General features: G+C 45.4%; 1 protein-coding gene across 3 annotated transcripts; it reads left to right on the top strand.

Annotated features, from left to right (window-relative positions):
- Positions 1 to 26667: 26667 nt before the first annotated feature.
- On the top strand, positions 26668 to 64994 carry LOC146200446 (uncharacterized). 3 transcript variants are annotated; one of them, XR_014705238.1, is made up of 4 exons: positions 26668 to 26827; positions 27405 to 27505; positions 32954 to 33014; positions 46832 to 47016. XR_014705238.1 is itself a non-coding variant. In XM_084595522.1 (4 exons), exons 3-4 carry the CDS (start codon positions 32998 to 33000, stop codon positions 64950 to 64952), a joined length of 360 nt encoding a protein of 119 aa, XP_084451648.1. In that variant the 5' UTR covers positions 26668 to 26827; positions 27405 to 27505; positions 32954 to 32997; the 3' UTR covers positions 64953 to 64994. The 3 variants fall into 3 exon arrangements, 1 of the variants encoding a protein (XP_084451648.1); XR_014705239.1 differs by lacking the exon at positions 46832 to 47016 and adding an exon at positions 43782 to 44319; XM_084595522.1 differs by lacking the exon at positions 46832 to 47016 and adding an exon at positions 64610 to 64994.
- Positions 64995 to 72089: the final 7095 nt, after the last annotated feature.

The following is a 72089-nucleotide window of genomic DNA, read 5'->3' as shown; positions in this document are numbered from 1 at the left end:
TCTATGCAATCTTCTATGCACGAAAACAATTCCTCATGTGGCAGGGAATAGTAAAGATCTTTTACATCGAACGAACAAGCCATGACTGTTTTGTTTCTATGGGTTTCTAAAAATTGGATTACTTCTACTGAACTTTTAGTGTAGTACGGATCACCCAGGGTAAGCGTGTTTAGGATTCCTTTCAAATACGTTGATACACATTTTTGCCACGTACCATTTTCAGAAATAATAACTCTGAAAGGACAATCTGGTTTATGGGTTTTGGCACTAAAGAACAGCTGTAAACCCAGACCCTTGCTTTTCTCGATAGATTTGCTTAGTGTTTCCAGATTAAGTTTTTTACAAAGTTTTTTAGCTTCCGCTTTCACCTTCTTTAAAGAAATGTTTGTCGCAATGCTAAATGAGGAACGGACTGCTTCGTGGCCTTTAGTTATATACAGATGTGAAGGTAAGACCATAAATCCCCCCTCCTTGTCGGCCGGGAGCAAGCACAACGAATTCTGTCTTAAGTATGAAACAGTTTTCCCCACTGGAAGGGTGTTCACCGGACCTTGGTAGCGAAGCACGGCGTCCACTCCCTCGGAAACAACCCGGTCACTCTCAGCCTCAGGTGCCATTCTGGAGACTAGTCTGGCCATCCCTAGAAGTTCGGCAGCCGTTTTCTTTGGTTCCGTAGCGAACTTTGGACCGTGGGAGAGAACTCGACGTACGTCCTCCGGGAGGGAAACGTTGCCTGTTTTATGGATGTCGTTCGTGGTCTTCTGGTCTCTGGCTTGCGACGCACGGAGCTCACAAAGAGTTCTTTGCCACACAAAGTCAGCGTTCGCGTTAGCCAAGTCCGAATATTCTCTCCATTTCTTCTTCCCTTTCGTAGGACCTTCAGCGGTATGTAGCTTGAGATATAGGCAGTTGCGGTAAAACCGCGCTTGTCTGTTCCATTCGGACTTGAGGATTTTGCAGATCCTGGAGCAATGTCCCTGTGATGGCTGGAATCCTCCAAAGGGCTGGAGAACGTGGACTGGCACACGTTTAGCTTTGATGAGAAAAGCCAGCGTCCTGGCTTGACACACGGCGAATGCTATGTAGGTGACAAGGATGCACGGATGAACATTCATACAGTCAAAAGGGCCCGATGTACTAGAAATGAACGACGTTAAAACAGAAGCTTGGGCATGTTGGTAATTCATTGTGTAGAACAGCGCGAAAAACACGACAGGGACGAACGAAGACAACAAGACGAGCGCTGACTTTCAACTGACAAGTTTATTGCATGCCTGCATCCATATATATGAACACGTTCACACAATAAACGAAACAAGAACAACTAAACAAACACCGAAAAGTGTAAGAATGCAATCGAACCATGTGTCATCCAGATTTTCACAACGCATCATTTTCTCGTGTTCATAAATCTTACTTCACGTTCCGATAAAGCTATAGACGGGCTGCTGATACAAGTTTCCTTTATCCTGTTGATTTCTTTTGCTTCTAAAATCTCCCGTACTGTCTGGTCATTATGCCGATTGATTATTTTTGCTTCCTGTAGAAATGGCTTTCAAGCGTCGCTTTTACAGTCCCTGCAGTGTATGCCCATAGTTTCTTTTACCGTACCAAAAACATTATTGTGATGCTCCATTAGTCTTTCATTAATACAACGCCCCGTCTGTCCGATATAATGTTTTCCACAAGACAGTGGAACAGAGTATACAACCCCCTTCTGGCAACCCACATAAGGGTCTTTGTGTTTTATGGTACAGCCCTGACCTATGCCTCTCGTACTATTAACTTTTTTACACATTTTCCCTAATTTATCTGGAGCCGAAAGGACAACTTTTACACCTGCCCGATTTCCTATACGTTTGAGTCTATGCGAGAGGTTATGGATATACGGAATGACCACTATCTTTTCTTTAATCCGCTGGTTCGTGGATACGCTCTCCAGGCTCGCCTGAGAAGATTTTCGCGCTGTTCTACACAATGAATTACCAACATGCCCAAGCTTCTGTTTTAACGTCGTTCATTTCTAGTACATCGGGCCCTTTTGACTGTATGAATGTTCATCCGTGCATCCTTGTCACCTACATAGCATTCGCCGTGTGTCAAGCCAGGACGCTGGCTTTTCTCATCAAAGCTAAACGTGTGCCAGTCCACGTTCTCCAGCTCTTTGGAGGATTCCAGCCATCACAGGGACATTGCTCCAGGATCTGCAAAATCCTCAAGTCCGAATGGAACAGACAAGCGCGGTTTTACCGCAACTGCCTATATCTCAAGCTACATACCGCTGAAGGTCCTACGAAAGGGAAGAAGAAATGGAGAGAATATTCGGACTTGGCTAACGCGAACGCTGACTTTGTGTGGCAAAGAACTCTTTGTGAGCTCCGTGCGTCGCAAGCCAGAGACCAGAAGACCACGAACGACATCCATAAAACAGGCAACGTTTCCCTCCCGGAGGACGTACGTCGAGTTCTCTCCCACGGTCCAAAGTTCGCTACGGAACCAAAGAAAACGGCTGCCGAACTTCTAGGGATGGCCAGACTAGTCTCCAGAATGGCACCTGAGGCTGAGAGTGACCGGGTTGTTTCCGAGGGAGTGGACGCCGTGCTTCGCTACCAAGGTCCGGTGAACACCCTTCCAGTGGGGAAAACTGTTTCATACTTAAGACAGAATTCGTTGTGCTTGCTCCCGGCCGACAAGGAGGGGGGATTTATGGTCTTACCTTCACATCTGTATATAACTAAAGGCCACGAAGCAGTCCGTTCCTCATTTAGCATTGCGACAAACATTTCTTTAAAGAAGGTGAAAGCGGAAGCTAAAAAACTTTGTAAAAAACTTAATCTGGAAACACTAAGCAAATCTATCGAGAAAAGCAAGGGTCTGGGTTTACAGCTGTTCTTTAGTGCCAAAACCCATAAACCAGATTGTCCTTTCAGAGTTATTATTTCTGAAAATGGTACGTGGCAAAAATGTGTATCAACGTATTTGAAAGGAATCCTATACACGCTTACCCTGGATGATCCGTACTACACTAAAAGTTCAGTAGAAGTAATCCAATTTTTAGAAACCCATAGAAACAAAACAGTCATGGCTTGTTCGTTCGATGTAAAAGATCTTTACTATTCCCTGCCACATGAGGAATTGTTTTCGTGCATAGAAGATTGCATAGACAGGCAAGGGGTGGTAGCATTTCAGAATGAGACAGGTTTGTCGGTGGGGGGCTTCTTAGAACTTTTGCGTATGTATTTAACGTCTACCTTCGCCACTTGGGACGGTGACACCTACCTGCAAAAACAAGGGGTTTGCATAGGGTCATGCATAGCTCCTGTGTTAAGCAATCTATTACTGGCGGAAAAAGATCGAACGCTAAAACGAACTTTGGATGACTCGAATGTTTTAGGATGCTTTCGGTATGTAGATGATTTTTTAGTCCTGTTAGACTATGATAGTGATAACTTCGCAACCGTTAAGTCAGATATAGAAAGAAAATTTCGCGATGCCTTGAATCCACTAAAATTAACGAGTGAATGGCCGCAGGACAATATTATCAGGTTTCTAGATCTAAAACTGAAAATTGAGCCTAATCACACGTGTTGGACATATGAGCCACGCGCCAGCAAGCCGTTGCTTTCCTTCGAATCTTCACATTCAAAATTAGTGAAACGTAGCGTTGTGAAATCATGCTATATTAATGCTTTAAGGAAATCATGCATCCATTTTATTAAAGATAGCTTCATGTATCAAACTCGACGGCTTCAAAACGCAGGATATCCCAGGCAGTTGTTGGTATCGGTAGCGGAGACTATTTTATCAAGTATAAAATCTTCTCAGGCGAGCCTGGAGAGCGTATCCACGAACCAGCGGATTAAAGAAAAGATAGTGGTCATTCCGTATATCCATAACCTCTCGCATAGACTCAAACGTATAGGAAATCGGGCAGGTGTAAAAGTTGTCCTTTCGGCTCCAGATAAATTAGGGAAAATGTGTAAAAAAGTTAATAGTACGAGAGGCATAGGTCAGGGCTGTACCATAAAACACAAAGACCCTTATGTGGGTTGCCAGAAGGGGGTTGTATACTCTGTTCCACTGTCTTGTGGAAAACATTATATCGGACAGACGGGGCGTTGTATTAATGAAAGACTAATGGAGCATCACAATAATGTTTTTGGTACGGTAAAAGAAACTATGGGCATACACCGCAGGGACTGTAAAAGCGACGCTTGCCAGCCATTTCTACAGGAAGCAAAAATAATCAATCGGCATAATGACCAGACAGTACGGGAGATTTTAGAAGCAAAAGAAATCAACAGGATAAAGGAAACTTGTATCAGCAGCCCGTCTATAGCTTTATCGGAACGTGAAGTAAGATTTATGAACACGAGAAAATGATGCGTTGTGAAAATCTGGATGACACATGGTTCGATTGCATTCTTACACTTTTCGGTGTTTGTTTAGTTGTTCTTGTTTCGTTTATTGTGTGAACGTGTTCATATATATGGATGCAGGCATGCAATAAACTTGTCAGTTGAAAGTCAGCGCTCGTCTTGTTGTCTTCGTTCGTCCCTGTCGTGTTTTTCGCGCTGTTCTACACAATGAATTACCAACATGCCCAAGCTTCTGTTTTAACGTATATATAGGCCCATGGAACGAAATTCCATGCTCGAGAATTGTTGTCGAGATGTGTTCAGGATCTGTGCACTGATGTGTCTATCACTTTCAATCATCCTGGTTTGACGAGATCAGAAAATCAAATCGTCTCCACCAGGAATCGGACTCCTAGCCTAGCTAGCGCTTTAACCAACTGCGCTAAACCCTGGATCGCGAAACTAGCACCATACGTAATTCTCCTTGTCTACTGTGATGATAGCGACGAGAATGACGCTGCAATTAGTGGTAATGAAAATGATGACAGTATCAATGGTAATGATGCTGCGTTTAGTTGATAACGACAATGATACGTGATGCACCGTATACAGCAGCATCAATCTCGCCTTCGCAAATTTCTGCAGTGTAGATTCCACGTGGTCAGAATTTTTTCAACACTTGGCTAAAGTTTGGAACACTATCTGTTTTAGCTACGTCCACGCGTGATCGACATCCGGCCCTCTAGTCTGCAGGAATTGTCTCGAAGATATTGTATGCAGAATTTTACATAACAAATAATCGTGCCTAAAATCGTAAATAAAAGTGTTCTCTACCAAAATTGTCAAATATAATCGCAGGTCATCCGCAGCAATTAGTGAATCACGGAAATTATATTCAGAAAAATATATTCTACATTTTCCGTGATGGGCGCTTCTGTGCATTTTGTTTGGTCAGCTCAGTCAAACAATTTTAAGACAATCTGTACATTGATCCCAAAAACATTATATATAAGGTGGCCCAAATTACGTATGGCGTATGAATATCTTCTACAGTCTAACGTATACACTGATGTCCGGGCCAGCGAAAAATTTAGTTGGGACCAAATTAGTCCAAAAAAAGTTATATTGGTATACATGCACATTGAAAAATGTCTGTGTCTGTCAGAGCTGCTTCTACTGTTTTTTTAGCGCCGCCGCAGCCTGAAATGTGCAATGGTGACCACCCATCAAAGCTCGTTAGACAGTATTGACTACTAGAAACCACGATATATACAATATTGGAATGCCACCAAATCTGATGGGACAATATTGACCAATCTATGTCAGGATATATTTGATGTTGACCACCCATCCATATTGGCAGAACATTATTGCCCAACCTATGCCATTAGGATGCAATGCTGGCTAGCCATCACAGTCCATCGAACATTATTGAACAATATAATGCAATATGTATACATTGTTGGCAGGCCGCCATGAGAGGCGGGTCACTATTGATCAATATATGCCAAGATTTATTTATAGCTGACAAGACAACCATAATGGCCGGACAATATTAACCAATTGATGCCATTATATGTGCAATGCTGGCCAGCCATCAAAGTTCATTACACAATATTGACCTTTATAAACCAAGATATATGCAATGTTGGGATGCCACCAAAGCTGGTGGGGCAATATTGACCCATACATGCCAAGATATATTCAATGTTAACAAGACAACCATAATGGCTGGACAATAATAATCAAGCTATGCCATGATATGTCCAATGCTGGTTAGCCATCACAGTCCATCAAACAATATTGACCACTAAAAACCGATCTGTATACATTGTTGGCATGCCAGCATGACTCTCAGAACAATATTGACCAATGCATGCCAATATATATTCAATGTTGACAAGACAGCCATATTGGCAGAACATTATTGCCCAACCCATGCCATGATATGTGCAATGCTGGCCAGCCATCAAGGCTCATTAGACAATATTAACCAGTAGAAACCAAGATATTACAATATTAGGAAGCCGCAAAAGTTGGTTGGACATTATTGACCACTGTATGCCTAGATGAATTCAGTATTGAGAAGCCGTTGTTATTTACCGGACAATATTTACCAGGTTATACCATGGTGTGGAAGATATTGGCAAACCATTGTAGCTGGTTGGCCAATGATGACCAGGTTGTCTCATTGTGTATACAATAATGGCAAACGGTTCAGTCTGCATGGACATTATTGACCGCGTTTAGCCGGTCGAATGCCGATAACGGATATGGGTGAAGTTCACTGGGCCAATAATGATTATGTTATAGCACGGCTGCACATTATTGGTAGGTCATTGGCACCATTGGGCCACTTGTGGCCCAGTAATCCCCAGTCAATCCCCAATATTGGGCCAATGGCTGGTGCTGCCTAGGCTGTAAACAAAAAAATCATGTTCTCAAAACGTATGGGCAGAGGATGTACAGACAGCACTAAATGGGTGCTTAAATGAAGACATAGTCGGTTTGTTAATTTTCAGTATTTTCAGTAGGTGAGCAGCAGACCGGTCACCGGGAAGTGTCTGTCATATGAGAACAGGTGGAAGGAAAAATGATAGTGATATTGATTATTAGAGGTTATGACTTGTGATGACCCACATGTGTACCGACGACCTGTAATTGCAATTGATTAGAAATGACTAAAATGACTTGCAATGACCAAATGTCTAACAATGACTTGTTACAGCTACAATTGATCCATGAGTGCTTGGTATTCCAGCCAAGCGGCAACTAGTCCTATCATTGACACCACTCAGTAAGAGTCGCTTAAGCACTTCATGTTTTATGTGTATGCGCTGTTATGTGTACGCATGTGTATGCCCTGTTTACAAATGTGGAGCACCACCAAATCGTCTCACAGCTGTTCTGATTTTTGAAAACATGTGCCACACAAAAAATCCTGTCCGTCAAGCTTACTATATTTAATCAACATCAAGCAACACAGGTAATTAATATACCCCTTGTTAGCTATCAAACTAGACTCTTTTCTGCAGTGCAACACACCATACCACAGTTCCTATTATGTCAAAAGGTAAAAATACGGCCAGAAAAAACAAAGATAATAGCAAGGTTGAGTCTCCCAATCTTCATACAAAGAACATATCTGTACTAAAGCGGGGGGAAAAATGGTAGCACATCTGCGGCGCACATTGCAAAAATAAAGGAATAAAATAAAATGCTGCCATAGCAGCAACTAGTGAAAACATGGACTGTGCGTGTGTCTTCCTGCTTTTTCCTCACATCCAACTTCATAAAACCTTTCCTGCCATTTGTGCGTTAATTGCAGCGCGAATGTTACTGCAATTCACGCCAATCACAGCCCAAATGCTTTGTGAACACAAACACGACCCAAGGACGAAAGTTTGTACTGATCACGGGTCGTTTACAGTACGGAGACAGTAAAAAGGAGGCATGTCGACAGCACAGCATTGCATTAAAGCCACCGACGACCACAGACGTGACACAGGCGTGATCACACGCACAACTCATCACTTCGCCACGAGACCTATGCACACGGTGCACAAGATGCTATCGCGCACACATAAGCGCGCGCGCACACACACGCACACACACACACATACGTCGAATAAAATTATACATCACAGTATGCGCGTTGGACGCGGAAGCTCTTCGGCCATCACCGGAGACGCATTTAGTCACAAGGACGATTTTATCGCACGTTCTATTTTTTTTCTTTTCACTGAACGCTCACTGATTCACGATGTGCTTGGCTGCCTTACTGCGCCAAGAAAGGGGCCCAAATGCTTCGTAGGCTTGCAGCCGGGTGCCAAAACGCAGAAAAAGTGATTTCAACAGTTGCAGAGAAATAGACTGCTGGAGAACGAATGCTGACAGAGGGAAAAATGTACTAGTGAGCGCACAGGCCACACAGCAAAACACCCGACTGCAATCTTCGTTGCTCCCTTCGGCTGGGCCCGTGTTCACCGCAGTGGCTTCCATGAACACCCTCAGCAACCACGTTAGTCATTTTACTTCATGACACAATCTTAAGCCGCAAAAAAGCAATGACACGGATCTAGCACAACGCAAGAATGACAATGTTTACATCTCTAAGCTGGGACGGGGCCAGCACGTCCCTCCTTTCCCCTATTTCGCTACTTAGGTACCTGCCGTCCTTGTGTCTTAACTAAGACAGCACTAGAGTCGTAATCTTGCAAGTGACTTATAAAAGTCAAGACTAAAGCCCAGTCTTGGCTCCAGTCTTAAGCAGCCATGCTAGCGGCCTATCCTTAAGACTCCAGTCAAGTCTGGACTTAGCTAAGACAGTCTTAAGATCGTTTGTGCAAGCGGGCCCTGGTCTCTTTTCAAACACTTGGTTCCTAGAAAGAGACCATTAGTTCAAGAGCGCAGGCTCTTCTTTTGGATCCCCGCCACGCGGTTCCCTTTGCTACGGTAGACGGGAGGGACACTGCTTCTTTCGAGCGGACCCTCATTAACGCGGCCACCCCCGGTCCCGTCGCCCGAGTGAGAACGGCCCGAGGCCATAAATCCCGGGAGAAAGGTCTGGCTTCTGTCCCACTGCATAACGTGTAGCTTACTAGTACACCAGCGTAAGTAAGAGAAACGATCGGACAACCTGCGTCGAGTAGGACACCTATGCGCTTGCGGGAAACAGAAGCTACAGTGCTGCATTTGTAATTTGATTTTTTTACATATCGAAAGGGGTGTGCTCTCGGCTCATCTCTAGAGCGCGGGACGGCGCCCGAGTGTCTTTTGCTTGAGTTACGCCTTGCGATAGGCCGCCCGCGCTGGTCGAGCGCCTGGAGTAGTTGTTGCTTTGGAGCATGGGCAAGAGGCGCCAGCTCGACTACGGGAACGCGGAGTCCCTTGTCGATCAGTTTAGTGGTCGGCGCGATCGGCCGGGGCTAGTTTTCCTTTGACAATAACTCTTGTACCACCTCTTGTTGTTTTGTATAAAGTTATCCGGTTGTTTACCAAGTTGCTCCACCAACTTACCGGCTTGCTCCCCCATCCAGTCACCCATCAACACCTAACCAAAAACTTTACTGGCGCAGTCGCGACAGGACTGGTGCGCTGCAACTCAACCGGGAGACAAGGTGCGGGAAGCATCGGGCGTCGATACACTGAAGACAACGAGCAGATACAAGAAGGTGCGTCAAACATCGGGCGTCAATGGGCCGAAGACAAGGACGTCAACGAGCAGTGATACGAGCGACGCAGAAGCTTGCAACCGCAAGTGGACACGGCAGTCGACGGACGTGAGCAGAGCCCTCGAGCAGCGACAACAGCTGACGACTTCAAGCGGCGCCACTCTGACGATCGACGCCAGTCCATTCCGAAAAGAGGACCCGGCGAGCAGCACAGAGTTAGTCCCCTGGTCCCTTTGTTTTTCTTGGCGTTCACTTTTTGATGTCGCTGGTGCAGTTAATGTTGAACAGATGCAGGCATCTTAACCCCGGCAAGGCACTGACAATGGATAGTGACGGTGACGATGGGGGGCGGTGGCGTCAAGGGCAGCACTGAGGCACCGAGACCTCCGTGTTGCCGAAACATTTAAAGGAGCTGGAGTTGTATGAAAAAAAGATAAGGGCTTTAGAGCTTCAGATGCAACTCGTGCTGGCTAGTGGGCAAGGTGCGGTACCTTCGGAGAACGAGCGTCTGAGGCAGTACGCTAAACTACTCGCCGGCGCGTTCCCCAATTTGCCAGCGGATGATGAAGTGCCGGTCTGGTTTGAGTCGATGGAATGCTCGCTCGAGGCTTACAGCGTTCCGAAGGAACACTGGGCGCAGCTCGTGTTCCCGATGCTGGCCGAGCGAGTGACCTACTTGTCAACTCGGTTCACCGCCGAGCAGCACCGGGACTACGACAAGCTGAAGGCGGTGGTCCTAGAGGAGCTGAAACTTTCAGCCGCAGAGTAAAAAAGTCTGTTTTCTGGGGCCACCAAGCGCCGCGAAGAAACCTGGAAGGCATTTGTCACCCGCCTCCAGAGTTATCTAACTGTTTATTTCAGTCTCGTTGCGTGTCATTCTTTGATGAACTAGTAAGGCTATTGGTAGCCGATCAGCTCAAGGCGGGGCTGTAAGATGAAGCAAACAAATATGTTGAGCTGCGCGTAGGAGAGAAATGTGGAAAAGATAGCCGCGCTGCTACCAACATATGAGGAAGCCACTGGAAAGGGCAGCGCTCAGAGGAAAGAAAACAGCTCGAAATCCCCTGACATGTGTCCAATGGCGGGAAGGGATTCCGCACTTTTGCAGATTTCAGGGTCGGATCAAGCTAAGAGACCTGCAGGCACGACAGGAGGAGAAAAGAAAAGGGCATCGCGATCAGAGTGGCAATTTCCGATGCGGGAGCTGGAGACATTTTGTTGCGAACTGCCCATACAGTGGTGAGAACCCAGCTGACAAGCAAGATAATCCGCCACGCGAAGATAAACTAACGGCCCGCGTGTCGACCCACGACGGGCAAACCACGCGTCCTGCGCTCAGGGACAATAAACTCAGCTGTCATGAAGCCGTTATCAATGCCATGGTGACCACTGGTGCTGGCATCACCGTCGTGCGTGAGAGCACGGTACCTGAGGAGTTTGTAACCACGGCACCTGAGGAGTTTGTAACCACATGTTTCTGCTTTCGGAAAGAAAGTAGAAGCGAAACTGGCCACTGGGAAGAAATTGGCTGTGATAGATTACCAGCACAAGGTGGCCCATATTTTAAAGAATGTGGCGCAGCGTTATGGGGTGAATGTGGTGTTTTCTGCGCCCTTGAAAATGGGTCGTTTCTGTGCACGTGTGATGCGAAAAATTGAAGACAAACCTATTCTTAGACCATATGTCTGCAATGTAAACCACAAGTCACGGTATGTGCCCAGCGTGTGCGCTGTGGTGTAGGTAATTTCTTTTTCCTGTGGGTGTGTATATGTTGAGCAGACGGGATGTTGTATTAATATGCGTTTACCGCAACATTCTAACAACCGGTCATCTGATGAGCACTCCAACATGGCAAAACACTATAGGGCCTGCAAAAAAGAGACAAAGAAGGGATGCTTTCCGCTTCTAGAGAAAACAAGAGTTTTGTACTGTCATAGAGACCACCGCACACGAGAGCTCTTCGAGGCATACACTATCAAGAAGAGAGCACGTGGGTGTATTAGTGATCCTTCGGTCGCACTTGCAGATTGTGAAATGAAGTATTTGGATGCAAGTACAGCGCTGATTTGTGTTTTGATGGCCGGGCGGCATGATGTTGTCTTTTTGTTCAATGCATATGTGTCATCTTTCATCCATTAAAATTCAGTTGTGAGCCTGCTCACATCCTGTCCAATTTTTTTTTTCTGTCCGTGTGTATTTTAGCTCAGTAACTCCTTCGTCGAAAAGACTTACGCTCTTCCACCTCCCAAACGAAAGCGACCATTCTGGTCTCAGGTAATAGATGAAGGTCGGCGCTTAGAGTTTCAATCACTACATGTGCCCTACATCGGTGCTGCGACAACGACGGTTACAAAAAGGCGATGCAGAGGCGATTAGATAGTTCACAGGTGATGTTTGTTTCAGGAGGTTATACGAACCAATAAATCGGGTCAGAAATGTTTCACATAAGCCGGGGATGCGAGTGGATGTCCGGAGCATTACTGCGTCGCCAGGATAGAAGGACACTGGATGTTTGTTTCAGGAGGTTGTACGAACCAATAAATCGGGTCAGAAATGTTTCACATAAGCCGGGAAGCGAGTGGATGTCCGGAGCATTACTGCGTCGCCAGGATAGAAGGACACTGAGCGGTGGGTCAAATCACAAGTGCTTTTTCTAAAAACTTGAGTTGCCTCAGGTTCGAGGCGGGCATGCTCACGGCAGTGAGTAATGCGAGAAATGAATTTTTCGTGGGGAGGTGCGTCAGGAGGTGTGGTAGCTGAGAAAAAAGATGCTTCGAGCGAGAAAATAGGGAGCGTTGTAGGCAAAGGTAACAAAAGGCAGTAAAGAGTCCCAGAGTGTAAGTGAACGGCAAGCCAGAAAGGATGCGATGACAGCGTTCTGTGAGGCCATTGGTCCGCGGGTAGTAAGCGGATGTAGTTTTGTGCACCATGACCGAAGCATGAAGCACTACTGCGAATACGGAGGAGAAGAACGTCTTTTCACGGTCACTGAGGAGGAGACGTGGGGCGGCGTGGCGAAGGAGTATATGGTGTGGAGAAAAGTGTGAGCGATTTCAAAAGCAGAGCCGAAACTGCAGTTTCAGCGTATCGGGTGAGATGGTCGACCGCACTAACGACTCAGCGATTGCCCGCTGATAATAATGGCAGGCGTCCATACTAATAGATGTCGACCACTTCGAAAGGTGTGAACGGACGCGCAATATATCTTTCCCGTGAAGCTTGTTACGCACGCCGGTGGTCAGAAATTCAATTAGCTTTGCATTCATTATAATTTAGGGCTGAGTTTCTTCTGTAGTAAAATGTTTTTGTGAACTGCACTTTACTGTCAAGAGTGAAAACGATAAATGCCTTACTTTTCTGTCAAACAGAATAACATCCTTACGGCCCTCCCTTCTTCAAGCGTTTCTGTTTTCCGTATCGACTTTTGTGTTTGGGCGTCAGGTATTGCAAAGTAGCTCTGAAATCCAAGTCCACAGTCTCGGGAACGTGCTGTAGCAATCAAAAGGTTATTGCGGCTTTCAAAAGTAAACAAAGAAGCACTTCATACATTTGTTGCTTTATGCCGCTCGTGTATTTGCGCATGAGAGTAAAAAAAAACAGCAATCTTTTCTGTACGGAATGTATGAAAAAGTTTCAAATTCCGGGGCATGCTTTCCAAAATGCTGCTACGTCTCTGTTTAAGTGTGTTTTCTGTCTGCTTTTTCTTAGGTTTTCGTATTGTCTGTCTGATTCTTGTGCTACGAATGGTGCATTTTATATTAAAGACGGACCGCGTATAATGGGCGGAAGATGTGTATTTCAGTGTCATGAAAAATTTTTCGGAGCCTGGACTTGTGATTATTCTCTGCGGGGATATTTGTTTCAATATATTTCATTGTGAAGGCATGTTATAATAAAAGCACTTATTACATGGCTTCTAAAGCGTCTTTCTCGATTCCTATTATAGTTTTTCTGTTTTTTACAGCCGTGCAGTAGACACCGCAGAGAGGAGTCAATTATTATTATGTGATATTTTGACGACTGCCACTGTTACTGTTGGTACGTTCGACTGATTTTCGTAATTACACGGAGTACACTGCCGTCGTGGGTCTCCTTACATTCCCGCTGAATTCAACGATACGCTGTGCATGCCAGCGGTGTCTTGTGTACATATGACACCAATATGTCGCAAAACTGGCATCCAGAAAAATGTAAATGCAGCGATCTGATACGTTGTTTTACGTTTTCGTCCCATTCCTTGCGCCACTACGTCTTGATGGGGAAGGCAGAATATTCCAATTTCATATATCACACCTTCTATGTCCATGTGAACATTCAAAGTGCCACCAAATTGCACAGTGGGGAGCAACGGTTTCCTTCGGTCTAGTTTGAAATGGATATCAGTGAAACTTCGCGTCTGCCCCTACAATTTCCAAGTGCGAATGAGAAGGCGCCTGCGCGAATTGTTCACTAAAGTCGACGTTTTGAATAGTGTGCTGCATTTTACGTCGCTGTGACAGGACGGCGTTGTTAGCACATCAATACAAGTTATTATGCATGCTTTGAGTGACCCTTACCTGCGGAATATTTCTACCTAGATACGCCGGCTCTCAAGGGTATGCATAAAACCTAGTCTTATGTCGGAGTGTAAAGTGTCGCCATAAGTACTCTTGCGGCTAGAGTCTTATTATGCCATATTATAGCAGGTATTCTGTTTTAACATTTGATTTTGGATTTTGTATGAATATACATCTGCGCTCGAACGGCACATTGTTAGTGCATTGTCAGTGAAATACCTGCGATACATTTCACCGAGCATAGCTCGCATGCTCTGCCTAGTCTTCTTGTATGTGTGCACTGATGTATTCTGTTTATAGTGGAGATAGCTTATTGGCATTTTAGTCAATTAGGTGCTTTCAAAAGTGATTCTAATTTTGTTTCTTTGCATGGATGTAACATCTGCAACCACTAGCATTCATTTTGCCTTACAACTGGGTGCACACACTTACTAGACCTTATTGTATATAACTCATAACTTTGTTTAAAAGCCGCAGTTCCGGTTGCAAAACGTAGCTAACATTCCCGTTACCCCAAGTGACTATACTCGTGCCAGACGTTTCTAAAGCGTGTTCTTGTGTCTTTCAAGTAAAGACTGTTACGCACACCGGTGGTAAGAAATACATTTAGCTTTTTATTAATCATAAATCTTGGTTGACTGTTTTCGGTGGTTGTTGTGCGCGCTGTGTCTTGCCCCAAGCACCGGTAAAACGCGTTTTGCGGTCGGGTTTTGCGTGTTTGTTTGTGCCGTACGTACTGCGAAGCGTTGGCGGACTTAACACAATCGCGAAACCAGAGCAGCCATCCTTCTGAAGGGGCGGTGGGGATCCGAGAACCGGCGCCGGAAGCACGGCAAGGGGGAGAAATTTATGAACTCCCGCAGGGCGCCCTGCCCGCGTCATCCGAGCTGGCCGCTGCCCGCGGCTTGAAAACGGTGTCTTCAACGGTCGCCGGCTTCTAGGAAATGTTTGCACCTCCGAGTAGTTAGATTGGATGCTTGGCATGTGAAGACAGCCGTGGACCTGGCGAGGAGGACTCTCGGAGGGAGAGGGGGATTGGAGGGAGCACCGTGGACACGGGACGAGAGAAGACGACAGGAGAGACTGAGTGATACGTACGAAATGCGGCAATTTGTAAATAAACTCATAATAATCAGGAAAAGCCAGGTGCGTTCGAGCTTCGTCGGAGAATGCCAGAGGGACGGAGCAAATGATCTGCCTGACTGACGCAGCCGACAGGATCTAAGACGTCAAGCCGAGCCGACCGGGAACTGGACGGAGGATGTGGGGTCACAGCTGAGCGTTAGCCGGGAGCGTCGACGAATTTGCAGTCTTCCCCTGCAGCGCAAGTCTGGACAGGTGGGTGTCTTGTTGTCTTCTGTTTTGAGGACACTATGGCAACCGCGGAAAATAACTTGCGGAGTCGTGAGGCCGAAGTAGGGGCCCGAAGCGAAGAAGGGGAGAGGCAGATGGAGCTGGTGACGACTGCCGAGGTGCGAAGCGTCAGCGAAGATTCAGTAGTTTCCGTCACTGACCAGATGGCATTGTTGCAAATGAAATTAAAAATTGCGGAAGCAGAATTAGAGCATGCAAGACTGTGTAACAACGGCAGTGCCGGTGTCGCGCTGATGGCTCCTCCGAGTGCAGAGGAAGACAGGAGGCTGAAATACACAAACATGCTGAATGGAGTGCTGTTATATGCCAGCGGAAAAGGCGCTTGTCCCAGGCTGGTTTGATGATATTGAAGCAACACTGGATGCCTACAGCGTCGCAAACTTATGGAGAGCGGGCTTATTATTGCCCAGACTGAATGCAAAGGTTCGGGGACTGCTCGGTCGGCTATCGGCGGAGAAGCGCAGGAATTACGTTGCGCTAAGAAGCGATTCTTAAAGTGCTCAGACTGTCGTCAGCTGAATACAGGCGACTTTTTAACCACTCAAAAAATGGTTCAAATGAATCATGGGACCAGTTCGCAACGTGACTGCAAAATTATTTTGCCTATTATTGCAACAGTTATAACGTTACTTCTCTGGAAGAGCTGCGAGAGCTCGTAGTGGTAGGCAAATTGAAGATGTTAAGTCCCGATGCCCGGGCCTTTGTTGTTCAAAATAAGGCTACAGAGAAGGCAATGCGCCCGGATGAGGTGACCAAGCTTGCGGAATAATTTGATGAAAGCCAGATCACTAAACACCCTAATAGGAGCACAGGAGAATCGGTGGGTGGTACAGCGAGCCCGGTAAGGAGAGAGAGAAAAACAACTAACTCGGCTAGGACGCGCTATGACGATGCCGGACTATCGGCTCCATATGCCAGGGCACGTAGGCAATGCTACGAATGTGGTCTCCCTGATCATCTAGCCCGCGATTGTCCGAAACGGCGGTCAGCACAGGCGAGCCTCGTGCAAACGACAACAGATGGAGGCTTGGTAGCTCGTGTTGCGGGGGCTAACTTCTGAATAGGAAACGTAAACGGTGGGGAACGCCCGTTCCGCGCCCTCAATACGGTCATGTTAGGTAGCGAGAAGGCCGCATTTGTGGGGCACTTGGATTTGGGAGCACAGATTAGTGTAATCAGACGATCCATTCTGGGAGACCATGAGCCACTTACAGGGTCAAAATAAAATTAACTGGTGCATTTGGGAGCAAAGCTGGCAGAGTTGGTGTAAGTGCCCTTGAAGCTATTGGGTACGCCTAAGTACGTCGGTGCAACTACGGCTGGCACCAAACTTCTTTGTGCCGTGACCCCCGGGATAAACGCACTTATCACACCAGACAAGCACGTACAGTTGCTGGAAGAGACACCTGCGGTGACAGCCGCTGATGCAGCGTTAGAGAGTGGAAGCGAGACTGAAGTGCGCGGAGATGCGGCGGTGACCGCGGCTATCACTACGACCAGTGGACCGCACAGTGACGGCGACGAGGTGGGAGACGGTGAGCGCGCAGGTGCTACCGAACATGAGGCATTTCGCCGCACGCAGATCGACGATTCTACGCTGAAGAATGCATGGGAGCAGGCCGGAGTGGGAAGCCATAGCATGGTGGAGAAGGACGGTTTACTTTATCACAAGGATGAGATCATGGGTCGGTCTTGTTTGCCGCTTGTAGTGCCAAAGTCGGGCCGTGCGGAGGTTATGAGGCTTCCCATGCCTCTGAGTGGGCTGGTCACCTAGGCGAGAGGAAGCCTCTTCAGAGGGTTAAGGGTGCCTTTTACTGGCCCAGAATTACTGGGGACATACAACGTTACTGCCAAAGCTGCAAAGGATGTCAGATGAAATCCCGTGTGAGAACAAGTGACAGATTACCGATCGTGCCAATTACTCGGCCTGACACGCCATTCGAGGCCAATAATATTGACTGTATTGGGCCAATCGAACCGCCTTTTGCAAGGGGCCATCGGTATGCACTATGCGTAATCGATCTCTGCACCCGAAGGCCCGAGGTGGTGTGTTTGCGTTCGGTCACTGCAAAGACGACCTGCGACGCCATGCTCGACATCATTTCGCGAATGGGGGTGCCGGAAACAGTGTGTTCCGATCAAGGGACCAATTTCACGGCCCGCCTCACGCAGGAGTTCCTATCGAGAATGGGGGCAACACCACGATTCTCGACGCCGGAACACCCACAAAGTAATGGCATTGTTGAAAGGTTTAACGGCACGTTCAAGAGCATGTTGTTTGATGTAATTCAGAACCATGGTAGTAACTGGGATCGGCACGTGCCTTTCCTGCTTTGGGCATATCGGGAAGTCCCGAACGCTACAACGGGAGAGAGTCCGTTTGAAATGATGTATGGACGTGTACCTATCGCACCGCTAACTATCCTTCAGAAGACCTGGTCAGGAGAGTGGGCAGTGCCGGATGGCCTCAACACTCCTGGGGAGCAGTATCTTCGCGGGTTAAGGGATAAATTGGCGGCGGCAAACGAACGAAACTCCGTAACAGCCCACCTGAGGCAGACAAGGCACGCAAAAAATTACAACAGAAGAGCCAAGCAAAAGCATTTCCAGGAGGGCGAAACAGTTCTCATTCAGGAATCAGACAACGCTGGCAAATTCGCAGCGAATTGAGTAGGACCCGCAAGCGTCGTACGTAAAGAGAGACCTCACAGTTATCTTGTGCTAACCGAGGATGGGTCTAGGAGGAGTATCCATGCAAAAAGACTCCGACCGTTTGTAACGCGGGTGAACGCAGTGGACGGCATTTCCGAGGAGGACGAGGCATTCGGTGAAATCCCATCATTGACAGCTTTGCCCCACTTCGCTCGTTCGCGGGTTACGCTCGCTGTCGATCACCTCAGTGAGGAGCAGAAGAGTGAGCTCCCGACGTTGGTGGAGCAGCATAGCGACACGTTATCTGAGACGCCTGGGAGATGCACAGGATTCGTCTGAAAGACGGTGATGAGCCGTAGCGGGCTCATGTATACCTCGTCCCTTTGAAGCTTCGAGATGAGGTTGAGAGACAGGGCAGGGAGTTAACGGAATGGGGTCTGAGCTATCCAACTGAGAGCGGGTTTGCACATCCGATCGTGTGCGTTGCGAAAAGGGGCGGCGGTTCGCGACTGTGCATTGATTATCGCCGATTAAACTCAGTGGCAGAGCAGAATGCGTTTCCTATGGGAAGAGCTACTGAGTTATTGTATCAAGTGGTCGGGTCGAACTACATATCAGTGACTGACATGCTGCGAGGTTACTGGCAAATACCGCTCGATCTGGTTGCCCAAGAGTACACAACGTTCGTGACTCACCGGGGACAATATGCGTGGAGAGTGATGCCGTACGGTCTCAAGAATTCGGCTGCGACTTTCCAACGAATCATGAACGAGATCGTCATGCCACATCAGGAATACTCGTCCGCGTACATCGATGATGTGGCGGTACATTCAAAGACGTGGGAGGATCACTTAGAGCACCTGTCGGAGGTGCTGTCGGCCATTTCCGCGGCAGGGTTCACGGCAAACGCGACAAAATGCAGGTTTGCGCAGCATGAGGTGAAATACTTGAAACACATTGTAGGCTCTGGTAAACACGCTCCTCATCCTGAACGAGTGGTTGCCCTACGAGAGTGTGCCAAACCGACCACTAAATGAGAGTTGCGGAGTTTCCTGTGGTTGGCCAATTACTACCAGGATTATGTACCGGGTTATTCCACGGTGGCCTTGACCCTCACAGATATGGCCAACCGTAGAGTGCCTGGCGTAATACACTGGACAGAAGAAGCGAATCGAGCGTTTGAGCAGGTCAGACAATGTCTTGCGGATGCACCTGTATTATTTACTCCTGATTCAGACAAGGAATATGTGCTCGCTACAGACGCTTAGGAGTTCGCCGTAGGCGCCTGCCTGTCGCAGATCGACGCCGAGGGTTCAGAACGTCAAGTGGCCTTTCTGAGCAAAAAGCTGAGGCCGACTCAGCGTCGCTGGGCCACAATTGAGCGCGAGGCCTATGCGATCATCTGGGCTCTCCAGCGTATGGAGACATGGTTGTTGGGAGCCAAGATTACTGTAAACACTGATCACAATCCGTTAAAGTTTCTCACTCTGACTTCTTCTGAGAGCGCCCGCCTAATGCATTGGGCACTGGCAAGGCAGGAATTTAATTTGGTGATTGTTCACAAAGCGGGATCACTCAACGCCAATGCTCACGCATTGTCGCGGTTTGTGGCATCAGCTCCATAGCCTCGGGTGTATGGCACGGGCGGGAGGGGATCCTTAACTTTGTGCATATGTTGTATTTTGGTTTGCCATGGTGTACTGAATATGAAGTTGCGGGGCATCTGCTTGTTTCAGTTTAGCGCGAGTGATGTTGAGCTCAATGGCGATGGGGCTGTCGTGCGCGCTGTGTTGCCCCAATCACCCGGAGAATGAACGGTCGGGTTTTGCGTGTTCGTGGGTGCCTTGCGTCCCGTGAAGCGTTGGCGGACTTAACACGTTCCCGAAACCAGAGAAGCCTTCCTTCTGAAGCGGCAGCGGGGATCCGAGAACCAGCGCCGGGAGGACGGCTAGGAGGAGAAATTGATGGGCTCCCGCAGGGCGCACTGCCCGTGTCATCCGAGCTGGCCGCTGCCCGCGGCTTGGAGAGGGTGTCTTCAACGGTCGCCGGGTTCTAGGAAATGTTTGAACCTCCGAGTAGTTGGATTCGATGCTTGGGATGTAAAGACAGCCGTGGACCTGGCGAGGAGGACTCTCGGACGGAGAGAGGGATCGGAGGGAGCACAGTGGACGCAGGGACGAGAAAACATGACAGGAGAGACTGAACTGGAGTATCGTGCGGAGAGGCCGCGCTACGTGATATGTGATACGTACAAAATGCGCGCAATTTGTAATAAATTCATAATAATCAGGAAATGCCAAGTGTGGTCGAGCTTCGTCGAAGAATTCCAAAGGGGCGGAGCAAGGGACCTGCCTGACTGTGGTAAATTGTTTTTCTGAATTACACTTTACTGTGTGAGCGAAAATGATGAATGCCGTGCTTTCCAATGAAAGACAATGTCACTAATTGCACAGTTCTGCCTATATTTTACGAACAGAGTGATAACTCCAAAAGTACAGTGCATCGAACCGCTGTGTTTTCCTGGTTCTGGTCGTCGGTTCAGGCGAGATCGCGGAGCCGTCCGAAAACACGATGCCGCTATATTACAATGCTCGGCGTATCGCCTTATTCGGCCGAAACAAACTGTGATACGTAGTGGCTGTCTGCGTTCAGTAATTGAGAAGTTAAACGAGCCTAGTAGGATTGGTAAATGCCGCGTTAAACATCGTCTCATAATGAGCGCAAATGGAACAGTTTTTTTTTTCAGTCAGCATCGGCTCCTTTTACCGACTGCAAGTGCTACATTTATTTTGAGGCAAAAATCTACTTAATATCAGCCTCCGCTGCCAGCCGTAACTACTCTGTTTTTGGGAGAACGAAATGCTACCCGAAAGGAACTCCCGCTGCCACCCGCATATTCTCCGGCTTATGGGGGGTAAAATTCCACCCCACATTTTTTGTTCGAAAGGGATCCTAATTTATCGAGGAATATATAGGACAGCCCATTTGTTCCGGTTTGGATGAGTTCGTGTTTAGGGTGTAATTTAGATTCAGCTCAACTTGTTTCGGCATATGCGGGTCTTCAACCGTGGGCAGGAGAATTGAGCGCTTCCACCGACGTGGTATACGCGTGCAGTGCATGTATTTGAGATCAGTGCGCCAAAATTGTTTCGTAAATTCACTGCATTGCCTCTGTGCCAGCTAGAGACTAGTTAATACGCTTTTGGGTGGACGTTTCGCACGAAAATGAGACACATGCGCCGGACATGCGGGCCGCCATGTTCTGAGTTAGTGAGCCTGACTTAGATGGCCAACCCCTTTTCGCGGTAACCGTGCTTTGCAAACTACGGTTTGGTATATCGTGTGGATGTCCGTAAGTGCGGTTAGCATTAACCGCAGTGAAGCCTAGCCATGGATAGACTGCACAAGTGACAAGAGTATAAAGCTCCTTAGCTGTGGCTGCGGTAATAAAAGGGTAAGCGAGTGGAAAGAAAAGTCAATAAAGAGAGGAACAATAGGGAGAGTAGACATGATAGAGACATAAAACAGTGACAAGACCACCGCAACCGCTCGCGATTGTCTTAACACAACACGCTCGTCACTCCGATTGTGCAGCAATTGTTCGCACAGCGTCCGCACGTGCAGTAAGAAGTCAAGTTCGGGGGGGGGGGGGGGGAGAGTTCCTCGGATGATTTTATTCCCATCGAGGGAAAGATGCTTCCCAGCGAGCGGAGCGCAGGAAGGAGGATATGAGGCACGTAGTGTTCATAGGGTACCTCTGACAATGCATCTCCCCTCCCATTCTTCCTGCCGAAAGCTTTTTATGCATTTCAACTGCACCCCCCCCCCCCATTACTCTCGACCTGCTCTCAGGCTCACTCTGCCATTCTTAAATACCTTCCCCTCTTCGACAATGCTCTTGCCGTCCTCATGGCATTCGCTCAGTGGCGGAGATGCTGTCACCGAACCACACAACCACCTGAAAGAAAAAGTTTGCACGCCGGATTTCTTTCCGTTTGCAGTCTTTGGAGGTGGAAATCTCGATTATATACAGGAAGAGGGCTTCAGTCTGGCTAGCACGAGTGCTTCTTTTGAATACCACTGTTATTTTAACATGCGATACTTCCTGAAGTGGCTATGGACTACATTCCGCTTTAATTGTTGCGGCAGGACTGTAGCGAGAGACAAAGCACCATTCTGAATGGCGAAATTTCAAGCCTTGCTTCGTGCACGTAGCAATTCCGGCCGAAAAGTAGGAATTTATTTTTTCTCATTCCATCGAAAGCCAAGTAACTGTTCTGTCGCCTCATATGTGCCGTACGTTCGTAAACTATTTGCTCATTAGTCGTTCATTGAGGAGAGAAATCCGGAGTGCTTGCTGTTCTACAGGTGAAGACCTCTCAGGGCAATTTTACATGCAAATGAATCAGCGAATTCTTTGCAAAGAGGCGTTGATGTGGTAAGTGAAACATTTGTAATTCACTCAAATGTCGTTGCTTTTCCCGGTTTAGTGGCAGCAACAGCTCGTAACTAATTCTTCCTAAACGGTGGCGGAAATCGCCAGTACCATTTGCATTTGAAACTTGCCAAATTATTTCTTGACTATAATCAGAGTCGTTAGGTACAAGACAACGCGCACTTTCTTGTGTTTTTTTAACAATCGCTGAAGCTTTAACACTGCCATAATATCAAAATGTGCTGATTTAAAATTTTAGGGTAACTTTCAGCTTGATCTTCTGTCTCATTTCTCACCCTCCTATATCATAATTTTTCATAAGCGATAGTAATATGCCGCTGAGCCAATTAGTTTGTAGTTATTAACCTGAAACTTCACCTTTCGGTACAATTTAGTAAAAAAAAAAGTAGCTGCCTTTCATTCAGAACAGAGGCTCTAGAACTATTCGTGTTAAACTGTTGCCAAGGTGTTGCAGTCCGCTGTTTAGCATATGCCAGTGGTCTGTATACCGTTCCACTGCGACGTCATGAAAAGTAGTGAACACAGCTGTTTGTTAAAAGGCTCTGGTAGAAAATATTTTCTTCCCCGGTGACCGTGAGACTTCGCCCCCAGAACGCAAGGCCGCAAAGTGTTTTTGAAAAGAGTAACTAATAGCTCAGTTACAGCCACCGCAATCACCCGATTGTGTCGTGCTTATCTTCTTCCGTTCCCTCGCAAAGGTTTTTCACTCTCCTACCCGAGGTCGTCTAGTCTCCGCAAGACAAATACCCCTTCCTCCTCCGCGTTTGGCGGCAGGTGGGGCGTGGCACTCCGTGTGCGCGAAAAAAAAAAAGAAACGGGCGAGGGAGCGCGCGCCGGTGGATTCAATCTGGCCCTGGCGAGGGAAAAGCGCGCAGCGAGCTGTAGGCACCCATCCTTCACCCTCAGACCGCGAGTCGGACCAATGGACGTCGTTCCCGACAAATACGTCAAAGCTACGGCTCGACGGGCCAGTACAGGGAACGGGAAAGCTGGCTTTCTGCAGGAGAGCATGAGAGAGCTTTAATTTGTATTTTCGTTGCTTTGCGGCGCATGTGTCACTGTAACATTTTGCACAGACTATCTCCGGTACCTGATCGAAACATTGGGCTCCTTCGCTTAAAAGGTCCTTCCCTGGACAGTGGCCCTTTAAGACTTCTTTGTTTTGCAATAAATATGTTGAAATACAACAAGTATATTTGCCTGATGCATAATTCATGCATTGCCGGAATCATTTTCTGCGTTTACATGCACGTTACCAACTTTCTGATTCCTCAGTTTCGCTGTATAAATAATAAACTTTGTTTCTATGTCTGGTGATTTGCTTTTATATTTGCATATACCATCTCTGAAATGCAAGGCGCACTTTCTGAATCCTGAACTTTGCTCAGCAAAGGATTACAGGTTTCGCTAGAGCAAGCTGGCGATAGAAATGTCGTAGATCCGTGTACACTGTTCCACACAATCTACATGGTCCAATAAAGTTTTTTCTCCGAGTCCTTTTTTTTTTTCGCTTCTTTCAATGAATGTTTGATGACTACTAAAAACAAGTCCAGTATTTATCTGTCGTGTTGCTAAATGAATTATGGATTAAAATCTTGTTTCAAATGAACCACTAAAAGGAGAGATATGTTTGTAGGGAAGTGATGGCTCCGCCAGTGAAATCAATGTGATTTCAGTGGGGAAAATGGAGCAGTAAAGCGTTGTTGTGCTTTCTACACACAGGCGATATTAGCTTTACGTAGCTTAACTTTAGATATCGACCTACGAAAAAGGATAAATTGCAATAGTTGAGAACATTCAGTTTCGCATACTCTTCAGTTACCTAGCCTAACAAAGCTTTCAGTTTAAACAATTCGCAACCTCGCAGCCTATACAGGTTTCACGAAGCCATTTGTCTAATTATACGTAGTCCATAATATTCTGCGACTTACAGGCTTACGTGCAACTCCGGTAAATGTTATTAGGGTTTATTGGATGCGATATAGCCCTTTCTGCTGGCCCCATGCAGCATCTGCAGAAAGTGGCTTCATCGGGAAAGCCAGCAGCCCTTCTTGTTGTCTGGTGTCGAGTCCTCCACAACTGACACGAATTCAAGACGCATGTGCATGTCACCCGGGACATTTGTGATTTCTGCGAAGCAATTCTGTTTATACCTGCTGCATGCAGCCTGTTCCACACCTAATCAATAGATGCAATCAAGGTTAGCATATCACGAAGCAACCGAGCACTGAAGAATTGAACATGAGTGGATACTACTACAATCATTTGATTTTCGTCGTATATAGTCGCTCTTGTGGCCAACCAAGGGCAGCATCCCAAATTTCGCCTTGCCTGATGCAGGCTTCCAGCCCTACCTTTATGATGGCAATGAATGTCCCATCTAGAACCGGGATTTATTGCTAGATATTACGCACGTAGCTCAGAGCTGCCAGAATCATGCGTTTGGGCTATCTTAGAGAAGCGGTTTGCGTTATGTGCATTCACCGTATATTTTAAACATCTTAGACACAGCTTAAGCATTCATACTCAGAAATAAAGCTTCATTGCAGGAATGGCTTTACACACAAAAGAACAAATTCAGTCTTCACATAGTGATAATGAAGCAATTAACTAGACATGTTTTAACACCTTGGCTAACACTGCTGTTTATGTATACGTAAAAAAAAACTAAACACCCCCTCCTGAGTTGTGTCTGGCTTAATGAGGGAGAAGCGTCCCTGAAGTAAGGACAGGATATAATCATTCACGAGCGCCTTAGTTTTGGTGTTGATAATTTAGAACAATTTCACTTTACCTATGCAAATGTCAAAATTTGACATTAGAGGTGAGCGGGTAGTTTGAAAAGGTTGCAGAAAGCCGCATTGTTATGCATTCCGCCGAAGTGTCCTTACAGCGATAGAAACTGTGGCTTTTACTCCACAAACTAGCCTGTCTCACAGAACCTGCCGCCAAGGAAATTTCGCCAAATCACTCATTTCGACTTAATGTGCACTGAGGGAATACTATTTCAAAAAGCAAGCAATATATCGTAGCAGGCACCCCTGACCGAACAATGTATGGCTGCATCTACTTGAAATAGGCTCCATGCGAGGCAGAAGAGATTGAATGGCAATATTTGTTTTTCCGAGCATTTTTGGTTTTAACCGCGGCTATTGCCGCCTATGATCGCTAGCATACGAGTTTTGGCTATTCACACTATTAGGTATTGTCAGTGGGGCCAGGCATAGTATGAAGCGAAATATAAGTGAGCATCCAGCACTCATTATTTAATCGATCTCGGTTTCTCTAATTTGCTCTCCATGGCGTTTATCATTAAACCCAATGAAGTAGACTTCTCCCTGAAAAGGTGCGCTGTAAAGATAATCTAGGGTTGGAAAGCAACTGGAGCCCCCTACTTCGTCACGACGCATGGCCTATGTGCCTTTGTAAAGATAAATACTATATCTACATAAACTATAACATGAACTAAAACAGGTTCGTTTACATACCTCAAGTGAATATAGTAAACACGTTTGTTGTTTCAATAACCTATCCTGGAAATCTCGAATTAAGGCAGATTTATATGGAATGGTCGATTTGAACCCAAATTACCGCTAGCTCTTATTGACACTTGGCGTTGTCGCTATGGGCCGTAAAGCACTTCTCATTGCAACTGTTCCTAATGCCCTCATATTTTCTTTGGAAGGTAATTTCATTTTTTCCATCTTTGCTCATTGATATACGTGGATATCAGACCGTCTCCTTTTTTCTCCCCTCTTTTTTTGTCGCATCCCTCCCGGGTATAGATACCCATAAAAGCCTCGGGTCTGCATAATGAAGTCTACACAAAGACTGAGCGTCATGCATCATTTTTGCTCCTGACAGTACATCGTACATGTCACCCATTAGATATGCAACGAAACCTACCAATTTATTACATATATTATTAATTTAATGCTGTCTGTAGCGAACATTTTGCTTTTCCTATTTCAGCACTGCTCACATCAGCCAGCTACCATCATTAATTAGCAATTGTCCGCCGGGTATACAAAATCGAAATGTTGTATTTTAAATTCATTTGGTGCTGCCTTAGCGGAAAGACGAAAAACATGTGCCATGTAATAAATGTGAGAGTGCAAGACAGTCAGTATTTATGTCGACAATCTACTCGCCTGCTCACGCAGTGTCGCATGTTTATCTGTAGGATTTCGACTTACGATAATTTTAGCTGACCGTTGCTTCGGCGTTAGAAGATTGCCCCTCGGGACTTCGTGAGAGGTAATGTATATTTTTTTATACAACTAACTTGAAAACTTATTCACGCTGGCTGGCGGATTGGAAAAGCGCGATAGCATTCATGAACCGTTACGATTGTAACAATATACATACACCTGTTAGAAATTGTAGCTGGTGTTTCAGCACATGGGGCAAACTTCCTCCCACGTTTAGCCGTACCAATAGGTCGCTCTGGGTTTTGGGATTTAGACAAGAGAGCTACCAGTTTTTCTCTTTTTATAATATGCTGGCTAATTCTAATACCAGCTGGTAGCACCCGTGTCAGTGCGTGCTTGTCCAGTGTAGAACACTTACCAGTTCAATGATAAAGGGGTAAGGACCTTTCGAGACATAGAGAAACATGTGGAATTATGCTAGATATTGTATCACTCTAGCTATGAATACTGCTCATGAGTGCCTTATTCTGAATTACAAGATGACATCACTATAATCACTTTCATTGCTGTTCAATAGTCTTCGCTTCTGCTATTGTAATACAGTTTAAAACAACCGTAGGCGATTATGTATTCGTTTGAGATAAGCGAATTTATGAATTACGTTGCACTGCGTTTTGTTGCAGTAACGGAAGCAAGTAATTGTGAAGGCGTCAAAAATGAATACAATGATTCACGGAAAAGTTTTAATTTTCTGTTTACTTGGCCTTCACATTTTTGTGCCAAGGTGAGTACGCTTATAGTGCTATACAAAATGTTTGTCCGACGCCACCAGCTTTATTCTAGGCCAAAAGTGACAAGCATCATAACTTTTTGTTATAACTAGTTCTTGTCCGACTTGTCCCGGGTTGTAGAAATATCTGCCTATTGCAATACTAAATAGTTGGTAAAACAATAAGCAATTTTTAAGGACATGTTGCGACAGATTTATTGGGTTTCTTTTGCCAACTGTTCTTTCGGATTCTTGTTTGCGTACATAAACTTTCTTACTCACCAAAGCGAAAATGCCTTTATTTGTTCCTCTGTGTCACACGAACACTGTGTCATACGGTAATATATGAACGGTCACATGACACAGGTGTAACGCCCCGCATAACTAGGCCGTACGTACGCGTCTCCGTGGCCTGGGCGGGAGTGCCTAACTGAGACTTTAATGCCCTGAAAAACATATTCTATATCATCTTTCCATCTGTAAGGACCGACCCGTGTCGGCCATGCCATGTAGTCGCCTTGTGTCCAGGAACTGTATGACTATCGAATTTTCGGCCATACCAGGCACAAACTAAGACCTGCCAGAGCAATTTCCGTGATTTTCGCCCACGTCGCTGACGCCGAAACCGGCGATGCGGATTTTCTGGATGTCACGCCCTTCACACAACACAATCGTGGTAATAAAGCCTACACTGCACCATCATTGTAATACTACACTCTTCTTACTCCCAGTAATTTGGGATGCAAATTCAACACTTCGATATGGAATCGCTTGGCACTAATTTTAATAGGTAATTTGCAAAATAAGCTACATGCGCATCTCATGATTTAAATGCCGGAAACCCTTGTGTAAAACAAGCCAGTAGTTAAATAGGGAAAGCACGCAACAAAACTTAAACGTAAGAAAGTCATACACCTTATATCTGGTGACTGCATGTTACTGCTAGTTGAACATGATCTCTCAAGGCCAGCCTTTTTCTGAGATATTCGACCCCTTATTTTATTTTGTTTAAAACGCTTTTTAGGTGTAGTCTCATTATCCTCTTTGCCTGGAGAATACTTGCCTGTTCCTCCTCAACCGCCCATTCTCGTCTAGCTGCTGTATTTTCGCATACAGCTTTCTTGCTGTCCAGCCGTCCACCTAATAGGTCGAAAGTGCTAATGGCCAGTTTCTGCACAAATTCGTTGCTCCTAAATATGCACGAACACGCTAAAGTACTAGTACATTTAAGTTCATGGCATGTATTTCAAAGGCTACAACGGAAGGGGGGGGGGGGGGGGGGTTGACCATAAAGTACTCAGCTCGTCCTCCTGTGGGATCGATCTGGACAAGGCAGAGTGACCGTCGCCACAGAGAACCCGTATGGGTCTCAAGTCAGTATTGCAGGGACTAACCCAGAGGACACATTTCACAGATCAAATGATAATTATGTGTCATATACGCGAGAACGTTCCTTTTCCAGCATGGTACATGACTGTGTCCTTGCTCAATAAAGAAATGATGGAGGTTTTATTCGTCGATTCTGAAACATGTTGTGCACAGGAGATTTCTTTTTCGGAGCCCTAAGCCACATCGGATCCGCTACAGCCGTCGAACTTTTCATATCAAGGTTTCCAGCTTAAGCATTTAATCATAGCATTGTGGTCGCAGAAGTGGCCACTCTCGTGCCGCCTTCGAGAGATATATTCGCGATATTTTAAAGGCATCGAGACATCAGACAGGGGTTGAAAGGGTTCTGTTAGGAGCGTATAAGCCGGCGGTAACCCCTCCCCCCGATTTCCTGTTTTCCCGTTTTGTTCACTGTTGTCATGCGCGTCCAGCGAGACACCACCGGCCATCCAAATTCCATCGCTTGAGCTTTTTGTGTGTTGATGCGTGCGAATTAGGCCACACGGTTAGTCAGCAGTACGAGCCCTGTGTGTTCTGACAAGGGTTCTGGTTTATAGGCATTCGCAGATTCGCCGCGCAAGAATGAACAGATGCCCCAGAGACAAATAGAAAATGAAGACAGCGACTGCTGCTGCCCGTACCATCCTTGCTGCCTGCTGTATTGTTTAGAAAATCACTTTTTAGGGTCTGCTCGTGGAGGTGTAGTCTTATAAGGAAACCCTTAACGGCTTTGGGGACTGCATATGATGCAAAGTAAAACCAATTTTGATTGCACCAGCGTGCCATTGTCCTACTGAACCTACGCTTAAACGCCCTGATTGTGCATAAGAAGCTCGATTCTGAATGACGTGTTAAAGGTAACCGAGAATCGTGCACAAAGGTATTTAAGGGGATATTTTACCGCGAAATAGAGTGCATAGCGCCGATATTCTGCTGCGTCTTGTCTGCCTTCTTTCTGACTTGCACTGTACTTAGTCCTTTCATCGATAAACGCCATATAGAACGCCTGTTTTCAAAGCAACGTGTCGTCGTACGAGCCACAGAAAGAGCTTAGCGCTCTCCGACCGATGCCCTTTACGATCACCGCCAGTCAGAACACGCCATTCTTTCCATCTTTAATTTATTCGTTCGTATGTTCGAATCCGATCTCATCCTTCCATTTGAACGAGGTCGCCAAAATTGGCAGCTGCTTCCTTCTTGGTCATGCCGTCTGGCCTCGTGACGACAAAGAAATTGGCAAAGCATGACCTTTTAGTTTCACGAGTGAATCTGAAATGAGTGCAAGCGCACAATTGCACCCTTGTACAATCAGTGGTCGTCATGTTACCTGCTAATTACTACCTACCTCTTGCCAGGCACATCCTAAACTTTTCGAGGCAGAGATTTTCAAACGAGAGTTGAAAAGGTTTTTTATGCCACCTCGGCCTATTAAGGCGGAAAAGATTAAGGTGAATAACCTTACAAAAAGCAGACCCGACACCGAGTTTTCTGCCTTGACAATTGCCATAAAAGAGCTATCCATCCCGATAATGACATGACTACAAGCGCTGACATTATAAGATAGCAACGGAGCAATATGATCCTCAAGCGAGCTATCGTTTAACCTCAGAAGGCTTTTTGAAACTGCTGGCAACGTAGTAAATGTCAATGTTTCCAAAACGGGAACACAGCATGTGCTAATAAAACAAAATCTGCATCGGCCGGTGTGTTGAACCGATGCTAAGCAGCTTTTTTCTTGTTGACCGCGACATAAGCGGAGATAGCAGGAGAAGGGCCGAAGATAGTTGCTGCTTTTGGTGCGTTATTTGACTACCTTGTTCTGTTCAATATATGTACTCAATGACCTCCGAGGTTTATTTCGGAAACTTCAAGTGTCGCATTGCGGGGTGCCACTTTGCGCAGGTACGCTGCACATGAAAAGAATAAGAGAAGAGCTGAAAATGGCGAAACCTCAAGGCTTAGAAATAATTCCATTACCAGATAAGCGTTATTGTTCCGTGCTAAGGTAGACGTCTTCACATCCATGTAGCTGAGTAACGGTAGCTTCTGGAAGTCAGTTCACATTTTGACTTCGTCGGTTGAGTGTTCATTTGGAGTGCAGTAAATTTTTTGTTTTGCTTTTGTCGCTGCTTTGCTTCCGGCGTGCTTGTCTGCCACTATAAAATAGGTACATTTTCTGAACGTGCTTTCTCATCTATTTCTATATTTGGATTCGCTTTTAGAGGTAATAAACTAGTCGCAGGGAGCCCTTGCACTACTTGCTATTGAGGAAGGTCGCTTCGTCCTGTGACTCTGTGTCACAAATGCAGCAAGGAATTGCGGCACTGGATTTTTGCCGGATTCTCTTATAACAAAGGTACCATGTTTGAAACAAAAATTAGTTCCCGGAAATATTCCTAACAGCTTTTAGCGCTATGGCGTTACCAGTTGAGGTGTCATGTCTGTTGAGCCGGTTGCGGTGCTGTTACATGCATAGCTCTTTTGAGGCACACATCATCGATATACTTGGTATTGCTTATGTTTTGTGGCAGTTTTTGTTATTGCGGTCGTTTTGGTTTTTTCAACATGATGACCATTTGGGCTAGTTGGTTCCAATGTAACCTATCGAACAAGCGAAAGGCACATAAATAGAAGAAAAGTAGTACTTCTGTTGTTTTTTTCTCCTGTGTACTTCTTTCCTTGTGTTTCTGTGTCGTTTGCAGGTTCAATACGTTGTTGGCTTTTGTTCTGCAAAACATAAAAGTTGGGATCCAAGCTTAATTTGTTTTGAGCAACAGGCACAGGATGGTGATTTCACGCTTCTTGAGATAGCGATATATATCGTGGTCGCCCAAATGCATCATTTCTAGCATTTTTTTCTTTTTTTGCTGAGTGGTCGCCATGTTTTCATGGCCATGACTTTGGGTTCTCCTCTGCTCCGTGTTCGCCGAGACTTAACGAAATGCACAGTTGGGCGAACGAAAGGTATGCGCACATACTTTGGAGACTAGGCCCTCTTTGTAGAAGGCAAGCGTACACATTTTAGTCTTAGAATCTGCACCTTCATCTGCTATGCTGCAATTGTCACTATACTGTAGCAAAATTGCATCTACTCCATTGCATGTACAGTTGGCCGAACTAAAGCTAAGCACGCATATTGTGGAGGCTAAACCCTCTTTGTAGAAAAGAAAGGTATAGATTGTATTCTTAGAATATGATACTCATCCGCTATGCTACATTCGTCAATATACTGTATAAATATTGCATGTACTCTGTTACTGGACGCCTGATACGCAGTTCAGGGCGTTTTCCATTGTATGTTTTGGAGCAGCTATAGATTCTACCCCTTGGTGAATTGTTTTTAAATTTAATAATAAACACCAAACATTTTAGAAGATCTGTGTAAAATATCCATTATCCAGTTATGCGCAACACAGCAAATGAGGCTAATAAGACAAGAGGTCACATAAGCAATGATCGAAACTTTTCCATATAAACACTTTGGTATAGCGATTACAAGATGTGGTAAAACTACCCGGCCGCTAAATTGGAACAGTTTTAACAAGATATTGAAGAATGCGTCAGCGTCATAAGCTACCCCTATATATTAAATTACAGTTCGTGGACTAAATTCAAATAATAACGTTAGATTATGTTTTGTAGCATCAGATGCCTTAGATGACGTTTTTCTCCATTGCAACCCAACCGAATATTCCATTGATAGCTCGACTTATTGTTACCTTCATTCTGTCAACCTCTTCCATGCTTTCACAGTCCCATAATTTATACCTGTCAGAATTTACGCACGTCACATACTATGCTCTTACACTCGACACACCCCTCTTCCTCTTCGGGATACTCAGGCCCTTCGCGTGTTCGTCACGGTTCTAAGCACTGAAACCTCTCCGCTGGGTTTATTAGGAGGAATAAAATTGCATTGGTGCCCGGTACCAAGTGATAGATAAGAAAACCCATATATCAAACAAATTCATGATAATAAAATACAAATACTAGCGACTTCAGCCACAGTCTTCATATTCATGAATGTTAGGTAAATCTTCGAATTTCTCTTCAACTGTTTCTGCTCTTTTTCAGTGCGACAGCCAGCACCCACTGTCCCAAAGTGCCTAGCAACAGAAATGAGTGTGGCGGAAAAGTATGTGTCTTTATTTTAACTTGTCCTGTGGATGCAAATTGAATTTTATAATCACAGGTGTTTAATGTTTTCAGTATCAGGCACATCTTTCCAGCAATAAATAAGCGAACCCAGGCGAACGGTGAGGTGACACGTGAGAATCACAATCATCCAAATTATATTCAAGAAAAGCCGCCTAAAAATTCAGCAAGATCACCTGCTTACTTGCATGCCCTAAAATATGCATTCCTGGGAAAGTAAGGCGTCTGCACATTTTAGGCTCACGTGATGAGACAGCATTCGCTATCCTTTTTTTATTCTGGCGGCTTCCAATTCATTGTTTGAAGGCAATGAATGGGGGATATCGGCGCTGGCGAAGTATAAAAACCCCAGACAACATTGCCGGCACCGCACTATACATGAGTTGAGGAGCACATGTGGTGTTATATGATTTGCGTCGCAACATAGCCACTGCGACCTCAGTGATTACCGCGTTAACAGGGAGTGTGTGTTAAGCGTCTGAGTTTAGGAGGAAAGCCATAAGTTGTTTGCAGGAAAAGTACGATTAATCACAATTTTAACTGCATAAAGCCACAGCATATAAAGGAATGCGAAACCCGTTGCCAAAATACGCATATAAGTTGCTAACTTTACTTTTTTCATGACAAAATGTTCATTGCATGAGGTATTGTTGCGCCATGAAGCAGTGTAGCACGGAATGAAAACAAAGGGTGTGCAGTAGAAGAGAAATATATGCACAATCTCGAAATGCGTTTCACCTCGGTGAAATTGGTGAGACAAACTTCATGTAGAAACGTACTAGCACTATTCTTGAACTTTCCTAGAAATATTTAGCTGACAAGAGTGCGGAATGAATGGAGACTTCTTACAACTGGCATACATAAATAATTTCTTAAATGCTTACTGCTTACTTATCGCAATAAATATATTTTCGCGTTAGAAAAAAATTGTACATTATTAGCACATTGTTGGCATATTTATTGCTATACGTCACACACTTAGGCATAAAATACAGAAAGAATAATGAATGCATATGCCTTTATTTACCACTTTGAAAGAGAACAAAGAGCACGATTTGCCTCACAAGTAAGATATTGCAAGGCAGCAGACACATAAGTAAAAGCAACCAAAAATGCATAATAAGTTACATGCAGCACGCAGAGCCGTCGTGAGCATACCATCATCCTGAAGCTCTACAGTCATTAAACTATTTTAGAGCTTTAGGAGATGAGCAAAACAGTTCATGTCATCACTGCTTTATTCAATACATACATATGGAATCAAATAGTCACGCGATTGTCTGCCATAGTTTGTTCATGTATGTTGCATATTCACTTTAGAACTGGAATAGGTAAAAAAGCAATTCGTCCTAGGTTTTCCATTTGGCAACATTAATAATGAACCCAGTATTGTGACAAGTAGATAATCTAAGAATGTGTCGTAATCTTTATTCTAGAAATACATTAATGCGACAATTTGATACTGACGAAAACTTTCTGTAGCGTAAGCCATAGAGTTGAAAACAGCAGTGGTTCTTATATATTTTTTCGGAAGCATTAATAGTTTGTTAGTGTTACTCCCAGGCGCGCTCGCCCAGATGCTGGCACGTGCAACAAATTTTAGTGAAGCTGAATATATTTAATGCAATGAAACTACTTGCGTTCAAAGCATTGCATACGAAATTAGGAACAAACACCACGAAAGTATACACGTCTGCTGCTGGCCCTCAGAAATAAAACGGTTATGATTGCAAGGAGCTCTACTGTAAAGGGATATGAAGTGGTTAGGACTAATCTGCGTTTAAAAAAATATAGTACACGCGCTTACCCGAATCGAATGCAGTGTTCTCTCTTCTACATGTAATACAAATAAACACAGATTTACAAAATTCTTAAACAGTGATGAGGTCCACAGTATAGTAGCGGAAGTGGCAATTTTGCTGACGCAATGTTTAACAGTAGAATGAATTTTAGCTAAAAATTTGGTAATGACTTACTCATGCCATGCGTAGGAAATAAAAATAATTCTGCGCAACGTCGACCAGAGATCAAACGGTGTAGACCCCTGCTTCAGTGTCCTATTTCAGTCTCCGGTTAGAGTAAGTTATAAATATATACAGTCGCTTACCGTCCCACACTACCTCGAAACACCTTTAACTAATGCTCATTCCTAGCCCTTAAGATTAATCAGGCGTATGCAGCGCATAATGGTTGCAAGCACGCCGTGGCTCTCACAGCTAAACGCCACCTCGACAAAGCAGCAATTTACAGTCACTAGTTGTGTATCCGAATGAAAGCAAGGCCAGGGATGTGGCCTCCATTTCACGGACGTCATCAAACATTACCAAGTTCTTTGATTGTCCCTACAGTTGTCGCCCGTAGAAACAGATTTCAAGCCAATTAGTTGATAACTCCTAGCAATTAACTCGTGCAGTTTAGCTCTTAACTGAGGCGCCAAAATACAAAGTTATATGATGCATCACCTGGTTTATCTCGACCTACGATTAACACGTGTTGTGCGCCAGATGAGTAATTTAATATATACGTCATGTTTTATCCTCTATTGGCAATGGTAGATGATAGTGTTCGCTGAAATACGCAGTACACCTATATACACCGGGGGCTTCAGTAAATGCTTTCGAAAATTCTTAAAGAAAGAAATTTAATTTGGAATAAACGATTTGCACAAACAAACTCCTAGCTGCGGCGGACCGAGTACGCTGCACTGTTTTTCTAATTACAAGCTAATTAAGAAAACTCCATGACTCACGTTTTAATTGTTATAGTTTGGTGGGTAGTCATAACGGCTAATTTGAAGCCCTATCAATTTTCATATGCCATAACAATTTTCGAAATGAAGAACTAATTGTTTGAAGCTCTCTAGCGCGATGATATTCGACGCTTTTTCCATACGAAACGGAAAATGAACGCAAGAGAGGCGCAGGAAGGTCAGGACAGGCGCGAAGTCCGGTGACGGCGTATAAAATGGCCATGGCGCACAGCCCGTGCTGCAACCGGTACATCAAGTACGTTTTCCTTTGCAGCTTGGTGCACGGAAAGAGACAGTCATGCGCAGAACATGGCCGCTGTTAGTGACAGCACGGTGCGAATAAATGAGCGTAGCACGTCGTAGTACAGCAGGCAGTTCAGAATTGGCAGCCTAGCGCTCGCACAAGTCATCAGAGGATGTCACGTCTGCGCCGAGCTTTGAGGGAGTCTCTTGCGCTTGGTTTGGATGTTGTACGAAAACATTATCGGGTTTATCGCGCAGCAGGGTGCTATAAAATGAGTTTTTATTCGTCTCGAACACTTACATAAGATCGTCACGCTGACCGGCTGGAAGTCCTTATTTAAATAAACCGACCACCTCTGACATATAAAAGGTAATAGGTTCTTGTTAATCAGCAGGATAAAATGAAGAGTTTGATTTCATTTGTTCCCACCCTGGCTGATAGTTTGTTCCTCTGATTACTTTTTCTGTCCTGAACTCACACTTATCTGAAAATTGTGAAAGATTTACTAAAACACCCGGTATATGTATGCCCCCTATTAAGAATGAATGTACTTACTCTGAGCAGGCGTCTGCAATCAAGCAGCCATTGCCTAACTAAATACGGTAAACACGTAAACAGCGGATCAAAAGTGTCATATTAAAGGTGATAGAATAATTATTGTGAAAATTTCATAGTACACAGATGGCGGCTACATGTGGAGTCTAACAGAACCCAAAACGAACCCGCCAAGGACTCAAGCAATACCTTCATACGCTCCTTTAGTCGAAATATTCTCCAGTGGTGGGATGTCTCAAACCTTTTATGTTTTGCATTCCAATAATGAAGCACATTAGGCAAGGGGACAGGATTTCCCTGGAGCTCTTTACCGCGTGGTTACAGGAGGCTGATAATAATTTTTTTTAAACACTGTGCGCAAACATAAATTAAGGATACCTCTATAATCTTTATTTGCCTAATTAACTCACCTTTTCAGTCCCGCACCAAAGAAATTGCAGTGAGAGTGTAACTTCAAGAGGAGATAAGAGTGGTCAGTGTAAAACTCTTAGTAGGTAATGGCAGTCTTGTTTTTCATATCTTTAGAGGTAAGAGGACATAGGCAGCTAAACGTTGCAAGAGTACAGGAATGCGTTGTATAGGACAAGTAGCACTCGCAGATCTGTGCGATGAAAGTTAAAAACATTAACCAAATGACAATTAGGGTGAAGTTGAATTTAGAAGCAGTCCTTAGTGATGAAAAGCTGTTTACCATTATTCTTCTAGGCTTAATTGTTAGTTGCTGTCAATTAGGAGTATTTTTATATGGTGCAAAAACATCGAGGCTGAAGAAAAAAATCGATCTTAAATTTTGGAAGACGCAGGCAGCAATGGAAATTAAAATGACATCGGTTCCGTTAGGAGACCGTGAAAGATCATGGTAGTTCAGAGGAAATTCGCAAACTCATTAAATTGCTAGGCGAAGTCAGGAAATTTAAGGAATCATTTAAGCTTAGCCTTAACAGTGTGACGCGATACCAGTCTGTAGCCCTCATGGGCGCTTCCGCATTGAAACATTTCCCTAGACGTGCAGTGTGCACTATGAAGGCCTCTTTCAAAATTATATCAAGCGGGCGCCCACTGTTGAGGGAATAACGTACCAGGTGTCAACCGAGTTCCAGAACTTTTCCGACACGTTTTCTACTCGATATCTCAGTTTTGGTCTAAGGCAATGGTGACAGCTCTTCAGGCCAGCGAGTCCCACATGCTTTAGCGGATAAGCAAATGGTATTATTATTATTATTATTATTATTATTATTATTATTATTATTATTATTATTATTATTATTATTATTATTATTATTATTATTATTATTAAAGGCAGCATTTAAAAAACGCTGCCTTTCCTCGCGTGTGGAAAATGGCACGCGTGTTTCCTGTCTTCAAGTCTGGAAACAAATCTGATGTTTCCAATTATCGTCCGATTTCTCTTTTATGTGCAACCTCTAATCTTTTCGAATTAGCTTGGCACAACGTACTTTCCTTCCATCTCAAACATATCATAGTACCGAATCAACATGGCTTCATGTCGGGTCGCTCTACTTCTACCAACCTAGTCACGTTTATGACGTATGCCTCTGCAGCAGTCCTTCAGAGGGGTCAGGTTGACACTGTTTACTGTGATATGAGCAAAGCTTTCGACGTCGTTACTCACTCACTACTTCTTGAAAAACTTCTACTCTCTGGCGTTGAAGTCTCACTCGTAGCCCTCTTACGCAACTATCTCCTTGATCGCTTCTGCTTTGTCAGTGTCAATGGACAGACTTCTTTCGTTTACCCTGCAACGAGTGGAGTTCCTCAAGGTTCAGTACTAGGCCCGCTTCTCTTCTCCGTTTTTATTAATGATGTTTCCTCGGCGATAAAAAACTCCTCGTTTCTTCTTTATGCTGATGATATAAAAATATTCAAGTTAATACATTCTTTTCAAGATTGCTTGTTGTTGCAATCGGACATATCTGCTTTTTCTGATTGGTGTACGAAGAATCGACTTACCCTCAATTCTTCCAAAACTAGGGTTGTGTCCTTTACTCATAAAACACACAGCTTTCTCTGCCATTATTCTGTGAATTCTGTGCTGTAGGACAGGGTTGATGAAATTAATGACCTTGGTGTTCTTTTTGACCGCACCCTCAGCTTCTCCTCTCACACTAAACGCATTGCTCAGCGGGCTACGCGCACACTCGGATTCGTTTGCAGACTTTCGAGAGGGTTCCATACTTCACTTCCGCTCCTAAAACTGTACCTGTCCATATGCTTGCCGCTCTTGGAGTACGCGTCGGTTGTTTAGAATGGTACTTGAAAATCGAACTTGGACAAGGTTTACAGAGTACAAAAAAAAATTTTACGGATATTTCATTATCGCTTTCCTTGCGTAACTTCCCCCTCTCGCTCCACCAGGAGCGCGCAACTGAATCTTCCTTCTCTTCACTGCCGTCGTATCAGACTTGATATTGTCACGTAGTGGTGACGAGGTCGACGACACAAAGGAAGGGTCGATGATTGCACTGAAGAAACTCTTTATTGGGCTGACTTGCGCCCGCAAAAGACCTAAGCAACTCGGCGGCGGCGGTAGCAACAAACGTGCTCGTCGGTCGTCGGACAAAGAATGCCCGTCACACTCGGCAACGCTCAATTTAAAGGCTGCACAGAACAATCTAGATAACGTCGCAAAAAGCTACCAGCACGGGCTGGAACATTGTGGAAAGACACCCAAGAGGCCGGAACCTTCGAGACAGATCTCGGTGCATCTTGCGCTACAACAAAACTGATAAAGGTGCGACTCGCGACATCGAGCATTAACAAACAAAGATTACGGAACTGATACGCGGTCCAGAATCAGAGTGATAAGCCTGTATGCCGGCGGCTGTTAAAAAACAACAAATACTGTTTTGAAGGTTTCGCGGCATTACTCCCCCCTTAAAAAAACATCGCCTCGATGTTTCAAAACAAAGAAACTTAAACATAAACACTGCAAAGTTGAAACACCACACATTCCTTAACGCGCGTAATATGGCTTCAGTCGTACAACATGTACAATTTCTGGGCGTGCGCGTCGCCGTTGTGATGCTGACGTTCCGTCGGGAATGACTTCATAGTCCAGTGGTCCGACGCGGCGAAGGATTTTGTATGTCCCAAAGTATCGACGCAACAACTTTTCACTTAATCCGCGACGGCGAATTGGTATCCAAATCCACACTTGGTCTCCTGGGTTGTACTCTGCATGGCCTCGTCGTAAGTTGTATCGTCGGCTTTGGTGTCCGATCTCGGCTTCGTCGTTTCTTAAGATCATAGCCGGGGCATACCGTTATTTTTCGCTGGGTGGCGGTGTCGGCTTGCACTCTGGTCGTGTTGTCGTCGATGTCGTCGTGTGGAGCGGCAATGAAATAGCTGCGTCCTCGTTAGTGGTCGTCGGCGGCGGAGGATGTTCGTCTTTTCGCCGTTGAGCAACCTCACCTCCAAAGATTGCTCTGTTTAGTTTCCTCTGCGCGGGCTTGGGGACCTTCCGCGCATACTCTCATCATAGCTACTGCCTGGCGACGCAAAGCGGGCCCTGTACGGCGATGGAGATCTGAACCGACGGCTTGGTGGCGCAATCTCACCGCTACGCAGATAGTTGTCAATTTCTTGTGGTCGTTCACCTGGGCGTGGTCGTGGAGCGTCGACTGCAAATCCGCGGAGACGGATTCGTCGGTACGGGCAGTGGCGGAGAATGTGGCCGGCCTCACCGCAGTGGAAGCATAATGGCCGGTTGTTTGCAGTCCTCCAGGCGTCGCACTTCCTGGGGCTTGGGGGTCGTTGGTAGGCTTGGCGGGCGGGGGCCAAGGGGCGGCTTTCAGGAACAGGACGGTAGCGACGAGGGCTCGGAAAGTCATCACGTCGGGGCGCAGGGCGACGTAATGCACCAGCGTAGTTCATTGCTGTTGCCTCTTGAGCTGGAGCAGTCGCCGCCGTCGCTTGAGGAACGCCCGTCGCCTGCTGAACTTCTTCACGGACGACGTCCGCGAGCGTCGCCACCTGGGGTTGTTGCGATGATGGCAGCATTCGGCGGAGCTCCTCTCGCACGATCTCCCGGATTATGTCCCGAAGGTTCTCTTCCCTTGCAGATGCGCTGGGGTAGTGGCATGAGTAGTCTGGTTGAAGTGGTCGCTCGTAGTGGCGCATCCGGGTGTCCAACGTCTTCTCGATGGTCGATGCTTCACTTTCAAATTCTTTCACAGTTCTCGGCGGGTTCCGGACAAGACCAGCAAAAAGCGACTCTTTAAGGCCTCGCATTAGGAATTTCACTCTCTCACCTTCGGTCATGTGAGGGTCGGCGCGGCGAAAGACGCGCTTCATCTCTTCAACGTACGCCAGGACAGGCTCGTTAGGAAGTTGAAGTCTTGACTGAAGGGGGGTCTGGGCTCTTTCCTTTCGGACGGCGCTTGAAAAGGCAGTCAGAAACGTTTCCATGAAAGTCTCCCAATCCTTCATAGTTGCCTCATGATTTTCGAACCAAACTCGGGCATGTCCTTGAAGAACAAAGTAGACTTGCCTAAGTTTCGCGGCGTCATTCCAGCCGTTGAATTCTGCCACACGGTCGAAAAGGTCCATCCAGTCTCCAGCATCTTCATCCGGTCGTCCATGGAAGCAGGGGGGCTCACGGGGTTGGACGAAAACAACCGGTGCTGTAGGCTGGGCCATTGTCAGCGTCGATGCCTTCCGAGATCGAATGGGGTCAGGCAGCAGACCGTGTTCGGGTTGTAGGCCTTGAAGTCGGCGGCTGGCTCGGCGACATGTAGGCTGATCTTCCAGGGCGACAGGAAAACGGCTTGGGTCTTCGCTTGAAGGATCAAAGGCAGCACCTCCACCAGATGTCACGTAGTGGTGACGAGGTCGACGACACAAAGGAAGGGTCGATGATTGCACTGAAGAAACTCTTTATTGGGCTGACTTGCGCCCGCAAAAGAACTAAGCAACTCGGCGGCGGCGATAGCAACAAACGTGCTCGTCGGTCGTCGGACAAAGAATGCCCGTCACACTCGGCAACGCTCAATTTAAAGGCTGCACAGAACAATCTAGATAACGCCGCAAACAGCTACCAGCACGGGCTGGAACATTGTGGAAAGACACCCAAGAGGCCGGAACCTTCGAGACAGATCTCGGTGCATCTTGCGCTACAACAAAACTGATAAAGGTGTGCCTCGCGACATCGAGCATTAACAAACAAAGATTACGGAACTGATACGAGGTCCAGAATCAGAGTAATAAGCCTGTATGCCGGCGGCTGTTAAAAAACAACAAATACTGTTTTGAAGGTTTCGCGGCAATATCATTTTTCTGTACAAACTCCTTCATGTGCCCTCAGCTCTTAGAGTATATCCTATTGCGCGTTCCGCGAAAGAGCATCAGGGAATTCAGACCATTTCAAGTTTCTCGTCTTCATTCCCACTCCCCTCTGGACAGGATGCAGTGGTTATTTAACTCTTTTTGTCCTCACCTTGACATCTTCCAAAACTCGCTCTGTTCATTTACATTGGATGTTCGTAGCGTTGTATTCTAAATAGTACTTTATCACAAATAACTCCCGCTTTCTAGCCTTAATATTGTATTTACTTCACTTTTTGCTTTTTCTCCTGTTCAATGCTGTCTGTATCTTGAACTGCTTTTTATCCGTTTCTTACTTATATTTCCACTTTAAACTTTATATTCGAATCTTACTGTCCCATGTTCAATTCTATTTCTTTATTGTATTATTCGGGATTTCTAGCCTGTGTTTTAAGTACCATGCACTTGTTGCGCCTGAAATGGTTGTTTATTTTATGTATATTTCTATATTACTGTAATCAATGTCAGTTGTTTGTTGTTTTTTTCTCCTCTATCTACCGTTCTTTTTTTCTTTCCGGATGTGCTCAAAAATTCTCTCACTGTGTATATAAGTGATGCTACTCATTGATTGCTTACTTTCCGTGATTCTTTTCGTCTCAGTTTCATTGCGTGTATGATTTATTTCTTCTTTTGTGTTCTCTCTGTGTGTGTAAACATGTTTGTGCATTTTCATTTTTGTTTCTTATTTTTTTTATTTGTGCTGCAGCACGAGGACCACATGGTTGTTCCTGCGCACATTAAATAAATTTTGATTATTATTATTATTATTATTTTTATTATTATTATATTATTATTATTATTATTATTATTATTATTATTATTATATTATTATTATTATTATTATTATTATTATTATTATTATTATTATTATTATTATTATTATTATTATTATTATTATTATTATTATTATTATTATTATTATTATTATTATTATTATTATTATTATTATTATTGTATTATTGTACGCTGCTTTCGATGAAAATACGTTTAGCTGTGCTCTTTTCCTAGACGTTAAGAAAGCCTTTGATACGGTTAATCATACTATTTTATTAGAAAAACTGTACCTTCTGGGCTTTCGAGGTCCTTTTTATGCTGTTTTAAAGATTTTCTTATGCGGACGTTCACAAGTAGTCAGAATTAACAGCCAAATGGAACACAGTGGAAAGCTCTCTGTAAAAGCGGGTCTACCACAAGGATCCATTCTATCTCCATTGCTCTTTATTATATTTATAAATGATCTGAGCTCAGTAACATCCAAGTTCTTGATTTTTCAGTACGCTGACGACACATTTCTTCTCACGAAGCATATAAACTACGAGACGGCAGTGAATGTGTTGCAGGAAAACATTAATTATGTCATGAAATGGTTTTCCGATAATGGAATCTCGGTGAACATAAACAGAACGAAAATGATATGTTTCAGAAATCCTTTAAAGACACTTCTTATAGATAGACAAGTATTGTTGCATGATCTTGATTCCCTCCCCTGTTGTTGCAAGCCAATAGAATATGTTAACTCAATCAAATATCTCGGTGATGTTTTTGACAGCAGCTTATCTTGGCATGGCCACTTGGCATATCTGTGTGCTAAGCTACGGAAAGTTACGTGGTTACTCTTCAATATGAAATCTTTGGCGCCGATGTCAGTAAAAAAAAACTATAATTCATGCACTCGCCTACAGTGTTCTCAGATACGGCATAAATACATTTGGGCCATGTCCTTCACGCTGGTATTGCCGTATTGATAGTATATAAAAAACATGTTGAAGAGCATTGCATACAATTGTCACATACCATCCGGCACGGACGTCTTTCAGTTCCTAGGCCTTCCGTCATTTCATTCTCTTTTTGTGCAGGCCGTTGTTCACCGGCATTTTTGGAATTCTGACTTTTTAATTAATAATACTCCTGAACGGAAGTTAAGGAAAACATTACGTCATTATATACCACGGAGTGTAACAAGATACGGGAAAGCAAGGCGCTGTGCTTATGTACCTGAAATCTTTAATAAGTTACCGGATGAAATTTTTGCAGTAACTTCTATGCGTAGCCTAAAGATGCATCTGAAAGCCCTTTGTTGATATTTGTATTCTTTTGTCAGAGTGAAGTTATGCTTAAAAATATATTGGTCAATTCATTTATTTTTATATTGACGTCTACTCTGGGTTTAGAGTTGAATTTCTCAATACTCATGCTGTTAACCTGTTTTTTTCCACTTTTTTTTTTGCTGTCGCTTGGGTGTAGCGAGAAGCGTTGCTATATCTACTGTCTTTTTTGTAGTCTGGCCGTAACTGCCGGGCCCAGTCCCTCAAGCCTCTTGTTGGCTTATGACGGTCCTGAACCATATTGTATCGTCTACAAAGTGGCAATAAACATTATTATTATTATTATTATTATTATTATTATTATTATTATTATTAATAATGATGAAAGGATGGCACGATAATGAAGAGTCATTAAGTGTAAATAAGGAGGCTTCACGAGAAGGAAAACATCATTCGCGGCGGCAGAAGCTAAAGGGAGCGCAGCTGCCACAGGTAGAAGATAAATTAAGGGACACAGTAGAAGCTGCTTATATTGAGAGCCTTAAAGAAGACAGCCTTTTCCACGTATTCTAGGTTCAGCGTTGTCGGCGTTGCGAGCGAAAAATCGCGAGCATGCTAAGTGATGCTTTCGATGCGGCCACTGATTGGTGGTTCACCTGTGAGCCATCACGACACCACCCGAAATGGGTGAACTGTCAGAACCTGCCAACACGGGTAACTCTATCAAGATGAAAATCGAAATCGGGTCTGCTGCGTCCCGGCTCTGACATGCTTCATTTAGGCTTTGTAGGCACATTCGCATAATTAGGTGAAAGCCGAGATTTAAAACTATGTCAGGTAGTGTATCTCGTAACACGGTAGATGACCTCTCTAGACTAATAAATTTGTGCGAGATAAGAAAGACACAAATTAAGGGGCAATGGATGACGGGAATAGCAAAGTGCATGAATACGAAGAACCAGAAGAGCAGCGGCAAATTGCAGTCATTCGAGCTGTCGAGTCAGAGCCTCAAAAGTGGAGCTCAAGTCTCCTCCAAATTTCAATGCGTAAGCATTGCTAGACCATTCTGTGAAGTGAGCGGTGTGTGGCCGCAAAATACGAAGAAAATGAAGATGGCCGTTTAACGGTTTTACCGAGAAAGGAATGTGTAGAGATCGGAACAGACGATGGATCGCCATTGAAATATGAATAGGGAGTGGACAAATATATATATTGTGTGAAACATTAATCTGCGCCGGGCGATAAAGAGTCAGCTTGCGCACAGCTAGACGCCGTCGTCGAAGGACGGACAATTAAAAGCACTTAAAAAGAAACCGCCAAAGCCAGCTACTAGCGGTGCATCACAAAACCATAGGGACAACACCATGAGGTAACAATATGAATTCTGGTATCACCGAACACACCTCACGTATAAGAAACACCGCAGCCAGACATGAAACAGGTGTGCAATGTAGGAGGAGCGAAGCCACAGAAGAAGCGAATGCCGCCTGTAAGGATATGATGCGATCGCGTAGGCTACCACCATGTATGTATAAGCAAGCAGTGTGAACACGCCTGCGCAGCCTAGCTGCAACGTGGATTCAAATTTTATGGGAGGCTGATTCTGACATCCAGTCAGTGCTTAGCCATGTCACCTGCCAGGTACTAACTTACAGCGTTATGCTCGATCATCTGAAACACGCAGACCAAGCTACGGAAGGGCATACTAACGATTGTGCCTTAAAACCGAAAGTACTGCGAGAAACGGGAAGACGAGAATCCCGGTGTTGCCCAATACAATTACAAAGTGAAATGTAGGAGCAATGCGCGAACATTAGGGCAAAGGTTCAACCTCGCTAAACCTAAACCGCCAAATCGTAAGCTTGAAAATGAAACCCGATAAAGCTTGGCTAGACTTGGTTGTGATTGATGATAATGGCTTAGGTGATACGGCACGTCTTCGGCGGCGTTCGGCATTTTAATTGTGACATCTGGGGAGACGAACTTCGTTTTCTTCCGAGATCTCGACGCATGTTTCGCTCGTCCCGCCTCTCTTCGTCTCTGGGCGGCCACCTCTCGGCGACCTACGTGCACTGGCAATCGGATTCAGCTTGTCGTTTTAACAGCCGCTGAGATGCAGACAGTTCCCGAGGCGTCTAGCCTGGATCATCCATGACAACTGCTGCAGTTATATTGTCGAGAGCTGTTGCGATCCCTTGGCAATGACTAACAGGATGCAAAGGATATCATACAGAGCAAGCGCCACAGCTCCGGCGTAGCTGCAGTTAAGTGAGATCTTGGTTGTCACACGACTAGGAAGAAGCAACCGTGCGGTTACCTCGATCTCGGCGGCTGCGACTGAGTGACGTCATAGCTTCCACGTGGTGTCTCCTCGGTTCAAGATGAAATACGCCCACACTGCGAAGCTACGGAGGAGAGTAGTGAAAGCTTTCGCTTTTAAAAACGGCAAGATGAGCACGAACAATGCGGGCGCATTTACAGTGCGTAGGGAGGCTTAAGTTTTACATTTCCTGTTTGTTCTGCAGTGACTGAATTTATTCTGTCGATGACGATAACTTAAAATTTATATCATTTTCATCATTAGCGAAATTACCTAATAGGCATACTTTAACCATTATTTTAGGAGCTTTTTAGGCACTGCAATTTGTGTTAGGGCATATTGTAGAGATGCTAGAATGAATGCTTTCAATGTTGATGGCATTTGGTGTACACAGTTCGGTGCCTCACATTTTTGACGGGGGATAGAACTACCAGTCTCTTTAGGTTGCTTTTTGTTTTACCGATTCCCTCAACGTGACGTTATCAATTTTTAAGCGAACACTTCTTGGCCCGCATTTACTGTTACAACACCGCTTTTGCAGCTCTGCGGCGTCCGAAATACCTGCCCGAAAGGCTGTTACTGCGACAGCGGAGCTCACTGGTGCAAGAGTTACTGCAGGGCTATTAAAGTCTGAACTTTCAGCTGGCTGCGCCATCAATCTCAGTATTCTCTTGCGGGGTAACTGTGGTCATCGGCGCGAATAAAAAAAAATGTTCATTTTCTGTATTGGGATCATGAGTGTACCTTAAAAACATGAAATTATCATCTTCAACTGAATATACCGAACTGCAAGGTAAAGGCCTGTATCTTATTCCTCCAATTAACAATGTGTTTGACTGTCCGCATCAATATGACTCCTGCGAGCTTAATAGCATCACTCGCCCACCTAATTTCCTGCCCCCCCCCCTCCCTGGCTGTATTGCTTTCCCTTGGAATCCATATTTTATTAAGCTTAACGTTCATCGATTGTCCTATATTCGCACTACATGTCTTGCCATGGTCATTTCTTCTTGATATCGACTAGAATGTCATTAATTTGAGATATGGCTCTGACTCAACCTTCACGTTTATATCTCTTAACCTTACACTCGCCATTTTCTGTTCCATAGCTCTCAGGGTCGTCCTCAATAAACCTAAAACTAAACTTTCATTTCTGCAGACTAAGGTATGACAGCTGGTTCAGGGGAATAAAGGGTAGAATTACGATTGCAATACTTAATACTGGGAAACTTGCACCGCTCTGAAATTTCCCCCGATGGCCCCGTTATGGCGGCAGAGTTAAGCTCGGCCTTTGCGTACAGGAGGCCAGAGCGTTAATGTGGGCCTCAAAAATTCAAAGCTATCATTAGATAGACCTTCCGCTTCCGCGATGGCTCTCTTTTTCTTGATCTACGGTAGGCAGAGTAAAATTTTGAGGGACACTTGCATTCCACCTTTAATGTTATGACGCGAGTGGGTAATGGCTTCCATTTCCCAAGTAGCACGCCGTCATTGGACCGCCATCAGCTCAATATTGGGGAAACCGGCCTAAATATTGGGACCAATAATGGTGTTTCATTGGGGCGCTACCCGTGCCAAGATTTAATCCAATCTACTAGACTGGCTTTTCAACAATGGCCACCAATGGCAGGCTAGGTTACTTATTGACATGTAGACTCACTCAACGGCTACCCAATAACTTCCACCCAAGCATGCCTACTTGCTCCTATATAACGTACATCCAGCCACTCTAACTGGCCATCCAATACTTACAACCAAGCTTACTCACTGGCTTTTAATAACTGCTATCCAGCTAGGCTCATCGGCTGCCCAACATAGCCCACCCGAACTTGTCTACTGGCTTTGCATAATTGGCATCCAGGCAATCAGATTATTGCTTAAATTTGCTTTTTTTACAATTTTTTTATTTTATGGGTGTTATGGCGCGAGGCAGCTAAGGCCATCATGCGCCAAACACAGGGTTGAGTTTGTTTATGTGCAGGTATTTTACATGCCACTAATAATATACATACAGCATCCTGAAAGTATACATGCCTTTACACAAAAAACACAGAATTGTTGGTTTAATGGATATTTATTACGTGCGCATGTGGTACAGAGTGAAAATCAAAACTATATGCAGAATTCTTTCAGACTTCCGGGACTTACCTCTGGTTAGGTTCATTGACAAGGTGTTGGCAGATTCCAGGTTGTATGAAGACGCCGCATTAAAGGCAGCTTCAGGTGTCTGCCAAGCCAGCATCTCTAGCATGCGCCTCTTGCTCTCAGTTATAAGGACAGCAGCTTTCAGCAGCCCTTGCCTATGTATGCTCTAGCAGCTTGCATGTCACCATCTTCCTTTCGTACAAACATCTGCAAGCGAAAACAAAAATAGGAGACAATATTATGCAGATTTCTTTTTTTAGTACAACTTGGGTAAACTATTCATGAGCAGTAAAATTGCCACTACTACAAAATTAGTTTGTCCAAGGCAGTGTGCTGAAATCGGAATTCATGAAAAATGCATATTTTCTGTTTGGCGCAATAGAGTTAAAGCAAAAGCTTTTCTTACTCTTACATAAACAGCAAATACGCACATTCTGTTAACCTTAATTATCAGGTGCGAATGGCTGACAAAATGATTAATTTCCAGTTAATACGCCGCATTGTATAAAAAATTGATATCTTACCGGTTGTCCAGTACAGCATTGCATGCAGCGTCAACCGAAGCAGCCCAAGAGGAAATTGGCACGCAAAGGTCCGTCCTAGTAATCCCGAGTCTTTCCTCCTGCAGGGAAGTGTAGCAACATGGGAGGCAAATAAAGCAACAAAAGCTCCCAAAAACCTACTCTGGTACAAACATATTCCCACTGAGGTGCAGACTGTTCCGCGAGACGGGACGAGGCATATCGTGGTTCTACTGTTTATTCTCCGAGTGCGAGTGGAGCTGCAGCAGACAAGCCGCGAGGCACGCACCTGCGCTGCTGGAGAGGAGGGACGAGCGAAGAGAGAGGCCGCGCCGGCGCCAGTCGTGCGAGCGCGGCAGCGCTGTCCGCATGGTTTCATACGACACCGCAAGTTGGAATTCCGCCGGGGTTCAATGGACCCTGCTCAGGCGTGGGAGCGAAGATTGCGTACGCTGCCACGGCGAAGGCTGGCGCCACTGCGTCGCAAACAGCTGCCTATCTAACACTGCTAGAAAGAACGTACCGTCTTTGCCAAAAGCAACCAGGCTGCCCGGTTTGCTTCTTAACCCTGTAGTTAAGCTTTTAAAAAGACATACCAAATTAGTAATCATCTGTGCGGAAACAAAGCCCATTACTTTTATCTGTAAAGACCATTTCTTGCCTTTTGAAATGGATCAAAGGCTCTAAACACGGTTGAGAAGGAAACCCTGCAGCATGGTAACTTCTGGCCACAACGGTACGTTTTTTTAAACTGTTAGAGCGAACTAACGTAATTTCTGGATTGAAATAACCTCGCTCTGGTTGCAATGTGTTTTGATAATATTCCTAAAAAGCATTGGGAATCTTCCCAGAATACTGCATAGGAACCAGCATTTAAACGCGTGATGTTAAGCCGACTTAGCAAAAATCTTCGAATGCAGGTCATGAGAGTTATACACGCACGCGCTTATGCAGCTTTCAGACAAAAATAATTTCCTTGAAGAGCAGCATAACCAGGCAACAATATTTTTATGACAGATAGTTTTGTTGGTGAGCACGCATTCATATTTTTTTTGTTTCATGAAACAAAAAATTCATTTGCACTTAATTCCAGTCTCCAATTGTGGAGTTGCTATGCTTCAAGCTTCTTCAATATTTTCTTTTTTGAGTGTTTGCCAGGAAATGTTAAGTTCGAGCTAGTTAACAGCTGCTACAACAAGTACACAACTTCTAGTAAAAGGCTGGCAGCATGCGATGCTGTTGAATATAAATACACTTCATTCCAGAACATCTCAGAAAGGTAGACTTTTTCTCTGCTAGGCGAAGGTAGAAAAGGTATAGAAAATAATGCTTTTATTTTTTTATGTGGGGGGATATACCTTTTGACTATGCATCAGCAGCATAAGGGGTTTGTTCATCATTCGCCCCTTGCTGAAGTGCTCAAAGCAGAGCACGCCGGCATATAGGAATCAAGTGCAAGTTTATGGCTGATGTAAATTACAACAGAAAATATGCTTCAGCTATCCCGTCTTCTGTGCTTACAAGGCCAACTACGGCGCAATCAGTCGGTGCTGGCGCCTCGTTGAGGAGTCCGCTAGCGTACATGACGAAACCAAGCAGCATTTGCCTCCACTAGCACAATTTTTCCGGCCTCTGTTTTCTAGCATATGATCTTTTCTTTCACCACGCAAATAAAATAGTGCATAAATAAAGCATTTATGTGTCTATTTCTAGCCATGGATAGAAGTTTTCAGGATGCTGATGTAAAACCTCATCGCAATAATTTAAGCCGAGATAACAGCCTATAGTATATATGGTTTTGAAGGTGGTACGTCTTACTGGCCTACTGCTGATTGCAGAAGTGTATATGCTTGTATACTGTGCCGTATTATGTTTCTATACATAGGCAGCGACCGTTGTCAGCCTAAAAGAATTATGTGTCTGTTTTGTTGCGAAATTGTCGTGGGAGGCGGCGAAGTATTCATAAAATTTTGATGTATTAGTGGTCTCATGCATCACGCCGAAGACGTATAGAAGGAATGCCAGGGCCTGTAACGGCTGCGCGTTCCACCTCTTTACTAAACTGCTTCACAGTTGAGAACAGCGCAGCAGTCGGGTATTTCAACGCGCTTCCTAGACAGCGTACGCCACGCGTCCGACTCGACGGCAACATTGCGCGAAGCATGCCCTGCTTGCATACTTAGTGCCCCGCAATCATTCTTTGCGGGGCTTTTTAAATGTTTTGGCTAAAGAATCTCTGCCTTTACCTCATGGCATGGGTTTGTCATGAAAATGAAACCTTACGCCGGCAGGGGTTAAGCCACCGCAGCAATCGGGGAGGACCCTATACCAACCGTCCCCTTACCGCCTAAGCCATTTTTGTTAAATAAATGTTCTCTACTACTTTACTATATCATTGACAATGTATAAAACATACTTGAAAGCCATCGCGAAGGCCACAACAGTATTGTTCGAGACGTTAAAAATATATCAGGGCAGGTTGAGAATTGACCGTTAGTATCTGCAAGCCAATTCCGGCCAACACTTCATGTTGTGTGCAATGCTTTTCCAGCCGAGAGAACTTAGTGCACAATATCGACCCCTATAACCAAGTCATATTCATTGTTGTAAAGTCCCAAAAACTGGCGGGGCCATATGGACCACTGTGTTCCAACATGTATTCAATGTAGACAACCAAGCTATACTAACAGGATCATATCAATCCATGCATACAATGATGTGTGCAATGTTGGCAAGCCATCACAGCTGCCCATAAAATATCGACCACTATAACCCATGATGGATAAAATACTGTAAAACCATCTCAACTAGTAGTAAAATATTGACCATTGTACGGCAGTAAATATTTCAAGTTTACAGGCCATCAATGATGGCAAGAGAATATTGATTAACCTATATAAATATGTATGGTATTTTGGCAAGCCATTAGACTTCATCAGGCAACATCGACCTCTGTACTTGCCTATATACAATGCTGGGAAGCCAAGACGACGGCCGAGAGGATATTGACCAATGTATGCCAAGATGCATTCGATGTTGACAAGCAATCAATACTGGCACTGCAATCTTTACCAATGAATGCCATGATAGGTGCAATTTTGGCCAGTCGCCACACCTTATTGGGCAATATTTCTCTCTGGAACCAACAAGTATATATTTTTGGGAAATCACTAAGACCGGTGGGATAACATTAACCAATATATGTCAAGAAATTATTAATGTCGACAAGCCAGCTATACTAGCATGACAATATTTACCATTGTATGCCATCATCAACAATTTTATTGGAAATATACGCAATGTTGGGAAGCCGTCACGATTGGCATGGGGATATTGACCAAGGTATGCCAAGATATATTCGTCGTTAACAAGCCGGCAATACTGGCTGGACAATATTTACCATTCCATGCCGTGATATGTTCAATGTAGGTCAAGGGTCACCACTCGTAGGGCTATATCGGCCAATGAAGCTGAAAATGCATATAATGTTGGCAAGCCACTAAGACTGGCGGAATAATGTTGACCAATGAATGGCAAGCTATATTCAATGTCCATAAGCCATATATACTGGCAGGAAAAGATTTACCTATGTATGCCATGATTCGCGAATTATGGACAAGACATTGTCAATGGCTGGGTAATATTGGTCATCCTTTTTTATTGTGTATACAATGTTGGCAAGCAATTCTATATGCAAGGTCATTATGGCCCGTTGATCGCCCATGAATGGCAATCATGGGGGAAACATGTATATCACTGGTCCAAGAGTGGACAATGTTATCGCATGGCTGTACCATTGTTGGTAGCGCATTGGCAGCGCCGGGCCACTGGTGGACTAGACGTCGCCAATCAATTTCTAATATCGGGCCAGTTTCATATGCTACCTGGGTTGTCAAGCCTTCTAACGGACCCATGTTTACGCACAGTCACAATCAATATGAAGGTGACCGCTCGAGCCGCAACCTAGACAAGGAGCAACGCCATTTTACCACATCATCTTCCGTGGCGAGGGAAACATCTTGGTAGTCCCTCCCCTATTTTCGCTGTTTTCTTTAACAGCTGATAATCTCCGCTAGCTAATAGCAATTTTTCTTTTTTTTTACACGTATCAAGCAACCTGCAGTGATCACAGATTTCTGTCCGCAGACCGCGTCAGCAAAATAACTTGTGAGTGATTGAGACGCGATAGAGATTAATGAGTGGTATCAATCGAAAACGGGTGACGTAATGTTGTGCATAAAATAAATTATTTGCCTATAAGTGATTAGGTAATTGATGAAAGGCAAATAATGTAAAATTAAAGAGGAAAATTGTCTCATTACTCAATTGTTTGGTGTCACATATGGATGTATCAAATACTAAAATAGGTAACTAAATCGGTCAATTAAGGTGACGTCAAAAAATGTGATTTCACGCAACCTGAAGTTGACCCAAAAAAATGCATAGGGAAGGATTGGCGCGCAATTTGAAAGTTCCAAAGACTAAAATGGGGTAACAAGAAATGAATTAGGAAACTAGAAGCGAACAGAACCAACCAACCGCAGCATCCTTTCTTTCGCATTACTCCAATGCAGGTTCTGCAGGGCTCTTTAATTTTTTTATAAATCACCAGTGGGGCATATATGTAGGTTCTAAGAGTGGATGTGCTAACAAAATATATATCAAGGCATTATTATCATTAGTAGTATTATTTAGCAAGGCTGGGCTATTTCAATACCAATGAAAAAGAAAAAAATATGCGATAAAGATAAAGCCAAGCCCAGGAAATCTGTGGGGAAACGGGAAACGACAGTGGCAGTTCATCGAACAGTCAAAGAAAGAGGGAAGTTGTCACGGTTATGCATTTACGTGAAAAAAATATGCGATAAAAAGGTGCTTTCGCTAAAGAACGTCAAAAATGCATTACGTTCACCTCATCAGCTTGCGCACAGAAGCGTCATTGTTAGCCAATATATGAAGCAACGACAGACACACAAGATTGTTATCATAGGTAAGAATACACAGAAAAAAAATGCCAGCGAGTTAGTCAGGGGTGTGATGCTTGTAGCCCGGAAGTGTGTAGGAGGGCAAAAAGGCAGCGCAGTCATTATCTTCACAGTTCCAAAATCGGCCGCTATGCAGCTTGAAAGGCCCACCGGTCGAGGCTCCTGTGATCGTCTTCATAGTGATTGCAACTGTACATGAACGTAGCTGCTCGCAGGATTAGTAACTCTCTAATTTCTACATATATCCCTTGAACATTATCTTTATGTTACACTAAAAGAATGTATTGCGTACGTACATACAAAAAACACGCATTACCCCCAGACAAATAGCACTATAAAAACATCCTAAGGCCCTTAAACAAAATAAGCTCAAATACATGATTCTTCAGACAGGGGAAAACAATAGAATCAGAAACCGCGCCTCGCCATCCGTTTCTAACTGGCCAGACAGATACTGTTGTGAAACAGACACATGTAACGGCTGCAAGCCTCCGTCTTTCCAGCCAGCAGCGACCTTCTCAGAAGAAGCGAAGCCGACAAGGAGCCTCGAACACGAAAATGGCATTCCCGTTCGTAGGGAGGAACGGGAGCGCTTTCCATGAAGGCTACTCACCAACGCCGCTGTGTAAACAGCCGCGCTCGTACAGCCGCGGCGCCGGCACAAGGCTGTCGGAGCTGAAGAGGCGAGCGCCGGCAGTAACAGGGAAAGGAGGAAGACGGCGGCTAAGCGTTTCAAGTTGGCGACACAAGCCAGAAGCTTTTTGTACCCCGTCCTTTTCGGACGGGCCATGTATTCGTGCGTATTATAGTCTTCCGTTTTGTTTTCCTCGAAAAACGTAGTTGTCTCTTCACTTTTATCTAATGTCAAACCCAAGTTCAAAAGTTATCTCACATCTTAGTGCCGAAACCCGTGAATTAGATCAACATTTCTTGTGAGCCTTTAATCATTGTGTGTGAGCGGATGACATCGTACCGGCTGTCCCTTTGGAAAAGCCTCAACGAAGACAACGGTGAAGTGACCGAGACCCATGGAGAAACTTAAAATGAAGAGGAGAGCGCGGCGGGGACAGAATACAGTCCTGATGAACGAGGTCGCAAAAGCAGTACAGAGCCGGGATGCCAGCGTCGAGAGCCTGAAAACTCTGTTGTACTGACTGGAATGCAATAGTAACGAGCTGCGAAGAATCAACGAGGAGTTAGAGGCTTCTATGCCAGAAGAGACGTTCGAGTCAGAATGCATCGAGACCATCCTATACGACGACAGAGCGATTCACGCCATCGGACAGCTGAAAGGAAGAATAGCTGCAGTGGAGACGACTACAGCTTCATCGTGCGACGTGGCCATGACGCAAGCGATACCATCAGCGCCGCCACAACCGGGATCAAGCTTCCAAAGCTGCACCTACATACATTTAACGGTGAGCTGTGCTACCATTTTGGGAATGCTACAGGAGCGCTGTGCATGACATTGAGGGCCTCTCCAAAGATGAGAAAATGCACTATTTGAGAACGTTGCTCTCCACACCCGCCTTGGCAGAGCATTGCCAGCGCTTTTGTCGTGAAGCGATGTACGGGGGGCTCCGCCGTCTGCATAATCACGTGCAAGCTCACGTTAGCGGACTCAAAGGACAAGGAGTCAGCTAGTCAACATACGCGGCAATGTTGACTGAAATTATTTTGTCGATTCTACCGAGAGAACTAGTGTCGAATTTCATCGGCAGGCTAGCCGAGCGACAAGGAAAAATGTTGAGCTCGAATTGGCTACTGATTCCTCAGCTACGACAAGCGAAAAAAGCGAGGAAGACTTAAAAAAGGGTTAGAATTTCTCGTATTGGAAACAGAAAGCAGAGAGAGATGCATGGGAAATGCCAATGTTGTGCAAGAAAGTCACAAACTCAAGCGCAGTGCCCAAGACGACCGCCAAACCTGCGTACGAAATTTCTTCCCGACTGCAAGTGCCACGGTGCTGCATGCTAATTCTTCCAAGGTCGAAAACTGTTTATTTTGTACATCTCAACAGCACAATATAGAAAGCTGCCCATCAGCCCTCTCCATCGGTGAAAAAAGGAACAAACTAGCCAAGGCAAGACGATGCTTTCACTGCACAAAGTGGGGCCACCAAGCGAAAGACGGCAGACGGCAGATTAGTTGCATGCACTGCAAAAAGCGGCACGCGTCGTTAGTTTGCAATCCCAATTGGATATCGGGGAGCAGCATAACGAAAGCAGGAGAGACAAATATAGCACCTGCTCATATCACAGCCAGCGTACACGCTGCTATTATAAAAAAAGAAATAAAGAAGTGGCTCTGCAGACGTTCCGCGCATGGGCTGTTGGGGACAGTATGCAGGGATACATACGCGGAGTGTTGGATGGAGGAAGTCAGCGCCACTTTATCCGAGAAAACGTCTCACAAACGCTGAAACTGAGAGTCTTGATAGAGAAGGACTTCCAACTAAACACATTCGGCGGTGCTAACACAGATGTCCGAAAATGCAGAGGTGTCGAGCTTCGCCTACGGGGACAATACGACCAAAAAGAAACGACGGTGGACGCTGTCGAGGTACCATTTATATGCAGCGATGTTATGCAGGTCCCAGGAGAGCACAACTTTGTATGAGAGATGGAGAAGAATGGGGCATTGATAGCCAATAAAGTTCTATGCACCAGCATCTCAGCAGTACCTGGCATTGGAATACTAATCGGGTCAGACCACCTGTGGAGATTCGTAACAGGAGACCTTCGCCGTTTCAAAGAGGACGAAGGATTAACTGCCGTGAACACCACCTTAGGGTGTAGTTTCCAAGGTCCTTAAAACGTCACCAACGCATTCACTTTGGTAACCAACGTGTGCGTGCTGAAAATTGGAATCGAGTCCGCAGACCAAATTACACTAAAGAAATTTTGGGAGTTGGATGCAATCGGCATTAGTGACAAGCCCGAGAATCAAACATGTGAACCTTCAGTTCTAGATATTTCACGCACAAGCGACCGCCACAAGGTTGCGCTGCCATGGAAAGAAGATTGTGCCGAGCTGGCGGGTAACAAAACTATGGCGGTGCATCGACTAAGCAGTTTGACAAAGCACCTTAGTCGCAGCAAGGAAATGATGGAAAAGTATAGCTCAGCAATTAGAAGCTACATGGAAGCAGGACACGCGGAAAGCGTTCCTCAGGGAATGAAGACCGACCATGTGTATTATATGCCACACCAATCAGTTTTCAGAAATGAATCGACCACTACCAAACTGGTCGTAGTATTTGATGCCTGATCGCACGTTCCCGGCAAAGAGTCACTGAACGACCCTCTAGAAAAAGGGACCGAAACTGATCAGTGACTTGGTGCGCATATTAGTGCGATTCCGCCTGCATTAGGTAGCACTTGTTGCCGATATAGAGAAGGCATTTCTGCAAATCAGTGTCCGACCTGAAGACCGAGATGCCTTGAGATTCCTTTGGTCCAGCAGCCTACCTATTGCCGGATAACCATTGCCCAAGGTAGAAGAATGGAGAATGTATAGAGTGACGTTTGGCACTACAGCAAGCCCTTCCTTCTCACAGCCACACCTCTCCATCACTTCGAGAAGGAAACGGGTGCTCTGAAAGAAACAGCAGGCATACTGAAGGAATCCTTCTATGTAGATGACTCGGTAACGGGAACGAAATCAGACGGCGAGGCACTAAAGATGGCAACGGAAGCAGCAGACATAAGGAAGAATGCCGGAATGCGCCTGCGAAAGTGGACCTCAAATTCGGCCGCAGTGCAAAGTGCCCTGAGCAGTGAGGACTGCACTGCCTCTGACGAGACACAAAATGTAGTTGGCCTTCACTGAGTGCCCGCGAATGACAACATGACAATATCGCTCACAAGCGTGCTAACTAACGTGAGCACAGGCAACAAAACTAAACGTGCGGTATTGCAGGCGTCATCAAGAATGTTTGACCCATTGGCTCTTGTGTCTCCATTTGTCGTCCGAACAAAGATGTTATTTCAGAGGTTGTCGGAAAAGGAGTTAAGTTGGGACAAGCCTTCGCCCCTTGATTTGGAAGCTGAGTGGGCACATGGGTGTTCAAATCTCGTGAAGCTCAAGCAACTACATTTCCCACGCTGCAACGTGCCCAATAATGGAATTTCTTGGCAGTTGCACACTTTCTGCGATGCAAGCCCACAGGCTTACTGCACCTGCGTCTACTTGAGGATTCAGGACGACAATGGGAAAGTGAGCGTCAGCCTTCTTTTTCGAAAGTCAAAAGTGGCACCTCTGAAAGCTCTGTCTTTACCTCGACTCATAATAATGGCAGCCCTGATTGGAACAATAATGGCAACATATTTGCAAGATATAGTCCTTCAGAAAGTGGAAGCGTATTTTTGGTCTGATTCAACAATTTGTCTGCGTTGGATCAAGAGCTCAGCCAAAAACTGGAAGCCTTTCGTGCGGAATCAAGTTGAAGAAATACAAAGTGCCAGCCACCCAGAACAATGGATCCACTGCCCGGGTGCGGACAATCCAGCCGACTGCCTCACTCGAGGAATGAAAGCAGAGACACTCTTGACAAGTAGATATTGCTCGAGTGCGACAACGTACTCAAATGACGAGAGAAAGAAGCAGTCGAGCCAGCTCCTGATTGAGGCATCGCATCTGCCACCCTTGTTACCGGCAGACACTTTCAGCAATTACACTCGCTTGCTGATAGTCAGTGCATGGGTCATGAGATTTGTGAAAAACTGCCGTACTGAAAACAAAACCCCTCATGCATACCTCACAACAGCGGATATACGTGACGCTGAAAAATACTGGATAAGGCTGGCTCAACTGGAGTGTTTCAAGTTAGAGATGAATGCTCTGTCTATTCTGGAAAACCTACCGACATCATCGCGGATAATAAAATTCAAGCCCTTCCTTGACGCAGACGGTTTCATACGTGTAACTGACAGACTTCAGTTTTCACCATTTCCTGAAGATATCAAACATCCAGTGCTCCTTCCAAAAAACCATGCGATCACATAACTTGTCATACAAGGAGCTCACGTGCGGACCCTCCACAGTGGGCTACAGAACTTCGCGAGAAGTTTTGGATCCAAAGCTGCCGACAAGTAGCATAGAGCATGATTGTCAGGTGTCCTGCTTGCCTCCGAGACCGAATAAAGCAGGCGACCGCTCCAATTGCGCCTCTCCCAAGTAATAGAGTGAGTGGTGGCCAAGCTTTCAATGTCATTGGCATTGAATTTGCAGGACCGTTATACACAATGACCAAGAAAGTTAGCTACAAAAGCTACATTGCCCTTTTTACCTGCGCTACAACGAGGACCATTCATTTAGAGCTTGTCTCCAATTTAACTGCAGAGTGTTTTCTGCTAGACTTGAGACGGTTTGGGGCTCGGAGAGGAATGCCATTGGTCACTTATAGCGAGAACGCATTCACATTTAAGAAGTCATCAAACGACGTCAATACACTGTGGAACATTGCTCGCAGTAGAGAAATGCAGGACTACTGCAGTTCACGTCAAATCAGCTGGAAGTTCATAATTGAGAAAGCAAACTGGTGGGGAGGCTGGTGGGAACGGATGGTTAAATCCGTAAAAATCGCCCTACGGAAAATCCTCGGTCGTCAGAGCCTCTCCTTTGAAAAGCTTGCTACCGTACTGACCGATGTAGAAGCCACCATAAATCCCCGACCGCTAACTTGCACGACAAATGATCCGGGTGAGCCATATATTCTGACGCCGGCCCATTTGTTGACTGGCAGGAGGCTGACTTCCCTCCCTGAAACACGCTTAGCCTGTGTTCCGTCGGCCACTGCTTCGGACATTACTCGTCGCTTCATGTACCGACAATCTATCGTCAACTTGTTTTGGAAGCGATGGCGAAATGAGTACCTCTTGCAACTACGGTCGGCTCACACAGCAGCAAGTCCGGCCAACACCCTGCAAGTAGATGACATCGTCATTGTCCACGACGATAATGCACCAAAGCACATGTGGCACACCGCTCGCGTCGTGGAACTTTTCAAAGGTCGAGACGGCGACGAGCGTTCTTGCGCCATAAAGATGCCATCGGGAACGCAGCTACGGCTACCTGTGCAAGTCCTTTACTCTCTGGAGACGAATGTAAAATGAGTATACTCATTTCGGGGGGAGTGTGTTGCGAAACAGACACATGTAACGACTGCAGGCCTCCGTCTTTCCAGCCAGCAGCGACCTTGTCAGAAGAAGCGATGCCGACAGGGAGCCTCGAACACGAAAAGGGCATTCACGTTCGTAGGGAGCAACGGGAGCGCTTTACACAAAGGCTACTCACCAACGCCGCTTAGTAAACAGCCGCGCTCATAAATTCTGAGGCCGCGGCGAGGGCGCAGGGCTGTCGGAGCTGAAGAGGCGAGCGCCGGCAGTAACAGGGAAAGGAGGAAGACGGCGGCCAAGCGTTTCAAGTCGAAGACACAAGCCAGAAGCTTTTTGTACCCCGTCCTTTTCGGATGTGCCATGTATTCGTGTGTAATATAGTCCTCTGTATTGTTTTCCTCAAAATCGTAGTTGTCTCTTGCCTTTTATCTAATGCCGAACCCAAGCTCAAAAGTTATCTCACAGATATTTCCGAATGACAAGGCGCACGCGTTGCAAGGCTGGGTACATTTTGCGGGCGCGAGTGCGGCGCGCCTCAGCGAGCCACCTGCGACGCCACAACTCAAATAGAACTACAGTGAACACAAGATGTTCTAAAGGATTGCGCCGGCGCTTGACGCCGGGGTTCATACAAACGTTAAATATACTATATGCGAGCCGCCTCATTGTCCTCGCAATTATACACTAAAAAAAAAAAAAAAAAACATGCGAGAGTCTCTCGCGAGCACCGCAGTAGGCACACTGGTCACTGGGTGTGATAACCCATCTCCCAAGGCGCTGTCTCGTGGGAAAGACGCCCCAGCGCCTAAGCAAGTCAAAATCTCGCACTTCAATTGGCAGCCGACAAGCTTCTCGCGCTCGCCATTTGGGGAAAGCGGTCTTTCATTGATCATCAGCTAAAATCCTGCAAATTGCAACTAGTTCGCTGATGCGTATGGCAGGTAGGTCACGTATACATTAGCATCTGACAGGTTGACATCGAGAGTAGAGTTTATCTCGGCCACCTCGTAGTAAAAAGGCAGACGTCTGTCCGCCTGTGAACCGAGGTAATGTCCGGGTGTGAACGCACGACGCGCTGTGCTCATCCAGTACCGGATAAAGGCCCCTATATAGTCCGACGTAACGCAAACGCGCACGCACGCCCGCCTCCGCGACGGTACGTCGGCGAAAAACCGAGGTCTATAGTCGAACGCCACGGGGTGATGGACGTAGCGAACGCGAGCTGACGCGGCCCAACGTCGCCGACGGGTAAATAGAATCTCGCCTATTTCTCGCCGACCGCGCCAGAAGCGCCGGCCATGCATCCCAGCGTTCCTCATGCGCAGTGAAGATGGCAGCTTGCGATGTAGGCAGCGATTCTGCGCGCGTTTCAGACACTGTTGCGGAAAAGCTGCTATAAGGCATTCGAGGGAAGCCCTGCGTCTATGATACCAAGCGGAGTGACTATAGAGACGTTCAGAGGGAAAAACAATGTCTGGGATGCAATCTGTCAGCAATATGGTCGGGCACAGCTGTGAGTTCTTCGCCACAGTGCGTGTGCCATACCCGTTTTAAAGATGCAGTGCTCTAGAAGGTGTAACGATGGTGGTGTTTCACTTAGCTGCAGTACATTCAGTGGAAGAATACCAGAAACTGCAGAAGTCGCTTCGCATAGAGTTGTGACCGGTGCACGCCGGAATCGAAGGCAGTACTCAATTTGGCCACACCAAACGTCAGGGGCTCAACAACCAGGGATTTCGAGAAATGGATGGAATTCTACAGGAACTGCGACCGACCGAGAAAGGGATCCTCATTACTGCTTAATCTCTAACTCTTGTGTAATTGTACATGTACTTAATTTGTGATTAGTTTTCAGTGAAACACGCACGTACAAAATCATCGTTACGTCCCTAGCCGCCGTCGACGCGGGCAGGCCGTTGCTGGGCTGGACGTCGCCACGGCTGGCTGTAAATGTATTGTGCCCTTTGAACATTCGCAGTAAACATATCGCATCACTGCCATGATCACAACAGTGATTAGTGCCTCGATAGGCAGCCAGTTCTTCCCTGCAGGTGCCTGTCGTCTGCTCGAAAATGCACACCAAAAACGTACCAGACCTCGAGGGCGTCTTGTGCGCATGCGCGCCGCGGCGCCATGCTCGCCAGCCGCGCCGGACTGTAGAAGCGGCAGCTTCTTTGACGCGCCCGTCGTAGTTGACGTACCGTGGCCGACGTCGCCGCCTCTGCCAGTCGCGTCGAAAACTTCGGACTATATTGGGGCCTTAAGAGAGCGACCAGGGTAAGACTCTTCAGTTAAGAGCCTCTCCACCAGCTTTAACGCGAGTACTCGAACCACTGTCGGGATGCACGGCAGGTCATGGCCTCCCCTGCTCGTTGAAAGGTGTATGATATGGCGGGCGACTAGCGCTGTCCTGCCCTCCTAAACGAACGTCCCTATAAGGGACACGAATCGGTTCACCACACAGCATGGGGCTGTGGCGATGCGCGCCACAAAAATGGTGAAAACACTCGCTTGTTTCTTGACGGCACTGACTTAAGCATTGAGCGTGCGGCTAAAACGCGCTGCGTCAGGAAGAGCGTGCGTTGCTCGCAAGAGAACTACGTCCCAGGTGCCAAGAGAGATCCCTCTTGGCTCAAACAGCACGCCTTGTACACGAATGGCGTTCATGAACGGTACGGGGGCAGCTAAAGGGCCCTTGAACTGACCGAAGCGGAGTGCGTTGCTTTTCGTCGTGTAAAGCTGCGCTCCAGATGCAGCATCGTATTCTGAAAAGATGTTAAAAAAAAACAATAAAAGTGTCAATTTCACACACAAAGAATGAAATGTCGTCCGTGTATGCAGATGCAACTGACCCTTGATGGAAAACCTCAAATAGCCCTGTCCGCGGCGACTTTACGCAGCAGCGGGCCGAGTGAAATTATGAAGAGTACCGGCTGGAGTGGGCATCCCTGATGCACTTCCCGCGTAATCGAAAAGCCGCCGGCAATTTGGCCATTCAGTACTAATTCGTTGCTATGGGGAACTGCGCTGTCCAGGGGGCGTGCTTAAAATCAGACTCAGCGCCGCCTAGTTTCAAAATACGCAAGCGTATAGTAGGACGGAGTACGCCGCTTGTCGAGCCATGGCTGCGCCCTTAGGCGGATTGTGAGCTTTCTATTTTGTGCATAATCCTTTTATCGCACGTTTAATGTTCTGAAGACATTTTCTTTTTGATTGACTTCAAGGCACAACCTGACCTCCTCAGCTGCCTGCCAACTTAGCAATATGCCAGGCCACCACAGCATTATCGAAACTATAACGTCGCTATGTTCAGGTTTTGAAACAGCTTGTGAGTTCAGTCTTTCTTTCTTTTTTCTTGCTATGGGGCGTGTCGATGCGCCATGAATTACGTGCGCACTTTCTAGCAAATAGACATCAACCCGAGTGCGTGTAAAAATACGCGAAGTATGTGTGCCGTCTAGCAAATAAGATTCACCTGCGTTGAAACATCGCTAGTGGAGGGTAAATATATGACAGCAAAATGAACGACTTCCCTGCTATATTAACATTCTTTGGAATTTTGGATTATGCGCGCGTTAAGCGCGTATAGAACGCGTGCAGTACTTACCTACTGCCCTTTTGAGGAACAGTAATAATTCAACAGCTTCATGATGAGAAAAATTTGTCGACCAAAGTGCCCCTGTGTCGTGAAATATAATGCCCCGTTATTTAAGGTGATGCTGTTGAACGCATCTATAGAGAAACAAAGGCCTACAGTAGCGTTTCGACACTTGCATGTTATCAACAGCGAACGACTAGCAATTGAAGGGTTGAAGTATATTTTGTTCATTCTTTGAAGCGAATAACATCGAGATCCGATGCGAAGGACGGATCTGAAATGGTTGCACTGCTAGGACTGTAAATAGTTCAGTGTCCACAATTGTTGGTGTAATAAAGGCTGGGTGGAAATTTTTGGTGCCCTACAATGGTGAGAGCGCGCGGGAGAGTCGCCATACCTTATGTCTTAGTCTAAACCCACGCGCTCTATCTTAAGAGCAAAGAAGAATTGACTGCAAAGAAGGATAGGGTTAGTATCGGTGATAGTTATTACAAAAAAATCAGCGAAACTTGAAACAACAAAATTGCAATGCTTTGTTCCTTACACATAATGAAAAATGCAGCAGGCACCATTTAATGGTGGGATGTGTGCGATTATACTTGACGTATTCCTCCTCCCCCTCCCAAACCCTCCAGCCACCTCGTGCGCAGACTGTGACTGGAGATCGGCGTATCTAGCCGATTCTATTTCGTGCTCAAATAAAAGACTCATGACTCAGAAAGCAGAGGACCCCTACATTGTTTTGCTGAACTACCGGAACTCGCCGGGTCCTACAGGTTACAGTCCAGCACCACTTTTGTTGAACCGTCGATTACTCTCAAGAGTACCTTGCGTTCAATCTCTGTTAAAACCCTGTGTCGTTAGTCCTTCGATGCAGAAAATGGATGAGGAATACACAAATAGGCAGAAAAGATACTTTGACAAACGTCATGCTGCCATGTCTCTGCCCAGACGTTTTGCAGGAAATCGAGTGTGGCTGAAAGACAAGGGTGCTCCCGGAACTGTGCTGCGGCCGTCCCAAACACCACAGTCCTACTGGGTTGGGACCGACAACGGCGCCGTTCGCCGGAACAGACGCCAGAGACGGGAGACGACGATAGTGCTCCATCGGCGGTTCAACGGGATCAGCATCAAGAAGAGATCGACGCAACACCGAAGCCGAAAGTTTCCGAGTCGCCCGCCAAATCGCTGCCTACGACGCCAGGGAAGTATGCCGGTGTGCAGCAGCCGTCGGGTGGTCAACAAGCGAGCGAAGCCACCGGACATTGTAGAACCACCCGCTGCGGTCGCATGATCATGACGCCAAAACGATTTGAAGTTAATAAATAACTATGAACTGTGTTGTTGAGTTATTGTGAATGTACTTAGCTTGCAAAAAGGGAAAGCTGTGACGTCAGCCTGCATATAAAAAACGAGCACACTTCTTTGGCTAAGACATCCAGCACTTATCACAAAAGTCATGTGACTGGTGCTTCTGTATATATTGCACATCATCGAAATAAAACGGCGCATTCCCTTTACCACCGCCCTTACGATGCGTGTCTGACAATTAATAATCCAAATTCCTTGCCAACATATGAAACTCCGTAAACTTAAAGTTGGATTGACATCACATTGGCTTCCCCAAACTTAATTAAGGAGGCTTATTTTTGGTTAGTTATGCCAGGTTCATCCCTTTCAGAGCACATATTTATTTCTTTTTCTGTCATTTCTCAACCTTCATCACAGTCTAAGAGGCTTCCTAGAGCCAGTTCATGTCGCTTAATTTCCCAGTTAGCGTTTCTGAATTTGTTTCAGCATTTTTACAATCATCAGATCTATTCAGCGCCTGCCCTTGATAGCGTCCTTTCAAAATTTAATCAGATCTTTATCAAACTCTACAACGAAAACCTACGTTCTGGTAAGTCTACATTTCCTGAGGGATCTGTTTGGTGATCGGTTGATTTGCGCATGGAGCGCTCACGTGTTCGGGCTCTTCGACGTCGTTTTCAACATATTTCCGACCCTACACAGAGAATTTACAACCGCTCAATTTATTATAGAGCTCTTGCTGTCTATAGAGCTAACATCAGGCGCACACATGACAATTATGTAAAGGAACTTTGCTCAAATGCTACAAGGAAATTCCTTTTTCGCAAGCCATACAAGTATGCTTTTGGAAAGCTCAGGACCCCCTCAATAATTCCTATGCTGAGATACCCAGACGGTACCTATACAGAGACGTTTCAAGACACTATAAAGCTTCTGCTGAATACGCATGTCGCTGTGGACAATTCTTCTTTAGATCTACCTTTAGTTACTGACGTTAGGGATATTATTAAGCAGCCTTATAATAACTCAATCCAGGATCCACCGTTCACTCTTGAAGAAATTGAGGCTTTTATCACTTCAATGTATTTATGGTCTTCTGCTGGCCCTGATCTTATCTCTCCTCGTTTTGTCATTTTCTTGTTTAATGCTCATCCCTTTTTCTTTTCGTCCATTTTCAATTCTTCTCTGTTTTTGGGTCACTTCCCTCAGCCACGGAAAATAGGCAGTTATTTTTATTCCCAAACTTAACAGACCACCGGACCTTTCGAGCTCATACTGCCCGATTTGTATTACTTTTTCATTTTGTAAAGTACTCGCGCGCTTGCTTTATGGTCGACTGTACTACTTTTTATCAAAAGATAACTTGCTTCACAGGTATCAGTACGGTTTCACTCACGGCCGGAATTCTGTCCAGGCCATTTATAAATTACGTGAATTATTACAGGATTTCGAACAGAAGCACACTGTGGTTTTAATTTCTCTGGAGTTTAAAGGTGCATTTGACAGTGTTTGGTACCCTTTCATTTTACGTTTTCTAAGGCAGCATCGATGTCAAAAAAATATATATTGCCTTTTAGCTTCCTTCTTAGATGACCGGCATTTAACATATCAATCTCCTTGTTCTATTTCGGCTCTTTCTTCTCTTGGTAGTCCGCAAGGTTCGCCTCTTTCCCCATTAATTTGGAACATTGTCCTTTATGTGCCTCCTAAATATATCTCTTCCTTCCCCAGTTCACATTCAGGCGTATGCCGACGACACCATTATCCTTGTACCTGGTAAGATAAGTCGCGAGTTATCAACAACGGCAACCAGCGTTCTAACTTTAGTCCAGCATTGGTGTACCGAAAATCGTGTTCAGTTAAACGCACAAAAATGTTCTTATGTTTTATTTCACAATGGAGTACCAGCATAACATAAGCGTAAACCCACCATCCTTCGTGGATCTCACAGCGTTAAGTGCGAGCCAACTATCAAATTACTAGGGGTATTTTTGATTCTTACCTTACCTTTATTCCCCATGTAAATCACTTGCAAACTAAAACTTTGGCCTCTACCACTAAGCTCCTTAATTGGTTTAATTCTTTATTTCCCATGTAAATCACTTGCAAACTAAAACTTTGATCTCTACCACTAAGCTCCTTAATTGGTTTAATTTACACTTTCGCGTTTCACCGTCTCATTTGCGTCAAATTTATCACCACGTCATTCTTCCCTCGATTACATATGCTGATCCAGCATGGTGGTATCACTGTCCTCTCTCTACTAAGAGATCGCGTCCTATCACAACAACGAATACCACTCCTCGCTCTTACCGGCGCCTACGCACCCACGCGGACATCTGCAACTCGTGCTCTTGCAAATGTTGTTCCATTCTCTATTCATCTAAACCCGTTATGTACCGAGTTCAAGCTTTTCACACTCCGGCAACCTATAGTATATGGCAACGTTACATACAACCCTTCTGAAACACAGCCATTGTTCAATCCCTGCACTGATCATCCCTCAATGAAGTTTAAATTCCATTTTAGTAAAGTCACCTACCAGGAAGTCATGTTTTGTTCTTCCCAACGCGCCCTGCATATCTATACTGATGGGTCGTTCACACTCCACTCCGCGGGCGCAGCTTTTGTAGTGCTTAACTCAACCCAAAACATATTATTTGTTCATCGCCTTTCTTTGCAGCCACCTTCCAGTGCGTATGAAGCGGAACTTGTAGCCTTTAATTCTGCAGTTGAATATGCACTTAACAATCCTCCCACTACACCTATTCATTTCTATACAGATTCTCTGTCTCTGCTCTCTGCCAGCTCTTCAGTAAATTCGTTTAACACCACAATTCGTACCATTAAAAAGAACCTGTCGCGCTTATCGTCTCTCGCTCCATTCATGTTATTCCATATCCGGTGCGACTCCGGCATTTATGGCAATGAGTTGGCCGACCAAGCAGCTGGTAGCGCAAGCCAGTACGGCCGTTTACATCCTTCTACCCTTTCAAGACGCAATGTCCGTTCACGCTTACATCATTCTTCCCTTGTTTTGTGGAGCACATATTGGCGCGAAAATAATGGCGGCACAGAATTATTTATTTTGGATACCTGATACCCTCAATATACCACACATTTGTCCGCCCCGTAATGCGATTACAACTCTAATACAGGGCATGGCAGATTTCCTTTTTATTTTAAAAGAGTCTATCCTCCTCTTCACTTTGTTCCTGTGGCAAGATGTGTAATGACGTCCGTCACTACGTCCAAGACTGGTCCTTTTGTTACTCGCCTGAAGTCTTTTTGCTCATCAGATATTACAACGTCTCAATTCCCGGCGTTGGTTCGGAATCCTGTCACTTGTGCAATTTTATTTCAAATGGTACCACAAATAAGCAGCACTATACCTGGCTATTGTCGCTGACATTCTTCTGTTAAGTGAACTATTTTCTTGCTATTTCGCATTCTTTAAATTATATGCCTTAGGGTTTATTTTTCTACGTATCTCCTCTGAAAGGTTACCTATGTTGTTTTCTTTTTCTCTTTATATCTGTCCTAATACATTATATATATATATATATATATATATATATATATATATATATATATATATATATATATATATATATATATATATATATATATATATATATATATTCTTTTCAAAACAAGCATTTCAATTACGTACGTAATCATTTAGAGTTGATTTCTTTTTCTTTTCTCTCTAATATTTTCCTTTTGTTTTTCTTCTCAGGTACCCTTTATTTCTCTTTTTTTGTTTTTCTGGCTGCCTTATTACTTGGGTGCATTTTTCACCTGTTTCCTGTTGTGACGTGCACGCTGCTGCTGCCAACAGTCCATCCTTGGCTCTGCAAACACCGGTGGATTTCCGTTAGATCCTGTACTTGAGTCTGGGGATGAGGGACTCCTCGGAGTATCCTGCCGACCCCCAACCACGCTCTGTACAGAGGAGGAAGATTGCTCTTCTTTTCAGCGTGTCTAATTCGGACATGCCCACTTGCTTGCATGTAGGTGCCTACAGCTTTAGTGCGCAGGACATTTATGCCTACTGGATCACGTTTCTACGTGTCCATTGGTATTTCGTAGTGGCGTGCCCTTCGGTGCCGCCAACTGTCCATCTTGGTTTTTACAAGCACCAGCGGATGACCTGCTGACCCTGTGCTTGAGCCTGACGGTGGGGGGGGGGGGGGGGGGGAGGGTCTCGACGGAGGGTCCTGAAGACCTCCTACCACGCTCTGCACAGGGGAGGGCTCCGTGCTCCTGTGTTGAGCAGAGTGCTTAAGGCATGCATTTCAGTTTTTCTGGATGTGCCCGTGACTGCAGACACTCTTGCCTACTAAGCCAGGTCCGCATGGGCAGCATGCATACTGCTATGAAATGAGTGGAGTTATTACTTTTTTTTCTTATTCCTCTGTGATATGTGATACTTTACGTTTTTGCCTTTTCTGCTGCGGTTGTCACACGAGTGTGGTATAGTGGTGAAGTAGGTTTTTTTTTATGTATTTTCCTCCATCGTTTCTCTTACCCGTGCATTTTGCAGTTAATATAATATGGTTTAGTGACGGACGTCTTTCGCATTACACTAGATTTAAGTTTTTTTTTTCTCTTAATGTTTTGTCCAGATTTTGCAATTCTTTCTCATCCCCTCGCTCTTGTATGTGGTGTCGGCACTTTCTCAATTTTTTTTGTTTGATTCTTCTGCTCCTAAAACTAGTATTTTTTCTCTCTTTGTGAATTTGTGGACCAACAATTACAATGCCGAGGAGACTGTAATTTGCTATTGTTCACTCGATTTTTATTTATTTGTTGGGGACTGTCCTATTTACTATTCTACCTCAGTCTCCTTTTTTTATGCTTTGGGTTTCGTACGTCTGCCTCTCTCTCCGTATGTTATTTGTCATTTTGTATGACTTGTTTTGCTGCTGTTCCCTTATTTTTTGGTTCTCCTTCCTGTTTTGTTTCATTTGCAGGTCTGGATGCTACCTTCTGGGTTTTTCCTTCTCAAGCTAGCGTGGACCACCTTGCGACATGGACCTCGTTTTTTGTTTCGTTTTTGAATACTTTCTTTCGCTTTTTAAAAATGTGTTTTTTTTTTATCTCGACCTTCTGCTCTTTTTTATTTTATTTTAATTGGTTTAAGCCTGGCAAAGCTTTTGCTGGTCTGGGCTCCCTCTCCTTTTTTATGTTTTTTTTTTCTCAGTTCGAGAGGACGAATAAAATGGTAAAATGAGAATAATTGGACGGCCGGAGCAACAGCGTGCTGCCGGAGCTGATGGCGGCAGGGGTGCCCCAAATTTTATGGCGCAGCATGGTCCAGAAAACAGAAATTGAGCTTGGAAGCGCGCACAAATTTTTATGCATTTTGAATTTTGTTTTTTTGACGGCGCTCGAAAAAGTTAAAACAGCATGCAGGCCTCGCCTAGATAGGATGCAGGACTCATCTATTTGGGGCTCGACGTTTCCAGTCTTATTGCTGTAAGGGCGAACTGAGGCTGAAACTGCGTGGAGTGTGTGATGAGGGGCTAGTCGGTAAGGCATTTCACTGAAGACATAAAACTACGCAGGAGAGATGACACAGAAAAGCGGCAGACATGACGAGCATCGTCCTGTCTACGCAAACAGGACTACGCTCGTCCTGTCTGAGACTTTTTTGTATCCTGTCTCCTGCGTTGTTTTATGTCTTCAGTACAATGAAACTAACAGAATTCCATTTTTCTAGGCCGTGCGATCGTCGAATGATTTTTTTTTCGTTTCCTATCATCGTCTAATTAAGGCTCACACGTGGAAGAGCGTGCCATGTGGAAGAATAGAGAGAAAAGAAAACAACGAAGAAGGTCGTTCACCATCATGGAGCGTTCTGCGCCGCTGGCAAGGTACGTCCCGCCGTACCGCCCTTTTGGATCAAGATCTCAGGTTTGCTGGTTACCCCTGCATTCCAAGGAACCGGCACGACCGGGGATACTCAAGTCGAGGAAGTCACTGGCAGATCATAGTAAACAACAACCAACCAAAACTTTGCGCTTTAGCGTAGACACACAGCCTGCAGCTCCAAATACTCATGAAGTTAAGCCTGCTGCTGACGGTGCAGAATCGTCCAGCGAAGCGCCCACGACGGTGCCTTCGACTACATTCACTTCCGAGGAAGAAGAACGACCACCTGGTAACAGCGAGGTGTCACTGCCGTCCCTGCAAACCTCCGAGCATTCCGAGGCATTAACTGTAGCCACGGACGAGCAGACCGATGTTGCCAACAGCAGTGAGCCACCGCTATCTAAGAGCTACACCAGTGTGCACTCTGAAGGCAGCGCTACGAAGGCATCGTCGGCAGCAGGTCACAGTGCCCCGTATTCGATTACTGGTATCGAAGACGATAGCGGCTCTAAAGGGAACGACTCAAATGCTAGAATTACTCCTAGCAGCAATCGTAAAGAGCGCGTGATGCACTGTTTTCAGCAGGGGATGTTACATAACTTGCGGAGCCACTTCCAGGCTGGCGACATCAGGGCCAGCACTACCAGCGGTAGTGGCATCTCAACTCCTGCCTTACGTCTACCCCCCAGCGAAGGATGGAGCTACGGTCCTCAGGAAGGCGAAGCGCAGGATGCTTCCTATCCGCGGTACGCACCGATGGCTGTCTTGGCCGGCCTGCTCCTTTTTCTGGTCGTGGGGTCAACGACGACGCTTCACCGCAGCATGTATGGGTCCGACCGTGAAACTACGGCTGAGCGGGAAAACACCCTGGCACCTATCGCGATTGCCGAAGAAGACGCGGTAGGAGGCCTACCTCGAGTTTACAATGGCGTCGGTGGCGGTAAAGGGCCAATGATCCCTGTCTACAATAGACCTCGCGAGGATGCGAGGAAAAGCAAACGCCGTGATGGAGCGGAGGAACCCACTTGTTATGTCTCTGCGACTGATCTCGTCACAACGACTGCAGAGCACGGTGAAGGGCACAATGATGCCGATGTGCAAGAAATCACCGGCTCATGGGCTGATGCTCAATTGCTTGCTTCAGGGCAGAACGTGAGTTTTCATGTTTAAACACTTTTACCGCAACCTTGGGTTCATTGCTTGCATATAATATAGGTGGTATTTTTATATCCTTCAGCCTGAA

Source organism: Amblyomma maculatum, chromosome 2 (genome assembly GCF_055883805.1).
Source record: "Amblyomma maculatum isolate TAMU_Amacu chromosome 2, ASM5588380v1, whole genome shotgun sequence".
Taxonomy (NCBI): domain Eukaryota; kingdom Metazoa; phylum Arthropoda; class Arachnida; order Ixodida; family Ixodidae; genus Amblyomma; species Amblyomma maculatum.
This window is presented reverse-complemented; position numbering and strand designations above follow the sequence as displayed.